The 56,815-nt window shown below is 43.4% G+C and overlaps 2 protein-coding genes across 2 annotated transcripts; one reads left to right on the top strand and one right to left on the bottom strand.

Moving 5' to 3' along the window:
- Positions 1 to 13,235: 13,235 nt before the first annotated feature.
- On the top strand, positions 13,236 to 20,824 carry TMEM198 (transmembrane protein 198; the record flags this gene model as incomplete). The annotated part of the gene is made up of 4 exons (XM_081315153.1): positions 13,236 to 13,398; positions 14,630 to 15,205; positions 19,130 to 19,317; positions 20,525 to 20,824. 4 exons carry the CDS (start codon positions 13,236 to 13,238, stop codon positions 20,669 to 20,671), a joined length of 1,074 nt encoding a protein of 357 aa, XP_081171279.1. The 3' UTR covers positions 20,672 to 20,824.
- Positions 20,825 to 22,525: 1,701 nt separating this feature from the next.
- OBSL1 (obscurin like cytoskeletal adaptor 1) lies at positions 22,526 to 43,362 on the bottom strand (the record flags this gene model as incomplete). The annotated part of the gene is made up of 13 exons (XM_081337533.1): positions 22,526 to 22,909; positions 23,342 to 23,611; positions 24,405 to 24,671; positions 26,414 to 26,518; positions 30,885 to 31,046; positions 33,236 to 33,389; positions 33,636 to 33,748; positions 34,960 to 35,226; positions 36,947 to 37,213; positions 37,795 to 38,064; positions 39,100 to 39,366; positions 41,196 to 41,471; positions 43,356 to 43,362. 13 exons carry the CDS (start codon positions 43,360 to 43,362, stop codon positions 22,902 to 22,904), a joined length of 2,433 nt encoding a protein of 810 aa, XP_081193659.1. The 3' UTR covers positions 22,526 to 22,901.
- Between the last annotated feature and the right edge of the window lie 13,453 nt (positions 43,363 to 56,815).

Below are 56,815 nucleotides of genomic sequence, written 5' to 3'. Positions count from 1 at the left end.
TTTCTTTCCTGCACCCTATTTGTAGTGATGTTTGAGACCTCAAGCCACTAGCTTTTCATACCACATTCTAAACTCATAAAAATGATTTTCTTTATATAGTTCTGTGAGCATTCTGCATTACATTTTTATGGGAATTAATATTTTGCCAAATACCTACTTATATTTATGTTTTGTTGAATCCTTGTTGAATCATCCAATATTACATTCAAGTCCACCTCAAAGGGCTATTTAGAAACTAAAAACATTTTTGAAACAAAAATTATAAATCCTTAATTATTTGGGCAAGAACCCAGGAATACAGAGGCTGAAAACCTCAGAAAATTTTCTTTACAACTCTCAAACATATTAAAATTTCACTGAACTATGTGTAACAATATAAAACTTTTATTTCATTTTTAAAACAGTAGCATATGTTGTCATAATGTTGTAATGAATCTTGCAAACTGATAAAATTTTAAAAGCAGATATTCCATTTTGTACTGGAAAACGTCGCATATTTCTTACTTTGTTTTCTGTCACCTCATCTACCTTTGATTCCAAAAGTTTTTCATATAGTATGCTCAAATTTTACATATTTTCAGAAATATCTTGATTTGAGTGAAAAGTGGGCACAGTGTGCTTTTGGTCCTAAAGCAGGAATACAAGTAGTCCCCAACTTACAACCACAACTGGGATCAGAATTTCTGTTGCTAAGCAAGGCGGTTCTTAAATGAATCATGCCTTTTTGCCATGATTGTTACGCAAATTACTATAATTGTTAAGTGAATCACATGGTTGTTAGGCAAATCCAACTTTTCCCCCCCCCCTTGACTTTGCTTGCGAGACAGCAACTGAGAAGGTTGCAAATGGCAATCACATGACCCTGGGATGCTGCAACTGTTGTAAACATATGCCGGTTGCCAAGCATCTAAATTTTGATCTTTTTGACTATGGAGATGTGACAGTTATAAGATAACCTTTATTGTCTTTTTTTTTTACTGTGGGCACAACGGCACACATCAAAAATGAAATTTAGTTGCCCGCTCTCAAAGTAAAACATACATGACACACACCTAACCATACTATATACAACGTATGTATAGACCCACACCCCTACATTACATAACAAATAAATATTAAATACTGTCCACCTTGAATATATAACGGAAGGAGGAAGTTTGAGAGTTCACAAGGTTAATGCTGTATGGAATTAAACTATGGCTGAATCTAGATGTTCTCCTACGGATACCACGAAGCCTCCTCCCAGAAGGTAACAAGGAAAACAGGTTGTGAAGAGGATGTGTAGTGTCCCAGATAATCTTATGGACCCTGCTCAAGCAACGCTTCTGTGCTATGTCCTGGATGGAGGGGAGGGAAATGGCAATGATCCTTTTGGCCATCCTCACCACTCTGCACCGCCTTCCTGTCTGAAGCAGTGATGCTTCCAAACAAGACTGTGATGCTGTATGACAGGATGCTCTCGATCGTCCCCCTGTAGAAAGTGGTCAGGACAGGGGAAGGAATATGTGCTTTTCTCATGCGACACAGAAAATGCAGGCGCTGCTGTGCCCGCTTCACCAGTCTCTTACTGTTGAGTGACCAAGCCAGCCTACTCATTAGCTGCACAGCCAGGAATTTGATGCTGGCAACTGTCTCCACAGGTGAATCATTAATGCACAGAGAAGTGTGGCTGTGCCTGCCTTTTCTGAAATCGACAATGATCTCTTTGGTTTCTCCGGTATTTAAAACAAGGCTGTTTTCCTTACACCAGTTCACCAACCCCTCAACCTCCTTGCGGTAAGCTTCCATCTTGTCCTCATGGATAAGGCCCACTACTGTTGTGTCATCTGCAAACTTCACAATATGGTTAGTGGCAAACCTAGCAAAACAGTCATGGGTCAACAGGGTGAACAGCAGTGGACTTAGGATGTATAAGTGCAAGGATTGATCATAAGTCACTTTTTCAGAGCTATTGTAACTTTCAATGGTTGCTAAATGAATAGTTGTAAGTCAAGGACTACTCATATAAATATGTCAATTTCTTACCCCATCCTAACAAATAATACTGTAATAGTTTAATTATCTGGCATAAGGGATGTCATACTCAGAGCTGGACAATTTAAAACATCATCTGATGTACCCAGTGGCGTAGCGTGGGGGGTGCAGGGGGGGCGGGCCGCACCGGGCGCAACATCTGGGGGGGGCGCGCTCGCACTGAGCTGCTCAGGGAGCCCCAAGGGCTGCACAGAGTCGGCTTGGCTCCGCTCTCGAGCTGCTCTTTCTTGCAAAGCGAAACGAGTCCGGCAGGTGAGATGGGCGGCCACATAAACTGAATAAAATAAATAGAAGCGCCCAACTCTCCGCCCAGGCTCAGGCCAACCGCAAGCGCCCCGCAGGCGCCCCGGCAGGCTTGGCTGAGCGAAGACGGACCCGCCGGCCGGCTGGCCTAGCTTCGTGCGCATGCGTGGCTTTATTTAGCGGGGCTCACGTGCGAGCTTGAATGCAGCGGCTCTTGCAGGTCGGAGCCCCGCCCAGCCGCCCTCGAGAGGGACCCGGAAGCATCCCGCATGCGCGGGACTCTTCTTGGAAAGTCTACGCCGCTGCGGGGCGCGTCTTTTTGGCGGTGCCATGACGTCACCGGGTTAGGGGGCGCAAATTGCCCCGGGTGCTGACAACCCACGCTACGCCACTGGATGTACCCCAAAATAGGATCCACATACAGTTTTGAGTGCCGGTAGTGGGGTCCTAGTATCTTTCTACAATCATTTACATTTTAGGGAAGATTTTAAATGTACTCAAATTTTGCTAGAATGTAGCACTAAGACAAAGAAAGGCTTTCCATTCCACAGGGCAGAATTAATCAGCTAGTATAGCGGAGGAGAATCTAAATTGAGCTGCTGAACACCAAATGTGGGAGGGGAGAAGGCAGCAAGAACAGCAACAGCCCATCATTCCTACTCATCATCCTCTTCACGATGCCGAGAGCTCAGCAGATGGCAAGTGGGATTCAGACTTGAGCAGATTCAGTGACGTGTCTCAACTAGTAAAGTAGCTAACCTCTGGTGGGGTGGGGGAGTCAAGGATATTTGGCTTTGCTTTCCAGCTCACATCTTTTCTGTAATCTGTATGCTATCAAGTTGGCATTTTGCAATTATGCTTTTATATCTATATGTAAAGGAACAACTTCAAAGAACCAGTAAAATGGCTATAAAGGAAGCAACTGCTATAATCTCTACCAAATGGGAATAGGAGAGTTTCCTGCACACTGTATGGCCAAGCCAGCCATGTCAGTAGATGTATTCTCTTGTCCATTGCTCTTTTAGAATGAAATGCCTAGTAAAAAGACTAGCACATAGAATTGTTATTTTTCCCCCTCTTTTGTATTATAACCAAATAAACTGATTCAAATGCCTTGCAATTTCTTGTGAAACTAACCACTCCATAGTCTATCATGGGTAAAAGAACAAAACAATATATCCAGGCTAGTTTTAAACTGAACAGCACACTTTTGCCGTTGCTATGCTGGAAAATATTAAAATACCATACCACTCTGTACTATTCCAGAGTTCAAGAATACATTAAGTACACTTTGCTTGTTACAGTTTTGTGTCCAGCTGTTTTAAGGATCCCTGATATTAAAATTTTCTGATTTATACAAATGCTACTCTTCCAGCCTCATATATAACATCATGTTAAGTGCTGATTATTCATCCTTCTTGAAGCTCAAATAATTTGGCAACCAGATGAGAAGAGAGGACTTATGGGAAAAAACCATGAAGTTGGGAAAGACTGAAGGCAAAAGAAGGGGACAGCAGAGGATGAGATGGTTAAATAATGTCATTGACCCAATGAATGTGAATTTGGGAAAACTCCAGGAGACAGTGGAGGACAGGAGGGCCTGGTGTGCTATGGTCCATAGGGTTGTGAAGACTCCGACACAACTTTGTGACAGAACAATAAATTCATTTTTCTTGTTTAGTGTCCTAATATTTGATGGTAGTTTCATAGACAATGGTAAAGGTAAAGGTTCCCCCGCACATGCGTGCTAGTCGTTTCCGACTCTAGGGGCCGGTGCTCATCTCCGTTTCAAAGCCGAAGAGCCAGCGCTTGTCCAAGGACGTCTCCGTGGTCATGTGGCCGGCATGACTAGATGCCAAAGGCGCACAGAACGCTGTTACCTTCCCACCATAGTGGTCCCTATTTTTCTACTTGCATTTTTACGCGCTTTTGAGCTGCTAGGTTGGCAGAAGCTGGGACAAGTAACAGGTGCTCAACTCTGTTATGCGGCACTCGGGATTCAACCTGCCAAACTGCCGACCTTCTGATCGACAAGCTCAGCGTCCTAACCCACTGAGCCACCGTGTCCCATTTAGACAATGGTACAGACGAGCAAAACTGGATTGAAAGGGGGCTTTCTACTTTGGATAAAAGCAAATCATCCGTAGGATTTCAAATATGTTGATAAAGGATAATATAAGGATCCTGCAACCACAATGGGAATTGTTATAGCAGGATTAACCTAATTGTCAATAGCCGAAACCCAGTATTGAACAATCGCAGCAGAAATAGATAACGCCAGCAATTAGGCTGTTGGGTTTGGAACAAGAAGGGAACGACCTGTTTCTAATTCAGTCTGATGTAAAGGATGGCAGAGCAAGAAAATTTAACCCAAAATAAGGTGTGAGGTGCCACACGATGCTTTGTTTCCATTTTGCTCTGCTCTAGCGCAGCGTGCCCACTAGGTCTTCTTCTCAGGAAATAAAGGGTCCAACCGGCGGTTACTAGTGCGATTCAAACCCAACGGGGGCAGCCCCCAAGGACCAGCCAACCTAGTGCTCTGGAAGCCGGCATTGTACCAGGATATGCCTAAACCAGGGGTAGGCAACCTTGGCTCTTTTATGACTTGCGGACTTCAACTCCCAGAATTCCTGAGCCAGCATAGCTGGCTCAGGAATTCTGGGAGTTGAAGTCCGCGAGTCATAAAAGAGCCAAGGTTGCCTACCCCTGGCCTAAACAAAGAGACTTCCAACCGGAAATTGCCGGGACGCGAAAGCAAGCGAGAGGGGAGCTGCCCTCTCTCCGATACGGAGAGGGGGCGACAGGAGGGATCCTGTGTGTGTGGGGGGGGGACTCGGAGGGTGAGTGTAACACGTTCACTACCTTCCCCCGCCACGACGCCGCGCGCCCCAGGCGATAAGCCGGGGGAGGGCGGGGGGAGGATGAGACTTGGGGGCGGGCGACGACCTCAACCAGAGGCAGCTGGCAGAAGGAAACGGCAAAGACAGCGCGCCTGGCCCCAGCCAACCTTTCTTCGCCGGGTCTCGCGAGGGCGCGCGAAGAGAAGTAGGAAGGAGAGAGAGAGAGAGAGAGAGAGAGAGAGAGAGAGAGAGAGAGACTGCGCCGTGACGTCACGGGGAGCTGTCCCTCAGCACCGGGCCGAGCCAGGCGGGCTCTGGCGTTCCGGGTTCGAGCCTGGGTCGTGCAGGTAAGAGCGCTACCGATGCAAGGGGGGGAGATCGCTGGGGCTTCCTCTCTTGCAGCAGCACCCCTTGGTGGAGGAGGGGAGGGAAACGTCCCCCGCCGCTCCCCCCCCCCCGAGGGTTAGGCGGAGGACTCTCCCCGTGATGGGAGGAGGGCGGGAGGGGAGGAAAGACAAAGCGGCGTCTGCTCTCCGGGACACCGAGAGCGCCGCTTAATGCAGGAGTGAAAAGAGAGCCCATGATTCTCTTTCCTTCCTGCGCCGGGACAGCTTCGGGCAACGATAAGAAGTTTGGAAAGGCAGGGGGTGAAGTGCATGCCCGTCATCGCGGTGTCAGTTCGCGGGAAGCCACCGATGGGATTAAGCAGGCTAGCCCTGGAAGAGGGGAAAGAACGGCGGTCGGGGGGGGGGGGCGGCGGGCGGTTGGGTTGTTGCTGTTCCATATTGTCCCGAACATCCATGCACACAACTGGCCCTTTTCGGATCGTAGGCAAGCTCACCGTTGTCCGCCACAGAGGCTAGGCTCAGATCCACCAAACTGATCCCCGTTGCAAGCTAAATCCTCAGGGAGGGAGTCCGTGTCTGCTCCTAAGACCTCATTCTCCCGACCGGTATTGCTTAGACATAGCACCCAGAGGGAGCAAGTAGTAAAAGCCCAGCCCACCCACTACCTTCTTCCCTCTTGGAATTAGCTTTGCCCTGGGTAAACAAAGGCAAAGCTTTAAAAGAACAGCCACAAAGCCACAGCCCTTGAGTGGGGGACAGAAACAATGCCGGCCCCTTCCGAAAGAAAAGACTTGCCCTATTGGTGTCTTCCAGCTTTTATAGGGTTCCCAAGCCCATGATTCCCGGAGGACCTCTCATCCCAAACAAAGGGAATCTGGTGGGTTCTCCCAGAAGTCTTTGCAGCTCAGTATCCTAGCAACCCTTCAGCTTCCCTTATGTGGTCTGCCAACCCCCAAACAAGGGCGCATCTTGATCTGGCTTGTGCTAATGACAGCATTATATTGATAATCTGATAGAGCAGCAGCCTGGGGTATAAATGGATGGACACGGCCAGGTATGGTGATAAATAGAAGACAGGGAAGAAATGCAGACTGAGAAGAAACAGGGGACACAAGATCACTACCATTAGCAAAACAGGATTCCTTAGGAAGACATAGCAAAAGGGGTGTCTTATAAAGCTAACTGACCCCAATTACTTTACTACCAAAACAGAAAGTGCTTGGTAGTATTTGTGGTTTTTGCATTTTCGTTCTTTTTTGGGGGGGCGGGGAAGAAAAGACAAACTTAAAGTTGATAAATGATGCTGTGTTCTTGGCAACACTATGGGCATAGTTTGCCATTGCCTACTTCCAATAGATGATAGAGATGGATGGATGGATGGACAGATAGACAGATAAATATAGATGATATAGACATATTTAGCTCCCAATGACTTAACTTTATAATTTTCAAAACTAGCACTATGTGAGTTTATACGGTATATACCTGCAGTTATGATAAAACTTTGTGTATCTGATACAGTGAACTCTGCCTACAAGGTAGAAGTGTTACTTTTAAAGCTACAACCAGATTCTCTGTTGTTTCAATGAAATGCTATTATTCCATAAAAGGGAAAGAAGATTTGCACTACTGTGTCTGCTGTGTTAATCCAAGTAGTTCATTTGGATGCATAGTAGTCAGCATAGGGACTGGCACAGGTATGACTTCTACCTGTTCAACTAGACAGATTCAGTATATTTAACAACTGTAAACTTTCTTCCTGAAAATATCTGGGAGTTTTGTGTTTGGGATGGAAGAGGGTAGAGTATATGACTTTGCTATGAAATGGGATGTACCAGGTTGCTTTTGAAGCTGGATGATGCATGGAACAGGGCAGTGGAAAGGGTCCTGCCACTGGGAAATTTTAGGATGAGGCTTGCACGGAATAGAGCAATATAGATTCAGTTATGAAAGATCCTGTCTTCCAAAGTAATCAATTTATGCTTTGATAAAGTTACTTCTATCTTTGAAGCCTACCCCCCCCAGCCACTAGACTCATTAGCTATAGGATAATGAGAAATTAGCCACAGAGAACTGCTTAATGAGGTAATCCTGAACTAATCATTTCGGGACAAAAAAAGCCTCTAAGTGACAGGGACTGCTGTAGCCTGTGGCCATAGTCTCTGCCTTGTGTCAAGTGTGTGTGTTTATATGGATATGCTACCATAAATACTTACAGCTTGCTCATCTTTCATCCAAGGAGGGATTGAGTTTAATGCCAGGCACAAAATTAGTGCTAAAACATTCAAGCATGTGCTTTCCTTTTCAAACAAAACATACATTCTTTGCTGCCTCTCTAGAAACACAGCAGCATTTTGTTATAGCATAAAGCAGAGCTCTGGGGTCTCCTTGCTTGCAGAGCATCTGTCACATAGGCCCCCATGCTGCAGCTGCTCCTCATAATACCACTACCTTGGGTTGTTCCCAGGTTAATAGGATTATTTCAGGAGGAGCTTTTCAGCAAGCTGCCAGAATAATGCCAGAGGGAAGAAAAAGAAGATGATCTGCTTCCTCATAGACAGATCTTATGAGGTTTCAGGAAACATTTGCAGAGCATAACAAGGTATGCCCTGGCACTGTTTGCTAAGATACAAATAGCTTGGGGCCATAGGTTTGTGCCTTGAAGAAACTACTTCCATCAGAACCAGGTTGTGCAAATGACACTTTCACATCATCAATTTCTTGTCCAACTCCTACCACGTCTCCATGAGAGACCAGTCTCTCTCCCACGCCTAAAAACTTGTTTGACATACCTGAGTTGCATTAGGGAACTCTTGCTTGTACTTTGGGATTGCAGTATTGACTGCCTTGCCTCTTTGAAAAGAGTGGCTTGCAGAGCTACTCAAATCTTGCTGATATAAGGTAAAGGTAAAGGTTCCCCCGCACATGCATGCTAGTCGTTTCTGACTCTAGGGGCCGGTGCTCATCTCCGTTTCAAAGCCAAAGAGCCAGCGCTTGTCCAAGGACGTCTCCGTGGTCATGTGGCCGGCATGACTAGACGCCAAAGGCGCACGGAACGCTGTTACCTTCCCACCGTAGTGGTCCCTATTTTTCTACTTGCATTTTGATGTGCTTTCGAACTGCTAGGTGGGCAGAAGCTGGGACGAGTAACAGGTGCTCACTCTGTTACGCAGCACTCAGGATTCGACCCGCCAAACTGCTGACTTTCTGATCGACAAGCTCAGCGTCCTAACCCACTGAGCCACCGCATCCCTCTCTTGCTGATATAGATTCCCAGAAATTATTATGGAGATAGTCTTCCTTTCTCCTCTTTCCTTTCTGGCTTCATATATTTTGGAAGGAAGGATCATCTTCACTGCTGTTTGCAACTGCAAAGTTTCCTGGGATGAATATCGTTTATGAAGGAGCCTGTGGGAAAGTGGGGACTTGAACCTTCAGTCACTGCAGAGGAGGATTAGTCGGGACTCACTCAGTTCCAGGAAAGAAGCCAAACTGGCTGGCCTAGAACACATAACACAGGTAGCCTAGTCAGTCATGCATCCCTCTCCATAGCCTTGGTAGAGCATTAAACTATATCAAATACTAAGAAGTGTTAAGTGTGAATTTCCTTGTTCCCAGTGAAGGATGGGATGTGGGCGGTTAATGAGGAGCAGAATCTTGTTTGCTTAATGTATATACACAAGATAATATGGACCAAGAGTTCTTCTATACAGCAAGTGCCAGTGATCATACTAGAAATCGGGACTATCACAACCTGAGTTTCAAAAATCCAGGCAACCACTAGATGGGAGCAAAGCAACGCGTAAAACTGCGTGACTTTTCTGCCACCAAAAGCTAGATGGCAGCAAAGTTGTGCAGTTTTATGTGTTGCTTTGCTTCTATCCAATGGTTGCCTGGATTTTTTTGCAGTTTTGCAGCCCAGGTATTACAGATCGACAAAAATTAGTGTCAGGACTCCCAGTTTGTTGTGAGCCACTTTATTGATTTATGGATTTATTTATTTATATCCTACCTGTATTATTTTATAAATAATTCAAGGCAGCAAACGTACGTAATATTTTTTTTCCTCCACCCATTCTTCCACAACAAGCTTGTGAGGTAGGTTCTTCCCTTAGCAACAGTACCCTGTAGAAAAAGGAAACTTAGCTACCAAGGGAATGAGAAGAATTAAAAAAGCTGTGCTATGGGAGGAAAAACAGATTAGTAGTTGACTAGAAAATACAGTATTCTATTGGGGACTCAATTCCCCACATTTTGGGTTAGACCAGGGGTCAGCAACCTGAAACAGTGAAAGAGCCACTCAGAACCGGTTCCCTCACAAAAGGAAAAACTGGGAGCCACAAAAAATGTGTGCGCATGCGTGTACATGCGCACATGCGCAGAACAGGGTTTGACTGAAGAGTGGAGCCAAGGCGAGATATGCACCTACCCTGCATATTTGAATTGATTGGTTGAACTTTTTTAGTCCCACTTTTTTTGGGGGGGACTACACGTAGCAGAAGACTGGGAGCCGCAGGAGACGGCTGAAAGAGCCTCATGCGGCTCCGGAGCCCTGGGTTGCAGACCTGTGGGTTAGACCAATGATGGCAGATAATTCTAAGTTCCACCACAGTTCTCAGATTGTGAAATTTTGTGTAACATCCTGCATATTTTATTGGGACTTCCTTTGTGGAACATTTATGGTAGCAAATGTATTTATTCATTCTATAAACTTTGCATGGGTACTAGATCTTCTGATTCTATTCTCACGCCAACTTGCAATTTTCAGAGTATATTCATAGTGTATTTATGAATAACAAATATTAAGGTTGAACTACAGGCCTGAGCTATTGCTTTTATGTCCTGCTTGTCCTGCTTTGATTTAGTGGCATTTAGTTGGCCACTGTAAGAACAGATTGCAGGATTCAATAGACTGTTGATCTAATCCAGCTGACCTTTTTCTGCCCTTTCATTTTTTATTCACTTCTCACACGTATTTTCACAACATAGCTTCCAGAAATATAAGGGAGTTATTCCCTGTATATCTACATTACAAATTTCAGATTCCTTTTAAAATTACCTGGGGAAGATAAAGTTTGCATCTTGATGGGAGGATATTTCATTAAGTAGGGGTCACAATTGAAAAGCCTGATTTATTTCTAGACAGATTCATTTGTAAGCAGGGGCCATAGCAAATGTTAGTGGAGAGAGAGCGAGAGCTTTCCGTTGATAAAATATCAAGGAAAAGACAATTCTTTAAATTAAGCAGAATTAGGGATTCAATAGAATCTTCTTTGAATTAAGCAGGTCTGACATGATCTTCACCCAGAATTCCTAGATCACCTTCATTATCCTTAATTATGTGATAGGTAGCTGATTACCAGGCAGTTTCCCATTACTACCTCTAGATAAAAACGTAATATTAAATTCAAAGAAATTGTTTTCTTTCCAGTAGCTTTGATGTTATCTTCCCTGTAAAAAAAATTACTGCCACTGTAACCCATGACCCAGGTCGTTGCTGGGCATGATTCACTGAACTGATCATAGGGGCATGTAGCTCAGGTAGCAATTATATACAGCAGAAATGGCTTTGCATAGCCCGCCAGATGATGCTAAAACTTCACCTCCCATGCTTGCCAGTGAATTAAGATAACAGGAGTTTCAATCTCCCCAAAACTGGAGAGGGACATATTGTTCACCCTGAAAGCTAGGAAGAATAAAGGATAACTGTTTCATCCAGCTGTGCGCAAGGTGGTGCTCTCCAGGTACAATGTATTGGGCTACAACTCCCAGAATTCCTAGCCATATACCCAACAAACACTCTATTAGAGAAGGCTGATTTCATAATTTCATAAACCATTATCCACAAATTCTTGCCAGGTGATGAGGAGCTTTTGAAACAAAGCAAAAAAAAAAGCGCAACCCTGGGAGGGGGGGGGAAGCAGTCGGTTGGTCATTTCACAGCACCCAATCAGAAAATGCTTTGCCTGCCTTAGCAACATAGAGCACACCAATCAAAAGAGGGTATGCTTTTAGTCCTGGTTTTCATTGGCTGTGGGGAGGGAGGGAGGGAGGGAATAAAAGCAGCGGAGTGGGGTGGGGGCAGGAAAAAGATAGAAAGAGGTCTCGGCTTTCCTAGGCTGCTGACCTCTTTGTGTGCATGTGAGCTATATACCACCTTCAGTGCTCCTCCCCTCCATACTAACAAATGATTGCATTGCTGCAGAAGGATTCCTATGTGTCCATGTGGGTGGTGGGTAGATATGGAAGGAGGCTGTGTGGAAATGGGTTGCAGAAACAATAATCCAGCTTGAGATGAATTGTTGATTCAGGATTTTGACCTTTCAGTTGTCAAAGGCTAGAGTGGGGAGGGCTCGTGGGCTGCTTCAGCTTACGTATATTTTGGTTGATTGGCAAATTCTTCACGAGCAGGAAATAGTTAACAAAGCCATGCTTTGTTGCTTGCCTTGCAGCCTATAACCCAGCGTTTTCCAACCTTAGGAACTTGAAGATGCGTGGACTTCAACTCCCAGAATTCCCCAGCCAGCTATGCTGGCTGGGGAATTCTGGGAGTTGAAGTCCACGCATCTTCAAGTTCCTAAGGTTGGAAAACGCTGCTATAACCCATCAAAACAGAGCAGGAAGTAGGCTGTTGCATGGTCTGGTTTTAAACCGGGAGCCACTTTATTTTTCTTGTCCTTTGTGCCACCTATCTTTATTGTTCTTCTCTTGTGGTAAGCAGTAAGCACAAACATGAGAAGAGACTGCCTGAGGCACTTAAGCCTGTGCTTAGCCTTAAACTCCAGCAGCCCATACGCACCGAGGTAGGGTTAATGCAAGTCAGCCTTTGACAGATGCTTTTTCTGAACTGCTACACCCCCTTTGATGACTCACTCCCTTACCCCTCCTAAGCCAGAGACTGGGGGTTGGAAGTGTGTGTGGGGGGGGGGATGTTGTTAAAAGTATCATCTGTTCTTAGCTTTGTTGCTATAGAGACCATACAGTGGTGATTCTCTTTATAGCCACTTTTTTTTTCTTCCAAATTTGGAAACTTCTTGTCCCATTCCTATTCAGCTCTCCCTTCTTCCAGAATTGCTCTGAGCTGTTCTGTCATGGGATATGATACAAAACAGTTTCTAGCAGGCTTTGCAAGGTTCTTATAAAGGAGGAGGATCTGCCAGTTTCTGAATAACTATAAGAACAGAAATAGCTTGGGGTTAGTTATCTGGTCTGTTAGGCCCCTTTAACGTCTTGCCAACATTCTAGAGAGCTGCTTCTGCTTGACTGTAACATTTGCTGGACTGGGCTCAAGTTCTAGGAGCCGGTGGGTGTTTCTAACTCTGATGTCATTTGTTTAATTCTGATTCTTAGTTGCTTCTTGCAGCCATTACAAAAGAGGAGTTGTTTTAGCTCAGTGGCAGAGCATGCATGCATTGCATAAGGAAGATCCCAGCTTCTAGCAGAGCTGTGAAAATCTCCTGCCCAAAGAGAGAATCGGGAGTTAGGTGGGAGTGATGATCTGATGACTGAGTGGGAGTTCCTTAAATCCCTATGAAATTCTAGCAGAATAGCCCTGTGTGTAAGGAGTTGCTGGCTCTTCCTTCAGAGATGGTGTAGCCTATGGAAGGTTGTATTATCAAGTGTACCACACTGGACTTCCAGAAGCTTGAGGTTCACCATTCCTTTCCTATCCTTTCTCAACAGATGGAAGCTAAGTCATGAAGCAGTATCTTCTACAAGTGACTGGGAGGGAGAGGGGAGCCTGACATCGCCACAGAAGCCTTGAAGAGCCATGACGTCAACTGTACAGTCTCTGCGTTTCCCACTGCTTCCACATGAACCAGACCAAGACCGGACACATAGTTGTGATCAGGAGATTGAGAGGCACTATCAAGTAGTGCCCTCAGTTGTATGTGCCATGTGCTGCCTCTTTGGGATCATCTATTGCTTCTTTGGTGAGTGTTTGGTGAGTGTGTTGTTGGGGAGGATGACTTATAGATTTCTCCAGATCTATAGAAGACAATTAAAGGCACAGCATGTGGATTCAATGGGAATGCATTATTTCAGTGTCTTATTGGGACATTTTAATGGGCCATCCCATTTACAGCCAGCTATGTAGCATGACAAACTTACGGTAACTGATCAAAGGGGAAGGAGTAAATGTGTTGCATCAGCTCTCTAACCCACACTTAACTAATCCTAGTCTCTCTTTTACTGAAAGTTCACATGCTGTGTAGCTATAAAGCAGGGGTGTCAAACTCGCAACATCATGTGACGTGCACAACATATCGTAACTTTTTTGCCATTGCTGACAATGGGGTGGGCGCAGTTTTGCCAGGACGCATTTGGCCCATGGGCCAGCAGTTTGACACTCCTGTTATAAAGTATGGAGGGGTAGGAAAGTCCCCACACACCTGAAACACTGGAATTGAGGAAGAAAGGAACAGCCTCCTTTTATACAGCAGGTAGAGCTTAACAATCAACAAAACTGGGGCATGACATATTCAGACATTTTTGAGTTGTGGCTATCTGCACATCAAAATAAGTAGCTGTGTTCACAGTTGTGGTCAGAGCTGATGAGGTGGTTGTATTGAGAGTTGCTATTTTTATCTTGGCTGTCGATTGTTCATTTATTTTGTATCTCTTGTATTATTATTATTTTTGCTCATTTTGTTAGTCACCCAGTGTCACCTGTTTGAGACAGGTGTCCATGTAAATGGAATAAAATGAAACATAAAATAGTCTCTTGGCTGAGAGTGGTTCAGCCATGTTCCATGAACATAACCAATGTATATTTAGTACTAATGTAATGGAACACAGGTTTCTGAACTGCTCTAGCCAATATCCTCCTGTGGCTACATTCCTAACTATAGCAAACTCTTTGACTGAGTCCCTGGCTAAATGTAAAAAGCCCTAGAAGGAAACATTCAGAGTGACAGCTCTGTGCTTCCAATTACATATTACAGAGGATCTGAAATATTCAAGTAAAGGATGTAAAGTCCTCTTTTTAAACCTCCAAATATCCCCTAGTAATGCATAATACAAGGTTGTACATGTGTGATAAGAGAACATGCAAACTCTCGTACACAAATGCTCACAAACACAGGTCACCAAAGGGAATGGGAATCATTCTGCTTTGAGCAACCTATCCCCCTTATCACTCTCCTTTCATTTTTTTCCCCAAAGGATACCGATGCTTCAAAGCAGTGATGTTCCTGACTGGGCTGATGTTCGGTTCAGTAATCATCTTCATGTTGTGCTACAAAGAGCGGGTGCTGGACACTCAGCTAAGCGTGGAGGCCTCTGTGGGCATTGGCCTGGGCATTGGTGTGCTCTGTGGGCTAGTCACCATGTTGGTACGCAGTGTCGGGCTCTTCATGGTTGGGCTGCTGCTGGGGCTGCTACTAGCTGTGGCTACACTGGTAGTGATGGAGCAGTTCTACCACCCTCCTACTGTCTGGATTCCCATTGGCTTATTGCTGGGGGTGGGCATGCTGTGTGCTGTCCTGACCCTACAATGGCAGCGCCTCTTCACCACACTGTCGACTGCTGTCTTCGGTAGTGCCGTCATGACTGCCACTGCTGACTATTTTGTTGAGCTCTTTTTGCTGCTGCAGTATGTTTATGAGCGTGTCAAGGTGGCACCTGCCCGACCCATCTGCTGGTACAGCTGGGTCATCCTGGGTACTTGGCCTGTCCTGGCATTTTTGGGTGTCTTGGTGCAATGGAAAGTCACAGCTGAAGGATACTCACACACTGAAGGTGAGTATGGTCACACGGGGTGGAGAGCAAAATGGCTGAAAGCAAGCGAATCAGCATTTAGATTAAATGAGGTTTATGAGTGATTTGCCTTATATTGACTGGTCTTGAATGTTGTATTTGATTAACCATGGTTTATTTAGCAACAACAACAATCCTCATAGACTACGACCTACATTTAGAATGGATAACTTTTCCAGTTTTAAGGCCACATCCTATCCTCCAACCATTACTAGGATCACAGTTGGCATTACAAAAAAAACAGCAGGATAGAAGCAGGTAGCCCTGCCTAACTTTTTGATGGTGGGATTCCTTTGAGTTTTAAAGTGTGAACATTGGAGCAGCTAATTTGGGCAACGAGTCTTGGGTCATTCTGGCATCATACCAGTGTTTCTGTAAAAGGTCAAAGCTTTCTGATGGGTGGGGTTGGACGAAGACTTCCCGATAACAGCGTCTGGCACTGATTTTATTAAAGTTATCCCCAAGACAAAAAAGAATTGCTTATCATCCTTTTTGGTCAAAAGCAAGGAAGAAGTGGCACCGATAAAGAGCCCAAGCAATGCTTCTTACAGGTGTGGCCCATTGCATGTCATACCTGAAGGGCTTGTTCCAAGATTGCAAAAGAACAGAAGAGAACCAGAGGATTCTCTTGTATTTTTACTTAGTTTTTGGAGGGCTGTCTCTCTATTTGTGCTGCCTGTGACTCTGGTCAAATCCATCACATTTTTCTCTTTACAGCTGTGGTTCTTCATTACAGCATAATGACAGTTGCTGTGAAATTACATAGCAATTTTTTCCTTATTCCAGTTTTTGTCTTTTATTTATTTATTTATTTAATAATATTTATATACCGCCCTTCTCCCGAAGGTTCGTCCTGTCCCCTATTGCTTTCTAGGGAGATAAATCATTTCAAGTTCCTGAATGTGGAAAGCTTGATCAGGTGTGAGCAGAGATTGAGTGGTTAGGAGGGCACAACACAATTTCCTGATCTTCTGGAGGGCCACTGGAGGGCATCTGATGATATGATGACAGAGCAACTATGAGGGGGCAGCAAAAAAAAAAGTCAGAATAGCAGCTGCAATCATATGATGGGAGCCCCACCCTTTTCACACGCATTTTACAGATTTTCAGTCATGTTGTTACAACATACCCCTGACTGATAAAGCGTGGGAATAATAGTGAAACCCTTCAGAAAGGCAAATTGTTCCCAGCCTAATCCTAAAGCCTTCCTGGCCCATTTAGATACTTACCAGATCACCATTTTGGAACTGATTTTCAGCCACGTTTCAAAGATAAGAAGATAAAACTATAGGGATGAGAGTGCTTTGCTTTTCAGAGATCTTTTGCTCCCATTCCCATCCTTAATTCTGCAAATGCCAACAATGTCCAAAATTAGATCCGTGCTCTCATTTCCAGCTTTACTTTTTTATTTAAAAAAATCATGTGATATTGCTACTAAAATTGATAGTATGATTTAAGGCTGCTGATAAATGGCAAAGAAGGGATGTCTCATGTGATTCACAGGCTGCCCAAACTTGCTGCTGGTCCATAAAAGTGTAATATTGTTGCATTGTTTTACTATCAATACTTGATTTGTTCCTTCTTTAAAAATAAAAGCAACCCTGGCCAGGGGTCCTATTATGGAGATTGTAATCATCTAGAGGACGCTGATTTGTCTGGTGTAGATTAAATGAAATTAACCAGTGAATTATTTTGTACCTAGCAAAGTCAGAATCTAGCTAAAGCTGTCCAAACGAAACAAATACTTTCAGAGGGAGTGAGAACTTATGAGTCTATAGCAAAAGGTGAAATAAAACACCACATTGTTACATACACAGTGCCAGAAACTATTTGGGGGAATGTGATCCTGCCAGTTCTCTTGGACCTTTTAGCTTTGGATACCATAAACAAAACTATTCTTCCAGAGCAACTGAAAGAGTTGGGCACTGATCTGTAGTTCCAATATTTATTGTTGGGAAGTATCCAGAAGGTGGTGCTGGGGGATTTCCATTTGGCGTTTAGGCTATCGTATTGAGCTGTGGTGTTCCACAAAGAGTATTCTAGGATTGAGGCGAAGCTTTTTCTGGATACTATTGCACTTCCCCAGAAAGAGCAAGTTTACAGCTGGGTGGCTCTTTGTCCCTCATGTACCACTGGATATGACTGTAGTGAAGGTATGTTTACACATTTATGACCAGTGCAGTAACTGCAGCCCTTCTGGAGACAGACCAAATTATTCATGACTTGGTTACAACCCAACTTAGCTACTGTGATGCATTTTATTGAGATTGCCATTGAAAAGTGGCCATAAATTACAACTGGTGGTAAATACCACAGCAAGTACTGCTCACCTGTGCAAGGAACAGGGATCATATTACATATGCCTATATCAAAAGATCTGCACTTCACAGGGGCGTATGTGTGCTATCAGTGACTGAGGGGTGTGAATCAAAATGATACTGTAGCCCTCTGAAATCCTAAAATGACTTTTAGGGCTTGAATATCTGCTTTTCCTGACATGATCTCTTGAGGCTCTTCTGAAGATGCCCCTCTGGTGCTTGGAGCCCTACCGTTGAGCATGGATTAAAGGGCCTTTTGTTTAGCTCTTGAGAGCTAAACAATGTGCTCCTCAAAAAGTTAAATGACTCCCAGTCTCTCTGTATTTAGGGAGTGGATAAAAACGCATCTTTCACTAAGTTTTAATTGTTAATTATTTGAGGAATGATTTTAATGCCATGGATTGTATTCTTCTACAATGTTAAATTTAAATTTTTGACTTCGTAATGTTAAATTCAATTGTTGCCAGCTACCTTGAGAGTTGGAATAAAGGCCGGGGTATAAATTGAAGATAAACAATCAAAATAAGATTGGCATTATGTCATGTTCCCTGATATGGCAACATATCTGTACCAATATACATTTATGACCATGAGATTTACGCAAAATCCGACTATAAAAGCATATTGACATGAATGTCAACTGAATGCTCTCAGGGTCAGTTGCCAAGGGTTGTTACTGTTAGAAGAAGGTCACTTTCATCCTGAAAGGCAATATGTGTGCTTTCTATTGGCATCAAACGGCAGAAGTGCCATTTTTACTTTCCATTTCTCTGAAATATGGACGAGTCCTCCTCACATAAGTACCCAACAATTAATCTGAAACAAACTTTAATATATGAACAAAGCTTAACTGATTAATTACAGTAATTAATCAGTTACTATTTTAAAACTTTTATTCAGACTTTATTCAGGACCATATGTTTGCCTTTGAGAGCTAAGCTACATTATTACGTGCAAGTTGCTATAATTGCAACTTGTCATCCTTTTCTTGAAAAAACCCACTGTAGGGGAATGCAGCTGATACTAGTAACAGCGGAATATGCTTAATTCTTTTCCTATCCATTTCCTCCATGTAAATCCCTCATACCTTCTCTCCCTGAACTTTGTTGTTGTTGTTAGCTGCGAAGTCGTGTCCGACACATCGCGACCCCATGGACAATGTTCCTCCAGTCCAGGCCTTCCTGTCCTCTACCATCTTCTGAACTTTAAATGCATACAAACAGTTCATTAACGATTCCCCTTATAATTTCAGCAGAGTTTAAGAATGGTTAGCGATTATGGTCTGAATGTAGAAGACCTATCTAGGATAAACCAGGGCTGTCTCCTCATTTAGGGGAGACCCACCAAGTCAAGTACTTGGTCCCCAACCTTTGGGAATAAAAGCCCTTTCCTCAGTCATGCAGACTAATGCCTCGGGACCTGTGTTAGTCACAAATTTACCCAATTTTTGTTGGGGGGGGTCAACTCTGCTTTTTCACTCAAAAAAAGAAATGCACGATAAGGAACTTTTGAAATGGCTGCACTCCCTCACTGGGGCCAGCCCTTTGTCCTAGGGGGAATCTCACACCATACTCTTCTTCCCCCACAGTGATTATCAGTCGGCAGCAGCGTCGTGTGCAGTTGATGCGGATCAAGCAGCGGGAAGAGCGGAAAGAAAAGAAGAAAAAACGGCCACATCCTCACCCCCACCTGCAACATAAGGCCCACCCGCCTGAGCCGGCCTACCGCCGCAAGCCTAATCCTGTGCGTCGATTTGATGGGGATGTGCTCTCCCCAGTGAGTTCATGCCAGGGTCTTCCTTCACAGTGCTAGGGTCATAGGAAACTCAGCTGCAAATTGCCATTAATGGTGTGGAAGGAGCTGCTAAAGGAAATGAGCTTGTCATTCTCATTCTTTTCCTTCCAGGCCTCTTGTATTTCCACTTGTGTTTTCACAGTGTGCTCCTAGTTCTTCACTTTTACAATTCCCCCTTTTCTTGCGGCACAGATGCGTTTCTGCATCTACTGCTTTCCATGCTTCTTCCCCCCTCCCCCCCAGCCAATTTAGCTGGAATTTCTTTTGAGATGTAAGGGGGGGAAACAAATGGGAAGATCCCAGACTCATTGGCTGGCTATGAATTGATGCCTCCGCACTAATCGAGGGGCTGCGTATATAAAGAGAAGACATTCAGAGAAAATATATTCCAGTTGTGGCTTTGGTGGTTGCATTTGGAAGATAGGAATGGAACAGCAAATTTCTAACTCTTCAAAATTTTATTTTTAACCATAAAGGAATGCCTGCCTTTTACACAGAGTGTTGCCCTAAGGAACCCCTCCCTCCCCCAAATTAAAGTACATGTCACGAACTTTCCATCTAATAAGCATAAACACAATTCCAGGAGAGAAGCAACCTGGAATTAAGGAGAAACTTCCTAACAGTGAGGACAATTAACCAGTGGAACAGCTTGCCTTCAGACGTTGTGGGTGCTTCATCACTTGAGGTTTTTAAGAAGAGATTGGCAGCCACTTGTCTGAAATGACATAGGGTCTCCTGCTTGAGCAGGGGGCTGGACTAGAAGATCTCCAAGGTCCCTCCCAGCTCTATTCTGATTCTGAAATTATGCCAGCCAATATTGGTTTACACTTTCGCTATCTGTACTAAGTGGGACAAATTTTTATTCTCTTACGACAAGCCACCCTGCCTCTCCTGCTATTGGGGTACAGTAGCTAAATGCAGCAAATTGCAACTTGTTTAAAGTGGTAAATGAGTGCAGCTATAGAAGGTGACAGCAGTACTGTGATAATTAGTGATAGCTCAGAGATGATGCCTGCCTTCTCCCAAGCAGAGCAGGAGATGAAGCTGGATTTACCCAGAGCACTTTGGAGCAAGATAGCAAAGCCAGTTCTTCCCTATGGTAAAAATGTCAGCGAGAAATGGGGAGTATTTTTTTATTATTGTTTTTTAATCATTTAAAATTATTTCTTCATTTCCCCCCCCCTCCCAGAGCTACATACAGAGCTTCCGAGAACGGCAGACAGGCTCCTCTCTCAACAGCCTCCTGGCCAACGCTCATGCTGCCATTGACATAGACTACGACTGTGGCTCCACTGTGCCCCTGACCACCGGCTCAGGCCCTGCCATGCGAGTATAGACCAGCGCTTTCCCCAGAATACAAGTGCTGCCTCCTGTGGTCATCTGGGCCAAGCCACGTGGCTGGAACTAGCATCTTGGTTACCACCAGGATTTGAGAACATTCTTCACTGGTATTTGCGGCCTATGTGTAGATGTATTTCAACACTTCTCAAACTGCTAAACATAAGAGTTCTTCCTAGTGCTTCTAAGCCATCATGCAACAAGGGGTGAGGACGGAGTTTGACCAGGTGCTTGAGGACAAAGGGCTGAAGCAAGATCTGGCTGTAATCCACCCCGGTCAGGAATGTGAAATGCAAGAACTTGCGGGGTGGGGTGGGGGAGGAGGGGGGGAGGGGAGGCCACTAAAGAAAGAACTACTCATCTGGAACAGCCCCCACAATAAGCAATGGCAACTTTTTCTTACCCATCACTTCTGGAGCGGGCCTCAAGAGGAAGGACTGTTGGATGGTTGTGTGTTCTCTTGCCACAACTTCCTTGCCCTATAAATTGTCTTTGCATGCACTGACCTGAAGGACTGCTTCAGGGCGCAGGTGCCATTGTGTACTGTTAGTGGAAGCTTTTGACTCAGTTCACTCCAGTCTGGTGGGAACTAGCCAGCTCAGGGAAATGGGGCCCTCCAGCCCCGGGCCCCTTGCCCATACCAGTGCCTGGCATTCCGTTTAAATGCGAGACTCAAGGAAGAAGGGGAGGAGGGTGGGGATGGGCAACCTGGGCTGGGCTTTGTCACTGTTGAAGTATGCAAGCGTGAGTGTGAGTCTGTGTGCATGTGGTGGCACTGGAGAAGATACGGACAAGTGACTGGTATCCAGACAACAAACCTTTTGGGATACCCACCCCCCTCTCTTCATTTCTGATGCTGGCAAGAGTGTGAAGTAATAATGGAGCTGGCGAGGGGGAACACATGTACATAGTCTTGTGACAGTTATTTGTATTAATTTATTACTGACCAAGAGTTGGACTGGAGAGTTTTGTCAGATTCCAGAAATTGGATAGGGAAAAGGGAATAGAGTCTTAGGTCCAAACCATGTTTTCCTACCTAATCTCGTGAAACCAAGGGCGAACAGTGATAGAGGTGTTTCCCCTGCACTGCTGGAGAAAGTTAAGCAGCTCCCACATTTTCAGTTTGGACTTCCACTGTTGTCTCTGGGGCTAGGGCTTGCTCAATATCTCCAACTTTAAGGAAACTGAAAGGGCGGGGGGGGGGAGGATTCATCAGCCATTTTTTTTAGGGGAGACAGATAAGGATCCAGCAAGGCTTCTCTCCATTGAGAAACTGCATGTGTCTGTCACTGATCATCACTGTTGTCACGCCAGAAACTTTGCACTCTTGTTTGTTTTGTCTCTCTCTCTTTTTGTATATGTGCCAAACGCTGCCGGGCTGTGGCTGCGCAAGTAAAAAAAAAAAGCCTTTTAGGAGTTGCGTTTCCATTAATGAATGTGCTGCAAGCATCAAACTCGAACCAAGCTACTGTTACATATGGAGATAGGACTAGAGGTGAATTAAGGCTTAATTTGGAAGGAGAATGAAGTCAGTCCACATCTTGAAACAGTATTTTCAGCAGGTATATCTAAAGAGCAGTCCCGAAGTTCTGAAGTTTTCCTACTTTATTGGTAAAGGCATAACACACCCCAGACAATTGCTTTAAATTATCCATTTGTGTTTTTCCTCCAAAGGAAAAAAATTCTCTTTTTAAGTTCAGATCTTCTTTAAGGAATGGGATTTAGAAATACAAATACACGTAAAAGTATACTGCACCGTGGACATATTCTAAGCATACAGCCTTCTGTTCAGCCTGTTGCAGCTTTATATGAAGAACTTGGGAGAAGAGGAGAACGCAGTACATACCATGATTTCAATGCATCTGTGTGGGGAAGTGGCTTTATTGGGCGGAGAGAAGAAAATAAAGAGTAGTTGGCCATTCAGTTGGTCTGAATTAGACCCATTGAAGAATATATAAAGTTAAGAGGTAATACATTTCCTGGCCTTTGTTTTTCCCCCATTGATCCAGGACCAGCAGATCATTACATCAACCAAACGCAACATTTTTTTTTAAATCGGGACTTAAGAACATTTAATAAAGCAGAACGAGCTTCCCATGTCATGCAGAAGAGGAAGAAGACAAGATGACTTGTCTTTTTGTGTGTGATTATTCATACTACTGTCCAATTTGTTTCTTTGCCTTTCCAAGCTTATACTTGTCTCAGCTGGACTCAAGATTTTCCTGATGCTAGCACTCTGTCAAAAAAGAAGAAGAAAAAAAAGCAATGGTTCAGTCAAATCTGTCATGACTAGGGAACCATTCAACCACTTCCTTCCAAGGTATATTCCCAGGGACAGGAATGTAGAGTTACCCAGGTGTTGTTGAACTGTAATTCCCAGCAACCCTAGCTAGCATGGCCAGTGTTGAGGAATCCTAGGAACATTATCAAATTTAGAGATTGTCACTCTGAATTCAGTCTTTTATTGGGCCAAGTGCATAGCCCATTTCATCTTTGATCAGTATCCCAAGTAGGTCTACGGTGAGATGCAGGCTGTAGAAGATGTGATCCATTTCTCACATTATTTCCCAAAGCTCAGAGTAATCTTACAGCCAAGTTTATCACAGGGTCGTAAAAAGAGAATTTCACATATTCCCTGCACACATCCAAACACATCAGACATATTTACCTCGCACTGTGAGATGGGCTTTGGACCGGGCATTACCAATGGTAATCTTCACCATCCCACTCATGTTAGGACTAGTCCTGCAGAACCTCAGTTTATGGAGGTGTCCCATGCTCTCCATTTGCAGCTGCAAGCCAGGCTGCAGCTCCTCCCCATTGAGGCTCCACTGGGGAGTCAAGTCTGGAGGGGCAGATATTTCACATTCAAATTGAGCCTCGGAGGGAGCCATCACTTCCACGTTCTTCAGAGGTTGGACCACCTGGATTCCTTCAGCTGCAATAGCAGAGAACAGCAAAAATGTATAGACTCGGCAATCATTTTCTAAAGAACAAGGCTGAAGTAGACTAACAGATTACTGGGTAATTTGCTATGGATGAGCAAGAGTCGAGTTTTAAGTATCGGACAATAACAACAATAATGTGGCTCCCTCCATCATTTTAAAACTAGAATAACAAGGCAAAGGTGAAAAACTGAAGAAAGGATGATTACTGTTCTTGTATGAGAAGACAGTTCAGTCTAGGTATTAAAAGCAAACTCAGCTGAGCATATAACAAAAGATGCGCCCTCGTGTGAGGTTCTAAACCAGGCACTCTTTTGATGGCTGAGGCTGCACAGCTTGTTATTTTGGAGGACTGCAATGGAAAGAATAATGGCAGAAAGTAAACAACATCGTGCAAAAAAGGAGAGGATTTTTTTTGCATGCTTGGTGTGGTGGTGGAAATCTTCATACATTTATTTAAAGTTGTCAATCCTGTTTTAAGGCTTCTGCTACAATTGTCATCTATTTGCTCTCTCAAAAGTTGAGAAGTCATACCAAGTTTAGGGCAGTGTCAACAATATGTGACAGCAAAGTCAATAGGGCACCAGAGGTTGGCAAAGAGGGCTTTCTGCCATGCAGCTCCAGGTTGCCAACCCTTATTCTAATTTTAGCTCCACTTCTGCCTCTTTGGCATTCTCAGTCTGTTGCCGGCCAGCAACTCCTGCTAATCATTTCTCCATAGTATTGTCTTCTTTGGAATATACCATCTCTCCCCCCTGTTGTTCTTCACTGCACTCACACCCTTACCTTCCACCAGCAGGCGGGCTGTGGAATGATCATCCAGGGCATCACAGGTATACAGGCCTTCATCTGCAGGCTCCACACAGTGAATAACCAGAGTTCGGTAACAATCCAAATTGCAGATCTCATACTTAGGCCCAGCAAATATCTCTGTGTCACCCCGAAACCAGCGTACACGTCCCCGAGCCTGAGACACCGTACATTCCAGTGTGGCTTTGTGACGCACCAGTACAGTTTTATCCCGAAGTGGCTTCACAATACGAATTGGCAATGCTGTAAAAAGAGCAGGCCCAAAGGCTCTGGGAAGTTGGCTTTTCACCTCCTGACCTCTGGCCCATTTTTGCAAATTTAATAAAGGAGATATGGTTCCTTATAATAAATTCTGAATAACCTGCACACAAGGAGACATCCTGAGAATCTTAAGGCTTTTGTAAAAAGGAGAAAAAATGAATCATGCCATAAGCTCCACCCCTTTCATCATGATGCATCATAGCAACAGGACACTCTTTTTCTCATTTTGTTACATAAATATAATTAACAGAATAATAGAGTTGGAAAGGATCTTGGAGTTCTTCTAGTTCAATCCCCTTAATTCTTGACATGGTTCTAGGCTGCATTAACAGAGGGATAGAATCAAGATCACGTGAAGTGTTAATACCACTTTATAACGCCTTGGTAAGGCCACACTTGGAATACTGCATCCAGTTTTGGTCACCACGATGTAAAAAAGATGTTGAGACTCTAGAAAGAGTACAGAGAAGAGCAACAAAGATGATAAGGGGACTGGAGGCTAAAACATATAAGGAACGGTTGCTGGAATTGGGTATGTCTAGTCCAGGCATGTCAAACTGCCAGCCCACAGGCTGGATGCATCACGCTGAAACCACGCCCACCCAATTGCCAGCAATGGGGAAAAAGTCCCGATATGTCACGCAACGTCACATGATGTCGTGAGTTTGACATTCCTGGTCTAGTCTAATGAAAAGAAGGACAAGGGGTGACATGATAGCAGTGTTCCAATATCTCAGGGGTTGCCACAAAGAAGAAGGAGTCAAGCTATTCTCCAAAGCACCTGAAAGCAGGACAAGAAGCAACACATGGAAACTAACCAAAGAGAGAAGCAGCCTAGAACTAAGGAGAAGTTTTCTGACAGTTAGAACAATTGATCAGTGGAACAACCTGCCTCCAGAAGCTGTGAATGCTCCAACACTGGAAGTTTTTAAGAGGAGACTGGACAGCCATTTGTCTGAAATAGTATAGTGTTTCCTGCCTGAGCAGGGGTTGGACTAGAAGACCTCCAAGGCCCCTTCCAACTCTGTTATTCTGTTAATAATTCTTTATCCCTTAATAAGACAGTTATTATATTGTGGTGGGATAGAAATGGAAGAAATATGAGTAATTCTACCCTCCCGTGAAAACATTGCTGTGCACATAAATACGATTTCTAGACTTATCAAAACAAAGCAGATTATTGGAAACAGCAGTTTGCTACAAATGCACTTTCAATTTTTTCTTCTATGTTCACATATAGTCTTTCCCCAGCAGCCACACCAATCTTTACAGTTTCCCTGGTTGTGCTCACATGCACACAGATGCACAAGGCCTGGTCTACCTGCCTATAACCATAAAATCCCTGTCATTATGTAGTACTTGGAGATGCACAATCTGGGCTCTTCCTTCTCACAGACCTTCATTTTTAATGTGCCAGAAAGGAGAAATTGTTAACTATGAGATCAAGGAGCCAACATTTAAACTACACTTCGTTCCGACCATAGGAACAAAGGAAGCAAACTTTTGTTTCCGTCCTGCTCTGCTCATGGTTTTTTGAAGTGTGTGTCTTGTGGCATGCCCTGGAAAGGTCTCAAAGCAGATTGGGGCAAGTATAGTAGTAGTGCTCCCCTCCCTACAAAGAGACAGGCCTGCTCTCCCAGCACAAACTCCTTTGCTTGTTGAGCCCAACCCAATTCGCCCTAGGGCTAACGTCATCGGATCCAACAGAGAAGTAGCTTCCTTACCTTCTACTTCCAGCCTGGCTTCCGAAGTAGCTCTCTTGGCCACAAAACGGACCTGTCCTGTGTCCTCAGGGCGGGCAGAGGTCAAAAGCAGGAAGTGGCGGGTTCCTTGGGGTGATGGGGAGGAAAAAAGGAAAAAGGTTTCCTGCATTTTTAAGGAGAGACATGTGGGGGCTTATGAGGGGCCAGAGGGTGCCAGGATACTGGTGGCTGGAAGCAAGGGCTCTATCTTGCTCACGGAGGTAATGAAAGGTTTGTCCAGGTATACAAACACTGATGCATTTGTATTAATAAACAACAGCTGTTTCAAAGGATCACAGCACAGCCTTTGTTGTTTTTCCCCCAGCTGTTAAACCACACTTTTCAAATCCTGGGTGGGGGGGGAAATGCTCTCCTATTGAAATACTAGAAATGTAGGCTACAACCGCATGGATCAGTAGTGGTTGCCTATGATGCCATCCTATCTCCCCCCCCCCCCGCTAGATTGCTGTTTTGAAATCAAGGGACAGAGTAAGAACTGGTAGGAAGTCACCAAAGGGAGAGCTAGGTGTACGCTTAATCAGAAAGAAAAGAGAAGCGTTGTACATTGGGAGACGTGCTCCAAGCCAAGGCTGAAGATTAGCAGATGCTGCTTTTACTCCCCACCCCCACCCCCAATCAAGGTTACTTCCTAAACGAGAGCAGACATCCTTGCTGGATGTTTTTTGGCTGGAGGGCAGAGGCTTCCACCCCCATTGCCACTCCAAGGTCAACGCCTTAACCAGAGGCTGGAAAGAGAGTCTCCTGGATGGAAAGAAAGGCTTGTGTTATGTATGCAGGCACCTGCTTGCGTCGGACCCACCACACAATAGCTTGGTTTCCTTTGAATATCTCTTTCCATGAATCAGGGGGCAGCGGGGGGGGGGTCGGGGGGGGTAGCCATTATGATTATTGATAGGCCCAATGGGGGATAAAATGTTTTTGAAAGTAAAGTGTCTCTGTCATTCAGTAACCATCCACTCCATCTCTGTCCCCTTTCTTCAGTGTTAGATTATCACTCTCTTGGTTGAAACTGGATTTGAAATAGGACTTCCTTCTGCATCGTTTACTGTACAACCCAAGAAATCAGGCAGGGTCCCTTCTGTGACGTTGTCCCCCTTGCTTCTGCGGCCAGGCTGCCTCTTATCTGTTTTCTAGTCTGTGAATTTTCCTCCTGTCTTTCAAGGTCATTCCCACATACCACATTACAGAAGGAATCACAAGCTAAGAAGGGCCCAACATGATGTTTTTCATAGCAATCACAGTGGGTTCTTTAATCACAAAGTCTGCTTTGCATATAACAATTACAATGCAGGGGTTTGTTTTTGTTGTTGTTGTTGTTGTTGTTGTTGTTGTTGTTGTTGTTGTTTAGAATAAGGTCTGAACCCATTCTCAGGGAGAAATTATGCTTTATAAGAAATCATCGCATAAAATCAGGTTGCCCTGCTCATCCTGACTTGTTTTAACCATGCCTTGTTATTTAACCATATCTTTAATTTATTTCTCTTCCAATAATTAAAAAGAAAACTGGAAGCAGGGAAGTTTGTACCCCATTCATATGAGGCTTGAAGTTATGTGAATGGGCTGTACATTGATGTAATACCTCTGATAACCTGCCTTGAAGAGGCAGGAATCAAGCAAAAGGAGCATGCAAGCTTGCGGAGGTAGTGGTAAGCAAAATTATGTGTGGCAGCAAGCTGCTCATTCGTATCTTGATTTGTTATGCTACCCTGTTGTGCCCTGAGCAGTGTGCAAACATGGCCTTGTCATGGAGTCTTCCCAAAGTTGTTTTTCTTCATTTTGATTGACTTCACTGAAATGTGCAGAATTAATTTTTCGGAGCTTACCCTGAGGACTGAAAATAATAACTTTGGGTTTAATGCAGTGAGACTAATTTCAAGTTGGCTCTTTGATCTATCTTTTTTATTTCTTTATCTTCATTCTTTAAGCAGCCAAACTACCCTCCAAGGGATGAGAGCATAAGAAAAGCCACTCAGATATTTTCTCAGGCTCTTCCCTGTCCCCCAGTTTGCTTTCTCCTCAGATATTATCCCAGATATTTGGAAGTCTATTTTGTAAAAAAAAATGAGAATAGTACTTGGAGCACTCGGTTGTTCAGACTTTTAAGTATATTTTCTACCATTGTTACAATCTCAAATAGGAGGATGTGTTATTTGCTCAGCTGGCATTTTCCCCAATTTGTTTTTAATCCATGGGCAAATTGTCATCTGGCACATATCATAGCATGAGTACATTTTGCTAACCATTTTTAAGGGACATATCCTCATAACATTGTTTCTCTGTCAACCACAGCCTGTTGAAAGCATCCAGAGCTCCCTTTAGTTGATTCACTGTCATAGAAGTTTTTTCTCTTTCTGCCCCACACAAAAGTATCTGCCCAGTCTATGATGTGTCTGATAATGATACAGTTGCATCAGGATCTGTCCACCAATTGTTGGCCACTTAGGTTTCTAAAGACATGCCACCTCCCTGTTTGGTCATTATTGTGTACTGCTTTCTATGGGTATTTTGACTGGAGATGTGAAACCGACCGGACACCTGACTCACACAGCCATTTAGCTGTTGTTTCTGGCAAGGAAATATGTATTTCTTGGAAGAACAACAAATTGTTTTCTGTTATTCACTGATCAGCTCACCACCTTTCAGTGAACAAGGGTCTCTGCCACACCAAGCAAATGCCATTTTTCCAGGAAACTGGAAAAAGAGATATTAGTTTATTTATTTTATTTAAGTATAAGCTACATTTCAAAATTCTTGGCAGTTCATAGCAGTTATGAAACAACAACAAAACATCCATGGTGTATTTAAGTTAGAGTTATATTAATGCCAAAACACAAAACTCCCATTGTGCCACAATTAACCCCTGAATTAGCTTGGGCTTAACGAGCTTCCAGAAGGCTAATCATATGGGAGGCCATCCCAGAGAAGCAACACTGCCTGGCTTCAGCCTCTCTCACCTCCCAGAAATGAGCCACAACCAACAGTTTCATCTAGGAAAAATGCCTTAAATGGGTCAAATCCTGTGGGAAGAGACGGTTCCAAAAGTATCCCTGGTTGACAGAATGGGGGACAGGGTGAAGTAGGAAGATGATCTGTTGATCTACTTATAAGCTCCATCTTACCTGATAAATTAAAGGTTGTAATAATAGGTCTATCACTCTTCTGGAAGACCAATATTTTTATTTTTGTTTTATTTTGTTCTGTTTTCATTTTGTTTTCATAGGCAGATTCATTTCCTGCCCTTTCCTTGGGCACACAGATGCATTTATCCATACATACGTGAAACAACTGAGGGAATATCACACATTGTTGCCTTAGTCTTTGGGTACTGCTGAAACATTTACTTAGTATTCCATTCATTCAGAAGCGTGCATTATCGCCATGATACATTGGTCCTATTACAATAAGCAACTAACTTTAAGCTCCTTGTTTGTGGACAACATTCCATAATTCAAACCTTTTCACTTTGTCTAAACAACAAGTATAAAGTAGATTTTCTTTGATGTCTTCATTTCTCAATGCTACTGGAAAGCAAAAATATGATCTGCACATTTTATGCCTATAGAAAACCTAATCTATTACACCCATTCTCTTTATCTTAGTTCCATAGGTCCTTCCTTCCTTCCTTCCTTCCTTCCTTCCTTCCTTCCTTCCTTCCTTCCTTCCTTCCTTCCTTCCTTCCTTCCTTCCTTCCTTCCTTCCTATTGTTGTAGGTTAGAATAACCAAATCTTGAAAGCTATTTAAACTTAAACAAAATGAAGATGGGGTTATTTTGAGTCTCTTTCTCATACTTTCCTTTTTCCCAAAGGTGACTTGCCTTTTTATCTCCTTCATGGTTCATTGTTTCCTTTTGCTCCCTAAGGCCAGTCTCTACATTTTTTCACCCCTTCTTTCTTTCATCAGCTCATATTCTTTATAATTTATCTCTTTTATATTCCAAGTTGCGGCTACCATATCCATGATCTTCACTCACATAATCTTCATTGCACATCTTGATTTTTTTAGTTTTTACATACAGGTTTTAGTACAACAAAGAAGATGTTATCAGTCATAGTTGCACCCATACCCAGGGCTTTTTTTCTCATAGAACGCTCAGAACGGAGTTCCGGCACCTTTTTGGATGGAACCTGGTAGGGTAGGCAAGGTGGGTTGTATGACATGTGTGAGTTCCGGCACCTTTTTCTTTTACAAAAAAAGCACTGCCCATACCACACACAGTATTTCCTGCTAATGATAAGAATAGTATTGGCCCATTTGGGTCAGCGTGTCACAAGTGCAATCCAAGACCAGTTTAACTCCAGCTATGTTTATCCTATTCTGTACAAGCTAGGGTCTCATGTCATCTACTTTTTTTTTTAATCTATCTTCCCCCTTGTATTCTAATCAAGAAATCTCATATCCATTGCCATGGCAAGAATGAAAGGGTACGCTTACCTTCCTGCCGTATTTTCACAGTGCTGGTGACCTTGAGCCTCTCTCCATTGTGATACCATTCACCTTTCACCTCAGCTAGGGAGACCTCACATATGAAGACAGCATTCTCGTTCTCCCGCACACGGACATCCTCCAGCTCTCGCACAATCTGGACCTGACGTTCTATGGGGGTGAGAAAGCCCATGTAGTTAGAATTGAAAAGTTTTTTTTATAAAAAATGATGTTTGGACTCACGTGGGTTCCCTGAAAGTATTCAATTAAAACTCTACTCTTGATCGTGGTACTCCCCCAGTTGTCACTAGAACAACAGATGTCAACTTTGAAAAATATATCAAAAGTCATGATGAGAAACAAACGCATTTTCTAAGATTGTAAGAGCTACAACTGTAACCTAGTCACAAGAACATAGCAAGAAGTCGGCTGGATCAAGGAGAAAATCATAGGAGAGCATTTTACCCTCCTAGGACACCGGAATAAGAGTTCAAAGTGGCTGTTTTATGGTAAACTACAGTACACTGTTGCCAGTATTATTGGGTGAGAGGCTGAAAAATTCATGTTCATCAAAAGGTTACAGTCTATCTCAGAAGGTCTTATCAAGCACAATGGGTTTTTAACCCATTACAATTGCTGATTGATGAGGTACTTGTAGTCTGGCTCATGTAAGCTGCATCTGCATGCCCAGGCTTTTTCCATTCTTATTTCATCAAAATCCCACAAGAATGTTTAAATCCTCTATCAGTTTAACATCTGATGAAATGAACAAGGTAAAGGTAAAGGTTTCCCTGTCAGTCATGTCCAATTCTAAGGCAGGGCTTTTCAACCAGTGGCACAGGTACCATTGTGGTACATTGGCACCTGGCAGGTGGTACACAACCATCTTAGAAAAGTAGTACAGGAGGGGAATGAGCTGAAGCGGTGGCAGCACTGCACAAGCCTGAGCGAGAGATGGCTGGAGCTGCAGGGCTGTCAGGGCTCAGTGGAAGCCCAGGATCAGCGCTTCTTCGGGACTGTCAGGGCTCAGTGGAAGCGCCAGGATCAGCGCCAGACTCCAGCTGGAGCTCAATGCTGATCCTGGTACTTCTGAGCCCAGAAGAAGTGCCAATCAGCTGGAATGTTGCAGCATCTCCAGGGTCTTGTGATTTACATCAGGGCTTTTCAACCACTGGTACGGGTACCACCTGTGGTACATTGGCACCTAGAAGGTGGTACACAACCATCCTAGAAAAGTAGTGCAGGAGGGGAATGAGCTGAACCGGTGGCAGCACCGCACAAGCCTGAGCGAGAGATGGCTGGAGCTGCAGGGCTGTCAGGGCTCGGTGGGGGGAAAAATACTGTCAACCTTTCCCTGATTTTGGGCTAGTGTAGTCTAATATAGTTCTCCTGCTGAAGCAAGAGAAACATTCATCTACTGCAGACATGTCAAACACAAGGCCCGGGGGCCGGATCCGGCCCGCGAAGTGGTTTCATGTGGCCCGCGAAGCCATCCTGGAAACAGTGAGGGAACGGCCCCCGCTGCCTTGGCCCTGGCCCAGAGACCCTCCTTCTGCCAGAGACCCTCAGATCTGTCCCACTCCAGCCCAGGCCCCCATAGGCACCCTTGATGCGAACAATGTAGACCTGGCCATGCCCACCCAGTAGGCCATACGCACTTTAGCCACGCCCACCCAGTAGGCCATGCCCACCCTGGCCATACCCACCCGGCCCCCTGAGGGCAACCGCAATGCTGATGCGGCCCTCAATGAAATTGAGTTTGACACCCCTGATCTACTGTCTGCTTTTTGTAATGGCCAACCTGCTACTTTTAAGAAGCCCCAAGCAGGACCAGAGAAAAACAGCTCTCTAGCAACACTGATGTTCAGCAACAAGTATTCAGTTAGACTGCTGTCTCTGAGTGGAAATGTCCAAAATAGTCCTTATTTCATAGCCTGTTTCCAAGAATGGCCAAGCAGATGTTTCCAGGAAATAGTGCTTATTTTTATTGGTCATGAAGTTGTCCATTTCAGGCATATACGTGGAGGTGCTATCTAATGACTGGGCTAGTAACCATGTATTATGTATCTCTTCTAAAATCCACTTACCGGTAAATATCCATTGGCTCTTATTTCCCATCTAGCTTTCTGTATAAGCCTTGAAAGTCTAAAGAAGATTCTGACTCACTACAGTGCACTGGGCATTCGGTGTTCACCAGCCTGCTCCAGGCCACCAGAGGCAAAAATCAGGGAAGTGATAAAGCCAAAGGGGCCTTGCCTTCATCCAGAACATGATAGGTGAGGATGCTTTGTATGGGGTGCTCCATCCCAAGCCTTGCCCCCTTCATTTCTGCTCTCATACATAGCCCTAGCCATCCATACCAAAGACCCTCAGTTTGGCAGAAGCCCGGCAGTCACCAGCATCACATATATATTCGCCAACATCTTCAAGGCTGCAATGGTTGAGCTGCAGCAGGCGCCGACGTCCCACTGAATATATGCGGCAATTGGGGCTGACCTGGATCTCCTTGCCATCCTATGAGAATTAAAAACATAGAGAGAACAGGGCCTGTTTTAGATCTGAGAAAGGAAAGATGGAGAATAGACTAAGGGCAGCTCTCAGGTGTTCTGAGGACACAGACGGGAGTGAGGGAACATGGAGATCGTATTAATCAAGAATGTTCCCTTGAATAAATCAGGAGGACTTTTCAGGACAGCCCATTCTTGGGAGCTATAGAGAAGGTCAAGGAAGTGGGGACATTGATAGAGGTAATACTCTCACCTTGTACCACTTCACCTCAGCCAGGGGTCGGGAAAGTTCGCACTCAAAAGTTGCTGAGCCTGTCTCGGGAATTCCCAAGTCCTGGGGCAAGCGCAGCATTGTAACTGGTGGCTCTGCAAGGACAGAGATAAGCAGTAGCAATAGCACTTTGACTTATATACCGCTTCACAGAGCTTTACAGCCCCTCTAAGTGGTTTACAGAGTCAGCATATTACCCACAACTATCTGGGTCCTCATTTTACTGACCTCGGAAGGATGGAAGGCTGAGTCAACGTTGAGTTGGTTAGGATCAAACTGCCGGAACAGCTGGCAGTCGGCAGTCAGCAGAATTAGCCTGCATTACTGCATTCTAACCACTGTGCCACCACGGCTCTAAATACAGTTGCAAGTAGCTTGAAGATGCACAATTTTGGAGGCTAAAAAGATGAAATGTCTTCAAGAGACGGTACTTAGGCAAACCATACCAGTTTGCATCCCTTATCCTCAATTTGAAAGACACCATTTTATCTACAGTACCTGTCCTACTTCCCATGCCCAGTTTTCCCACACCGCTGTTGCTATCAATTGCTCTGCTCTGCAGGTACATTGAGTTTTGGACATTAACTCTGTTGGAAAATAGGATTAACCCAAAGAGTAACTAATCTAGTGTCCTGTTTCCTACAGTGGCCAGCTAGATGCCCTTCAGGACGTTACAATCTGGGCATGATCGCAGTGGCTTTCTCCTACACTATTTCCAGCACCAATATTGCCTTTCTGCAGTCCTCCCTCTGAGACAGTGCAAAATCAGGGACTAACTCAGGTGTGACATGTCTACCCAAAGATTGGACAGAAGGCCTGAAGGCCTGAAGGATTGAAACTTTGGTTCAGGCTGTGGCAGAGCTCTCAAGGCTTAAGCCTCTGACCTATGTCCTACTTCCCTTTCCTTGTCAGCCAACAACTGTGCTCAGCCCTTAGTATTTTTATCCTGACCCAGACATATGCATTCTGTTGTCCTCTTCCAAGGCTGACATATATCACATGTATACTCCCTTTGCTGACAACTCCTTTTCTTCTGTTGTTTATTTGTACTAGGCATATTTCACTTCTCTATATGCTATTACTTACATTACCATATATTATTCCTCCCTTTGTAACGCCTATAATATGACGTATGAATACCAGATGAATGTAACTGTATAAATGTATGTTGATTTGGACCTTTCAGGGTTCAGACTCTTTCATGCTAAGTGCAGTTTGAACCTGCGCAAATAAACTCTTTCCTACATTGAAGAGCTTGGCCTGGTCTTTGTCAATTTTTCCTACTTCACCTCCACTGGTCCAGTACCTCGGACTGTAAGGCGGGCACAGCTCCTCACAGTATCAGCAGTGAAGGCCACAGTTCCTGTGTCATCTAGTGTGAGCCTTTGCAGCGTCAGGCTGTGCACACAACCAGAGGCACTCATTTGGCAGGTGGAACTAGGCTTCACACGGATGCCATCACGTGTCCAGACCCCCAATACATTGGGGTGAGATAGCTCAAGTTCAAAGGTCACTGTCTCCTTTTCCAGTGTCTCCACATCCAATAGCGGTTTCTTCACTATCACCTTCCGGGCTGGAGAGGAAAAAAAGTCTGTGATAGATCCAGTGTTGTCATGAAAGGAGTTTATTTCCTCCTCACAAATCACATCAAGTTACCAGGAAATGTATATATCAGACATGTCAAACACAAGGCCCGGGGTCCGGATGCAGCCCATGAAGTGGTTTCATGTGGCCCGCAAAGCCATCCTGGAAACAGTGAGGGAACGGCCCCCTTTGCCTTGGCCCTGGCCCAGAGACCCTCCTCCTGCCAGAGACCCTCAGATCTGTCCCACTCCTGCCCAGGCCCCCATAGGCACCCTTGATGTGAACAATGTAGAGCTGGCCATGCCCACCCAGTAGGCCATACGCCCTCTAGCCACGCCCAGCCAGTAGGCCACGCCCACCCTGGCCATACCCACCCGGCCCCCTGAGGGCAACCGCAATGCTGATGCGGCCCTCAATGAAATTGAGTTTGACACCTCTGGTATATATGGTATTCAGACTCTAATTTTAGCAGATAAAGTATCATAGAATATTTCTCATGTGACTCTCACTAGCAAGAAAATGTTATGTTTCTCTGATCTACTTGGGCAGAATCCATACTCATACATTTATTGCTAACAGAGTGGAAGGGTTTGAACTGATTCAGCACATTTATCAGAATGAACTAGCTGAACTAGAATTCGAGATAATTCTTCCTCACAAGAAACTTGTCAATACTAGAGTAATCTTAATGAATCTCACAAAAGCTAAGTAGGGTTGGACATGGCTAATACTTAATGGGAGACCAAGAGGAAATTCCAGGACTCTGGGGTAAACTGGGATATTTTAAAAAAAAATCCCAGAAGGCGGCAATGGCAGCTCACTTCCATATTGTTGCCAAGCAAGCAATGTGGACATGTCACCATGAATCATGTTTAACTCAAGTGAACATTGTATATATATATAAAAAAGATAAACAAAGGGAACAGTCTTATGCAGTATCTTCTAATCCATTTGGCCACTAGGTATATAACTGCTAAAGCTCAGATTCCAAAAAGGCAAGGATAGGACAAAAGTGAGATTGCAGTAACTGAATTAAAAATTACTAGAGAAAAATAAGTATCTGTAAAATAATGTACTTTATTAAAAAAATAATTGATTTCTTATCTGCATATGCCAAGCTATTTTACTCATGCATAAATCACTCTTCCACCCAGAAATATATAAGTACACACATTCAAACACCTTTCCTTCTAGCATATTTAGGGAAGGGAAGGGAAGGGAAGGGAAGGGAAGGGAAGGGAAGGGAGTGAGAAGAACAGCTACATGCACTGGGAAGGAAAGGAAAAAAATGGATGGAAATGAAACAAGAATCAGAGGAACTGAATATGGAATGCATGAATGTTTTAGGGTTACAGAAAGGGTTAAATTCATTAGGCAGGCAGAGCTTCCCAAGCAACTGGTAATATTCAGCCAGTGGTGGGATTCAGCCAGTTTGCACCAGTTTGGTAGAACTGGTAGCTAACTTTTTGTTGCCCAGGCCCAGAATGGACTTCTGGAAGTGGCATCCACACAGAGAACCGCTTGTTCACATATTTGAATCCCACCACTCTATTCAGCTAATCGTTGTTAAAGGAATTCTCACATTCAACAGAGATGTCAGTGAAGCGGAAAAAAGACCCCTAAGATAAAAAGTTACACTGACCCTATATCAAGAATTTACAATGTACAACTATGAAAGAAAACAAGATCAGGATAGAAATGAGACCTACGTTCCACACTCAGTCTGGCTTGGGTGCGATCATGCAGGCTCTCACAGCGATAGGTGCCTCGGTCAGCAAGCTCAATGTGGTGGATGGTAAGAGCCCTTTTTGGCCCTTGTACCTCCATGGAGTATCTTGGATTCTGCTGGAGTAAGATGCCTTGCTTCATCCACTGCACCTCCGCACTCTCCACGCTCAGTTCCACTTCCAAGCGAACATCCTGCCCCTCCTCAGCCGTCAAATCACACAATGTCTGCACAAACAGCACCTGAGCCTCTGCAAAAATAATGCTTAAAGGTTGAATACTAGCTGATACGTCTCTAATCCAAATGCATTCCCAGGCCACGATCCCTCCCTCTTTACAGAGAGATAAGCCAGGATTCAAGGCTATTTCCCAAGGCCTGTGTCAATTTGGCATGTTTACAAACATAGAATTCAGAAGACTCAGAACCCCAGCTCTTATTTTATAAAAAGAACAAGTTCAGAGCCTGCAGGGCTATAGAGATAAAGTTTTGAAAATTTGACATGCTGTGCCTAGATAAATCTTCAAAGACGAAGGGAAGTCAAAGTAGAATTTCCAAAAGGGATTCTATTATCTTCCCTACATGGCTAAAGAAGCAGCATAAATTATGCAAACTAAGTAAGCAGAAATATTATTTTGAGTAAAGAATTTATATTTTCTTAGCGTGGAATTTGTAAGACAAGAAAGGACACAGCCCTGGCATTAGCTGATAACCCCTTTGAAACGCTAACTAATGAGAATTACTAATTAGTGTCACTAATGCATAGTAAGTAGTTCTGCCCAAGTATCTGCATTTATCAAAAAGCAACATACATGGTGTTGCCATTCCTCTTACCTTGCACACTGAGTCTGCCTGAACTTGACAGACCTTCCGCATGGACGGTGACTATGCCGGTGTCACTCAAGCGGCATTGTTGTATGGTGAGGGAGTGGCATAACCCATTCTTGGTTATGGTCAACCGCTCACTATTCACTACATCTTGTCCATTCAGCTGCCAATTCAACCTGACATCATCTGGACATATCACCACTTTGAAGGTGGCATCATCCCCTTCTAGCACTGTTAAATTGTGCAGCTCAGAAATTATCTCCACCAACCTAGGGACTGAGAAAAAGGTGCCATTTCAGATTAGATGGAGTTTGCTAACCTAGAACCAATCCAATAGAAGACCTCCAGAATACCACCCACATGGTATTACCATGGGATTCATCTCTTAGGACAGAGGTCTTCAAACTTGCCGCTTTAAGACTTGTGGACTTCAATTCCCAGCATGGCTTCCTGAGGAATTCTGGGAACTGAAGTCCACAAGTCTTAAAGTTGCCAAATTTGAAGAGCCCTGTCTTAGGACATCCAGATTTGCCTCTTTGTACTGAAGCTTAACTTCATTGCCCTTCATTCCTTCTATATTTCATCTCATTCATTGATTTTTGCATATTTGTGGACACCAGCTCTGCCCACTGAACAGATAGTCCTCAACTTACAAGAGTTCCTTTAGTGACTGTTCAAAGTTACAACAACAATGAAAAAAGTGACTTATGCCCCTTTTTCACACTTATGATCATTGCAGCATCCCTATGGGTCATGTGATCAGAATTCAGACGATTGGCAACTGACTCACATTTATGACGGTTGCAGTGTCCCTGAGTCATGTGATCACCTTTTGCAGACTTCTGACAAGCAAAGTCAAGGAGGAAGCCAGATTCACTTAACCATGTGAGTAACCTAACACCTGCAGTGATTCACTTAATAACTCTGGTAAGAAACGTCGTAAAATGGGGCAAAACTCACTTAACAATTGTCTCACTTAGCAACATAAATTTTGGGCTAATTGTGGTCATAGGTCAAGGACTACCTGTGTAGCGATGCACAGAGGATAAAAGAATTACCCTGTAGCCTGGGAAGCATGTACATGCTGTTATGAAACAAGAATTATTTAAATAATTTCCTAATTAAGGAAGACTATGGTCTTCCTCCATTTGATATAATCTGGATGTGTTCATACAATTTCTGCCTTCTTTTAATCAATGGGGCCAAAGGATGCTTTACATTAATGTGATGTTGTACCTAAACATACTAGAAGTTGAAACTAGACCTTTTCCATGCAAGGCATCTGCTCTCCAACTTCTCCAAAGGACTTACTTTGGACTGTGAGAATAGCCAAAGTACGGTCATCTTTGCTTTCACATGAATATTCGCCAGCATCTTCAGTCCTCACATTGCTGAGTGTCAAGGAACGCTCTCGTCCCTCTGCTCGGATCTCCAGGTGTTCATTGGGTTCCAGCTCCTGCCCATCTTTCAGCCATGTTACATCACCCTTGGTTTTGCATAATTCACACCAGAACAATACTGTGTCACCCTGCAGTGCTGTCACATCTGAGAGACCCCGAACAAACTTCACCAGCAGTTCTGAGGTAGGTAAAGAATAGTTTGATTAGGACAATCGGATCTTGGCAACTGGCAGAACCCAAGTCAAATTATTGGGAGTTTAGAGTAGACTGGAAATCTCCAATGCATCCCCAATATACCACAACTCACCACTTTTGCAGATTTTCACATTCCTAGTTTGCTCTCTTTCTAAACTATTAGACCCCATGACTACAGTTCACTCTGGCTCAAACATATCTACAGTAGAAAAAGCGTCCACAAAAAAGACAATCCTCGCTGCCTCTTCTCAAGGTCAGTTACTCCAAAGGCTATGGCTATATAAACCGAATAAATAAATAAACAAACAAACAAACAAACAAACAAACAAATAAATAAATAAATAAATATATTCCTCATAGGCTTAGACCCAGTGGTGGGATTCAGCCGGTTTGCACCACTTCAGCAAAACTGGTAGCTAATTTTTTGTTGCCCAGGCCCAGAATGGACTTCCAGAAGTGGCATCCACACAGAGAACCAGCTGTTCACATATCTGAATTGCACCACTGCTTAGACCTATTTATTTTGCCTGGCACAATGAAGTTTCAGGAAAGAGTATTTCTCTGCTTCTGCATCTTGGGATCTTTTTAATAAAAGATGACAACAAATACACCTGAGACGTAGAGATTCAAAGTGCATATTTGGCTACTAGCCAGAGTCAGGCTAACTGCATCAAACATAGATATCCAGAATTATTGGTCAGTTATTGGTGTACCTAGAAGAGAACTCTGAACTCAAAACAGAAACAACCTTACTGAATCAGACAGGGGTTTGTTTCACCCTGTATTATGTTTTCAACAGTGACCAGGCAGACGTATCCAAAGTCTCTCAGTAGACTGTAACAGTTTTCATACTGCTTGACCACAACCATATGCCAATCAGGAATATATTACCTCTACACACAAATGATCTATTTAGCACTCATAGCTAATAACTGCCAATAGTTCCCTTATTGCAAAAAAACAGGCTATTTTTTTAAAAAAGAAACAGCCACACATTTTTGCAGCAAGAACTACTGAAGAAATAATAGGAAACCCTCCCCTTTTCCCAACTGCTTGAGCAACACATGTGAGAGGTTGAGAAATTAGCCTTAAAGCTTCCATGCTGTAGACAAAGTTTGTTTCTTGTGTGATCACAAGGACCCCTCTTGTAAACAAAGCCAGTCAGTCTGATAGATTAGAAGATCTACAGTCTCCATGGTCAAGCAAGCTAAAGAGACAGAAGGTCCAGCTGGGGATACATAGGATCCTTCGTTTGACAGGCTCTTTTTGTGATTGTGTTGCTGGGAGAATTTTGACCAATATGGATCATCCCATGGCTGAATGTAACCAAAGGTTCTCTGCCTACAAAACCCTTGTTTTAATATAACAGAAAAACTCATTCCTTTTGGACTGTGGTCATCCATCTTGAGCAGGCTGTATTTTATTTATTAAGCTATTCCATAAGACAAAGATGCCAACCTGATGCCCTAGGGCAGAGGTAGGCAACCTTGGCTCTTTTATGACTCGTGGACTTCAACCCCTGGGAGTTGAAGTCCACGAGTCATAAAAGAGCCAAGGTTGCCTACCCCTGCCCTAGGGCATCAGGTGGTCCCTAAATAATTGGCCATGGCCTCTGAAAGCCTCCCAAACTGATAACCAAGAAGAAAAATTAAACTGAGTATAGATCCCATCTCCTGCTTTGTGGAGCAGGGCCTTTGGCACATTCCCAAAGACCAAATATGACCACAGTACCCAAGACCATTGCTATGGGCCGATATCTGATTGCTTCTTGAATTGCCAGGACAGTGAACAGCTTCTGCATGGATCTCTTACCTTTCACACTAAGCTCAAAATGCAGCCGGTCGTGAGAAGAATGGCAGATGTACTCTCCAGCATCAGCTTTGCCTACATTACTCAGTAAGAGACTGTGGACCCGTCCTTCTCTGCGCAGCTGGCAGTGCTCCCCTGCCACCAGGTTACCTCGGGGTCCTTCCCAGCTGACCACAGCTGACTCCTTGGAGACAATGGCTGAGAGCACTGCACTGCCCCCCTCCAGGACCAGCACCTTCTCTGGATGTTCTGATTTTGGCACAAACAGCACCGGGGTCTCTAGAGTAAGAAAAGGAGCAGAGAGACTTGAAGAAAGCAAGGAACACTTAGCTAGGCCTCTGATCCACACCCACCGTTGTGACCACAGAAGCTGCTACGTGGTCTCTTTCTCTCTCTCTATTCTCTCTTAACAGATGTCATTTGGGCATCATCAAAACTCTACCTTGTAGCTGGAGAGTAACTGGTTACTTTTTCGTGATTCATGAGAGTATTTCAGAAGTTAAAGATTCTTGGGTGGGGGGGAGAATTCACCAGAATATCCATACCACACATACTAATGACTCCTGCTAATCTCTGGTTTCTGAGATCAACAGGGCAATTCTAAGAAACAGATAGATGTCATACATGTCATCAGCACTAAATGGGGATGGGTAACATAAATTCACATGACCACTAAAAAAAAATATCACAGTTCAAAGCTCTTTATCATGGTCTCTGTGACTAATACATGGGCCAGACATAATAGCAACTTTATTATCTGGAGAAGGTAGTGGTTTACAGAAAAAAGCTCTCCCATATCTCCAGGAAGGAAATCAAGCAAGTTGGGTTGGATAAAGGCAGACAATTCTTCCCAAGTGTGGGCAAGGAAACGTGATTAAGAAAAGCTTCAGGGGCTGCTGTTGCTCTCCTAGAGAAAGCCCAGTTAGCAAGAAGGCACTGATACTTAACTAAACCATAACTGAGCCTTATGACAGCCATAATTCTTTTGGAAAGTTTCTGAGTGTGTAAACTTAAACTTTTCTGAGCCCCTGAAAGCACACAAAAGTGTTAAGTACTGGGATCTTTGAGGCATTGATGAGGCAAAAGTGAAAGTAACAACACACTTATTTGGTTAACACAGAAGCAGCCCTAACACCCACTTAACTTCTATTTATAGGACTGCTGATAGGCGGTGCCCAATGGAATTAAAGCAGTTATTCCCGCCCAAAACACAAGCTTACAATTCTGCAGACAGGGAGTCTAGACCAGGGGTAGGCAACCTCGGCTCTTTTATGACTCATGGACTTCAACTTCCAGAATTCCTGAATCAGCTGACTCAGAAATTCTGGGAGTTGAAGTCCATGAGTCTTAAAAGAGCCAAGGTTGCCTACCCCTGGTCAGACAGCATGCCTGGCTGAAGAATTCTGGGAGTTGAAGTCCACAAGTCATAAAAAGGCCAAGTTTGAAGACCCCTGACTTAATACTTACCTACCGCTTGATAGTGCTTTACAGCCCTCTCTAAGTGATTTACAGAGTCAGCATATAGCAAGTCTCTTGACAGGAGACAATGAAAAGCACAATCCTAACATCAGATCAACTAAAAATGGTTTAGACACCTTAGCTATGGGAAAGAGAAGAGACAAGGACAGCATCATGAGGATATGAAGAAAAATTAACAAATATCTTTGAACCGTAGTTTAGGGGGTAAATAGATATGTACAGGTAGTCCTTCATTAACAACCACAACCGGGAACAAAACTTCCATGTGTAAGTGGTGTATTCATTAAGTAAATTGCGTCTTGATTTTATGACCTTTTTTACCCTGGTCATTAAGCAAATCCAGCTTCCCCCTATTGATTTTGCTTCTTAGAAGCCACCTGGGAAGGATGCAAATGGCGATCACATGACCCTGGGGCACTGCAATCATCGCAAATAGACGCTGGTTGCCAAGCACCCAAATTTTGATCCTGGGACTGTAAGGACACTGCGACAGTGAGGACCAGTGTAAGCCACTTTTTCAGCATCATCATAACTGTAAATGGTCATTAATGTTGTAGGTTGAGGACTAACCTATACTTTGTCAGTCATCTGTATAAGCCATCAGGTAGCTATTATTGCACTACTACTGTCAGCAGGGTTGATGATGAAAGATAATTAATTAATTAATTAATTAAATTTGTTTACTGCCCATCTTGCTGCAAGGCAATTCTGGGTGGTTTACAATGTTCAAGCAGTAAAACCATGAATGCATATCTCTCTAATAACAATAAAAATACAAATTATGATTAAAAGGTGGGAGGGAGCAGAATTTGTGTGTGTGTGTGTGTGTGCGGGGGTGATGTGGGCTTTTCCATTGGTCTATCAACCACCTCCAGTGTGATACCTCCTCATTTGGGCCCCAGGCCAACTGGCAGAGCCAGGTCTTCAGGCCCATCAGGAAGGTCGGCCGGGTGGGGGGAGAACAGATCTCACCCTGAGAGGCAAGATGTTCTAAAGCAGGGGACCCCAACCCCTGGTCTGCGGACCAGTGCCAGGCCATGGAAATGGTGGGTGAGCATGCGTAGAAAGCTGTATTTGTTAAAGTGGTGCACATGCACAAAACTATCCCCTCTACCCCACCACCACCAACACCACCGTCACCTCTGCTGGTCCGCCGAGTTGGAAAGATTGGAATCCGCTGTTCTAACAGGTACAAACTGTAGCAGAGAAGGCTTTTCTATTGGACTCCAATGGTCAGAATTCCTTGACCAATAGGGTCTGCAGCATGCCTCCTCTGCCAGCATGGGTGAGGTGGTCCTGTTCCATTGGGCCAGGGGTAGGCAACCTTGGCTCTGTTATGACTCATGGACTTCAAATCCCAGAATTCCTGAGCCTGCATTGGGCTAAGACTGTTCCTCAAGTAACCTGGACCCATGCCATGCAGGGCTTTATAGATATTAACCCACACTTTGAATTGCATCCAAAATCAAACTGGCAGCCAGTGCAGCTCGCAGGACAGCGGTGTAAAATGGCTTCTCTATGACACTTTATAAATTCCGAAATGAGGAGACCATTGAACCAATAACTTCTTGCTCAACTTCTCAGACTTAGCCACTGCTCTACACCAGTTTGTCCCCCATAAACTACATTTTTGTGCCTCCCTGTGCTTTCCACCCTCTCCCTGGTGTTTCATTTTGTTCCTCTTGAACCTCTCTCACCTGCTACTTCTACGGCAGTCACCCTCCGGTCTGTGCCTGCATCACACACATAAGAGCCGGAATCCCCTGGGTTGACACTACGGATGATGAGTTGCTGGTGCCTTCCACTGGCCTCTATGTGAATGCGCTTGCCCGCTCCTAGCTCCTTGCCATTCTGGAGCCATCGCACAGCAGCTGTAGGTGAAGACGTCTCGCAAGTCAAGATTAAATCTTCTCCAGTTGCCAAGGAGTGATGCTCTGGCATCCCTGCATTTCCCACGATGGAGATGGGAGGCTCTTGGAAAGCAAGAAAAAGAAAACACTGTCATAAAACAGGGCCCAGACAGCATTTGGCAGCCAGCTGAATGAGACAAGCTGCCTCCTGCCAGTCTTCACAAAGTATGAGTGTCCTGTAGCTGACCAGACAAGTGGGCGTGCTCTTGAAAGTCATTTATTTCAGGGTCTAAAAATATGTAGCTTGCTTGCCTTAGTTCCCCACCCAAGCTAAACCCAAGTTTTAGCATCAGAGTCTTTTAAATGGACTTGTTGTTGTTAGCTGCGAAGTCGTGTCCGACCCATCGCGACCCTATGGACAACAATCCTCCAGGCCTTCCTGTCCTCTACCATCTTCTGGAGTCCATTTAAGCTCACGCCTACTGCTTCAGTGACTCCATCCAGCCACCTCATTCTCTGTCGTCCCCTTCTTCTATTGCCCTCGATCTTTCCCAGCATTAGGCTCTTCTCCAGTGAGTCCTTCCTTCTCATTAGGTGGCCAAAGTATTTGAGTTTTAGCTTCAGGATCTGGCCTTCTAAAGAGCAGTCAGGATTGATCTCCTCTAGGACTGACCGGTTTGATCGCCTTGCAGTCCAAGGGACTCGCAGGAGTCTTCTCCAGCACCATAGTTCAAAGGCCTCAATTCTTTGGCGCTCAGCCTTTCTTATGGTCCAACTTTCACTGCCATACATTGCAACTGGGAAGACCATAGCCTTGACTATACGCACTTTTGTTGACAGGGTGATGTCTCTGCTTTTTAGTGTGCTGTCTAGATTTGCCATGGCTTTCCTCCCCAGGAGCAAGCGTCTTTTAATTTCTTGGCTACAGTCCCCATCTGCAGTGATCTTGGAGCCCAGGAAAATAAAATCTGTCACTACCTCCATTTCTTCCCCATCTATTTGCCAGGAATTGAGAGGGCCAGATGCCATGATCTTGGTTTTCTTAATGTTAAGTTTCAACCCAACTTTTGCACTCTCCTTCTTCACCCGCAACAAGAGGCTCTTTAGTTCTTCTTCACTTTCTGCCATTAGAGTGGTATCATCTGCGTATCTAAGGTTGTTGATATTTCTTCCGGCAATCTTAATTCCAACTTTTGATTCATCTAGCCCTGCCTTTCTCATGATGTGTTCTGCATATAAGTTAAATAGGCAGGGCGACAGTATACAGCCTTGCCGGACTCCTTTCCCAATTTTGAACCAATCAGTGGTTCCATGTCCAGTTCTCACTGTTGCTTCTTGACCCGCATATAGGTTTCTCAAGAGACAAATAAGATGGTCTGGTACTCCCATCTCTTTAAGAACTTGCCACAGTTTGTTATGATCCACACAATCAAAGGCTTTAGCATAGTCAATGAAGCAGAAGTAGATGTTTTTCTGGAACTCCCTAGCTTTCTCCATGATCCAGCGTATGTTGGCAATTTGATCTCTAGTTCCTCTGCCTCTTCGAAATCCTGCCTGTACTTCTGGTAGTTCTCGATCCACATACTGCTGAAGTCTAGCTTGTAGGATTTTAAGCATGACTTTACTAGCATGAGAAATAAGTGCAATGGTGCGATAGTTTGAACATTCTTTGGCACTGCCTTTCTTTGGAATTGGAATGTAAACTGATCTTTTCCAATCCTGTGGCCACTGTTGAGTTTTCCAAATTTGCTGGCAAATTGAGTGTAGCACTTTTACTGCACTGTCTTTTAAGATTTTGAATAGCTCAGCTGGAATACTGTCACCTCCACTAGCTTTGTTGTTGCTCAGCTTTTCTAAGGCCCACTTCACTTCACATTCTAGGATGTCTGGCTCGAGGTCAGTGACCACCTCATTGTGATTATCAGGGACATTAAGCTCATTCTTGTATAGTTCTTCTGTGTAATTTTGCCACCTCTTCTTAATCTCTTCTGCCTCTGTTAGGTCCCTGCCATTTTGGTCCTTTATCATGCCCATTTTTGCATTAAACGTTCCCTTCATCTGTCCAATTTTCTTGAAAAGATCTCTGGTCCTCCCTATTCTATTGTTTTCTTCTATTTCTTTGCACTGTTCATTTAAGAAGGCATTCTTATCTCTTCTAGCTATTCTCTGGAATTCTGCATTCAATTGGGCATATGTATGTTTTTCTCCCTTGCCTTTCGCTTCCCTCCTTTCCTTAGCTATTTGCAAAGCTTCCTCAGACAGCCATTTTGCTTTCTTGCATTTCTTTTTCTTTGGGATGGTTTTGGTTGCTACCTGTTGTACAATGTCGCGAACCTCTGTCCATAGTTCTTCAGGCACTCTGTCTATCAGATCTAATTCCTTAAATCTATTTGTCACCTCTACTGTATATTCAACAGGGATATGATTTAATTCATACCTGAGTGGCCTAGTGCTTTTCCCTACTTTCTTCAGTTTAAGCTTAAACTTTGCAAGGAGAAGCTCATGGTCTGAGCCACAGTCAGCTCCTGGTCTTGTTTTTACTGACTGTATAGAGCTTCTCCATCTTTGGCTGCAGAGCATATAGTCAATCTGATTTCTGTGTTGACCGTCTGGTGATGTCCATGTGTAGAGCCGTCTCTTGGGTTGTTGGAAAAGAGTGTTTGCTATGACCATCGTATTCTCTTGACAAAATTCTATCAGCCTGTGCCCTGCTTCATTTTGTACTCCAAGGCCAAACTTGCCTGTTATTCCAGTTATCTTTTGGCTTCCTACTTTAGCATTCCAATCCCCCATGATGATAAGGACATCATTTTTTGGTGTTAGTTCTATAAGGTGCTGTAGGGCTTCATAGAACCGGTCAATTTCATCCTCTTCAGCACTGGTGGTTGGGGCATAGACTTGGACTACTGTGATATTGAATGGTTTGCCTTGGATTCGAACTGAGATCATTCTGTCATTTTGAGGATTGTATCCCAGTATTGCTTTTCCTACTCTTTTATTGACTATGAAGGCTACTCCATTTCTTCTGAGGGATTCTTGCCCGCAGTAGTATACCTGATGGTCATCTGAATTAAATTCACCCATTCCTGTCCATTTTAGTTCGCTGATACCTAAGATGTCGATGTTCAGTCTTGTCATTTCTTGTTTGACCACGTCCAGCTTTCCTTGATTCATGGATCTTACATTCCAGGTTCCTATGGAGAAAAAATCTTTACAGCATCGGACTTTCCTTTCACCACCAGACACATCCACAGCTGAGCGTCCTTTCGGCTTTGGCCCAGTCGCTTCATTCTTTCTGGCGCTACTAGTACTAGCCCTCTGCTCTTCCCCAGTAGCATATTGGACGCCTTCTGACCTGAGGGGCTCATCTTCCAGCGTCATATCGTTTTGCCTTTTGGTACTGTCCATAGGGTTTTCATGGCAAAGATACTGGAGTGGGTTGCCATTTCCTTCTCCAGTGGATCACGTTTTGTCAGAACTCTCGGCTATGACCTGTCCGTCTTGGGTGGCCCTGCACGGCATAGCTCATAGCTTCATTGAATTACGCAAGCCCCTTCGCCACGACAAGGCAGTAATCCATGAAGGGGTTTAAATGGACACCCCCACCCAAAAAAAAAGAAGCTTCATGGCAGGAAGACATTCCCCTAGGTGTCACTTCAGAGAAAAGGGGAACTGTTGTGCAGAAGACACAGTCATCTCTAATGCAGGAGGCAATATTGCCCTCGTGGCAAGTCAACCTCCACAGCCATGTCCTATATAAACTGTGTTACCTTTTCCCACAACAAGTAAAAGTGGAAGACTTTATGTTAAGTAAGCAAGGTGTTGTGTAGCTACTGTACTTGATGTACCTCAGTAATACCCAGCATTTCCTGATGCTAAATTTTAACTTTCTTTTATAAGCAACCAACTCCCTATAGCCTAGTAATTACTATAAATAACAGCAGAATCAAAGCCCATCTTAAGCTCTGAACTGAATGATAACACTGTGTTTTATTAGTGGGATTTCAGAAGGTGCTGGAAATGCAATTGTGTAAAGACTAATTACCCCTTAAAAGTCTTCTTAAATTGAAGCAGTATAAGCAATTTATAAATAAATAAATCAAATGTACAGGCATGTTTCTGAGAAGATGTTAAATCCTACTGACTTTAAGTAGCCAAAACATGCACTCTCCGGGTTATGAATCACAAGGACCCATCTAAGATTCCATTCACAAAATAGCAGCCACATCTACTGTTACCAAAAAGAAGAGACAACGCTAGTGACTGTGAATAAGCTGACCTTCTTCAAATGTAAGTGGAAGAACAAGTTTTTACTGAATCTTTTATTTCTTGTACTGAATATGGATTACTGAAATAGTGTTGAACTAAGCTGGAAGCTGGAAGATAATGGTCTTTCCATGTTACACTCGACATTCTTGCTTTATAAACAAGGCAATGTGTTCATAAAAGGAACTTGTCTGTAAGTGGCCTTCCCTTCCACCCCGCACACTCAGACATTACCTTCCACCGTGACGTGGAAGATAAGGCTATCATCACCACTGTCGCACAGATACTCCCCGGCATCAGAGATTTCCACGGCTGAAATCACCAACGAATGTCGTGCTCCATCTTGTTCCAACCACAAACGTTCTGTGTCCTGCAGTTTTTCGCCATCCTTGTACCACTTCATCTCTCCTCTGGGGCAAGACAGTGTTAGGGAGAGCACCAGGTCTTCAGAAACCAAACAATGGTGGTGAATTTGCAGCTCATCTCGTCCCACTATTTTAACTGGAGGATCTGCCAGTACAAACAATGTTAGTTAAATTTCTGCACCTGTTCTAATTTTAAGTGCTATCTTAGTGAAGGGGACACTATTGTGATTAACCCAATAGCAATCCTCCTATCTTAATCCTCTTATTTTACATAAAAAGTTTCCTAAGTGGTGCACAATTGAAGAGAAATTGGAATGGTGTGAGGAGCAGCTTATCCTAAGGATTTAATCTCCAAGGGATATCCGACTTAAGACATCAACTCTAAAAACAAACCCACACGTAGCTGAAGGTAGACTTGATCTTGACCTTGACCTGAGAGAACATGTTGCTTGGAGAACCTGGATCAGATTTCTCCTATTATTATCCTTCAGTTGTGTTAGATTACATTTCTCACCATTGTCAGCCAGTTTTAGAACCAGCCTTCATTTCTCAGAGAAACACTAAGGGCTTTCTGAGCTTGGGGAAGAACTATAACAAGGATTAGTCAATATTTTCTAACAAGAGTATGTCATAAGATTGTCCTCTGGAATCAACAGGCATGTAGCCCTGCTGAAGTCCATTGGACATTGATACCTTAAACATAAATAAAACGGTGGGCACTGTCATTTGTAAAGCTTCAGTGATTTGGGACCACCCTTCCTCTGTTTTTCCAACATCATTGTCCATACAGAAAAGATAGCAAGAGAAAGGTGTCTGTCAGACAGTGAGCATCCTATCCATATAGCTTTCCCTTTCCTGTTACATAGGTACCGGTAGTCCTTGACCACAAGTGAGGCCAGAATTTCTGTTGCTAAGCAAGTTGGGTTGATCACATCTGATTTTATGACCTTTCTGTTAAGTGGATCACACAGTCAAAAAATGAGTCCGCCTTCCCCATTATCTTTGCTTCACATGATCCCAGAACACTGCAACTGTCCTAAACTGGTTGCTAAGCATCCAAATTTTGCTCACATGATCGAACAGCAGACCTGGGCATTTTACAGCCCCTGGGCCACATCCAGTCATTTGGTTGTCCCTGTCCGGCCCACATGAGGTCCATCAGAAATTAGGAATCAAATCTAAATGAGTGTATTCCATGCACACAATACAACTGCACTGCTTTTATTTGGAATGTGTATCTGTGTGCGGGCTCATGCACCTTCACAGCCCTATTGGTTTGGCCCTCCACAACAGTCCCAGTTTCTCATGTGGCCTCTTGAGAAAATTAATTACCCACTCCTGCTGTAGGGATGCTGTGACACTGTTAGTGTGAGAACCAGTTGTAAGATACTTTTTTCAGTGCTGGAGTAACTTTGTGTAGATGCTAAACAAATGGTTGTATGTCAAGGGCTACCTGTAAATCCAACTGAAGAGCTCTTTAAATTGAGCCTCTCCCTTTTATTAGATGCTCCCTAGTAATTTACCATTCAAAGGTCCTCATAGACTTTCAACAGGTCTGCAACATTAAGCATCCCAGAACATTCACTTGTCTCATGAGAACAAAATGCCAAAGGATGCTTCATCCCTGAGTCTGCAGATTTCCTTTCCCTGCCTTTTCTACAAATGCCTCTTGTAGTGGAGAAAAGGTCTTCAAGTCTCAGATGTCCATAGCAGATGTTTATGAAAGCAAGCATTTCTCCAAAGCAACACTAATGTCACGCAAGTTATACAATCTTTGTATACATGGCGGATTAAAGAAGAAAGCCTTTTGTACTTTGACCTGTACTTTATTTCCTGCCTCGTCTTAAACAACAAAAAGCAAAATCAGAACCAAACAATATCCTATCTCCTGGCCTTCATCATCACTTACGCACTGAATACATTAAATGCACATCAGCTGCCAAGCCTGCCATAAAGCCAGCTCCATCTACAGGACAAAAAAAAAACTACAGCAATTCACTGATGGCTTTTATCGAGGACCCACTGGGATTAAATTCATTCAGCTCCTGTAGGAACTAACCTCTTTCCTCCAATAGGAAATTGAGACATCTCTCCATATTTTTGCTCAAAGTTTATTTGAAAAATGTGTTGTAGTTTTTTCCCCCTCTTCTCTTAATTACCCAGCTAGGACATTCTTACATACAGCTGCTATGCCAGATAAAGTTCCAATTGAGCCAAAGCAACAGAGGTCATTCTCTTGCAACAAGGATCACTTTCTCAAAGTATTTTCCATTACACTTCTTATATGCTTCTTATATACTGCTATTTAAAGCCATGTATGGAAATGTAACTGATTAATCACAGATGTTTTGCTATCTAAAGAAGAATATTGCTCATGCCTGCCTCTCAAATCAAGGTGTGTACAAAAGAAAGTTGGTCAAGTTACTCTGGCACTGTGTCTAAGAATCCAAACTAATACAACAGTAAGTAGACCAGCTGTGCTTTCGTGACAATTAAAATGCACTGCTCAAGAAAACCTTCTTACTTAGCCCAATTGTAGGGCAGGCCCTGACCTACAAAAGATTTTTGACACCAAAAGCTACATTCTGCAGAAACTCTGAATGAATGCTGTACATACGCCAGTTTAAAAATACAGGAGCTTTTATCAAAGATCTCATTTTTTAAAAAAAAGAACAACTATTCTATTAATAATACTTTCTCTAAGTAAAACTGTACACAGGGGAGGAAATCCAATTTTCTCTCTCAAGAAAGCATAGGCATGCTCAAGTAAAAGAAATCGCCTGAAAATGAATTTATTTTACTCAGCTAACTCTTTGGGTATCTCAGCTGTTTCTTTAGCCAAAGATTCCTCAGAAGCAGCCAAGAGGCAGGAAAATGTCAGTTGTTTGACATTGTGTAGGAAAATAGCAGTCTGATGCTAGCTGTCCAAGTACCAATAATGGCATTTAATAAATATACAATACTACATTGTAAGGATAGATTTTAATCAGAAGGGAGACTAGACCACATGTAACTATGCTATCCTCAGAATTTCTATAAAGTTTATCAAACTAAAAATTTAATTTCAAAGGAACGTACAAAAAAGCTCTGTATTTTAACATTTAAAGCCACTTCTTATCACTTGCATCTACCAGACAAAGGTGAACCAAGCATTAAACACAGAGAGCCATATGTGCAATAAAAAGCCTACAATAATCCTAAAACCAGAATTTTCAAGTGACTGAGATGCACTTTGCAGATTAGAAAATGGGTTAAATTTCCTCCTATTCTCAATATAATGATGTCTGGCCATGGGAAAGTTCAGATTCCTTCCATCTGCCACACTCTTGGCTAAGGACCTCGGAAAGTTTTTATCTGGTCCAACCATACTTTTATAAACTGTGTATTTTTGAAAAAATAAAACATTTCCAGATGCTGCTTTTTCCTTGCTCCTTGGGCCTCAGCCTCCCCCATTAATATCACTACATTGTCCACAAACCAGCATTGATGCAATGCAAATTTCTAAAATCTCCACCCTCACCAGTTTTGGACAATCTATTTGCGTTCTCTTTTTTCCTCACTTCAGAGACAGATAAAATTTGTTTACCAGCAAGTTCACCCTATGTTTATGGCCATTAAAGAGGCTACCTTTAACATTTCCCAGCTCCTAGTCAATATTTCATTCAGCCGAGCTAGGGGAAAAGCTGTGCAATTTTGCTGTGCTGTCACACTCTGACAGACTTTGCTGCCATATACACTCTCCGTTTGCTAGCATCTTACATATGCCGCATTAGCCTGGTGGTATGGTATGCACAAAAAGGCATAGGTTTCTTGTTAATTCATGATGCACATACTGTAAAAGTGGTAGGACACACTGTAATGACACACAGAGAAAACTCAAAGAGAATGCAAGCAGAATAGCCAATAATCCTCTCCTGGCTAACGGAAGTCAATATTGAGGGCAACTGAAATGCCTGCAGCAAGATGGCTTCATGAATGGTGTTCATACCAATCCTCATATACAGTCTGTCACCAAACAATTGCAGACCTAGAAATATTAGCTTGTTTGGACAATTAAGGGTAAGAGGTAATGCTTTCTGCCTCTCCTGCATATCAGAGAACACTTTCTTTGAATTAGAAGATAAAATATATTTATGTCCATTGTGCCAACTCTAGAGATTGGATAGACCCTTGCTTTTTCAGAAGCTCTGGGGCAATTTTGCTCAAGATCTGTATAGTGATGCTTTGGAATACCTACTCATCGAGAAAAGAAACTAAGAACCAACACAGAATAGTATATCTAAATAATTCAACCCTGTTAGACAAATTCTCCCAACCACCAACCACCCCCGGTAGTACGTTCTCAGATCCTTTTCCTAGCACTATCAGCTTCCCTGAATGCTGCACTCACCAGACACCTGGACGGTGAAGGTCATGGTATCATCAACAGTGTGGCAGATGTATTTCCCAGAATGCTCTGGGCCAGCTGCAGGGATGGCCAAACACCGGCGGGCACCCTCTTCCTCCAGGATGAGGCCGCTGTTGGCCTCTATTGTGACACCGTCCTTAACCCAGTGGACAGGCGCATTCCCATGGGAGAGCACACAGGCCAGAGTCACCGTCTCCCCTGTTGAGGCCCTCAGAACAGAGGGAGTCCTGCGCGGCTGCAAGAACTTCACAGGGGGCTCTGGAAGGAGACGGCAGGTAGCCCAGGTTTGAAGAGGCCACAGGCAACATTGCTGTTGCTGGGCAAAACCGCAAACGTTTATAGGTCAGAGAATACCTTTGCAGCAAGAATACCTTGAATTTGGGGAAGAGAGAGGGGAAGCCTTGGAGATACTTGTGATCCATCTTTTTAATAGGTAAATTGTGACAATTCCCTTTTCCATTTTGCTCTCAGCTTGGAAGATAATAGATGTTACTTCTGTCTTTCTAAAAACACTCTGAAAATTGATCCTCCCTTCCACCTAAAACGGTGTTGACCTAAGTGCTTCAAGGATTCCTCTCTATCTTGGTATTTTTCTCTATAGAGAGGAGATTAGCAGGAAGAGAATTTCAGAAGAAGGGGAAGGGAATTTTTAAAAGGTTCCTTCTTTCTGCTGCGATTAATTGCAGCTGCTCTGTTTGTGTGCTTTCTGTGTATATTTATATACCGGTATGTAGTATCCTATGTAAAAATAAAAATGCCCTCAAGTTGAAATATCTCCTCTTCCAAGGTATTTTGTTCCCCACTCTAACCAATAATTCTGTATGTGTAGTTTGGCTCAATTTCCCAAGATTAGGTCATCCCGACTTTCTACTAATAATTAAAATCCCATTTTAAAGAGCTTCTGTTATCTTAAAGCAATATTTTGCAATCCTTTCCCTGCAGCTCTATTCATAAAATCAGGTGTGACATTAGATGTTTATACTGCATCTTCACATTAGCAGTTTATGCACAAGCTTTTTTCTCTGATCCACATGCTAATTCTATATATGTTGCCCATTCTATATAATAGTGAAGATAAATACTACTGTATGCAAAATGTAGATAAATACTACTGTATGCAAAATGTTGCTGTTTACCAAGCATCGTCAAGATTCTGCATTTACTATTATTTTTGGGCAAATATTCAGCAAAGCATTCCAGCCCTATGCTATAGTCAAAGCTTCAATAAGCAAAATCTCATATATTACATAGCAAACCCGAGTGACTCAGTACTGTTTTAAAATTTAAGGAAATTTTAGTCAATAGGGATTCTCCATGAATAGTTGGCTCTACAGTGGCCAATTTCAGAACAAATCAATTACACAGTAAATATACGCAATACATGCATACATTTAATAGCAGTCTTTTCTGCGTTTGCTTTTTATAGCAGCAAAATTTATTTTCACAGCAATTTTGCTTATCTATTTAGGCAGAAAAGATTCTAACTTTGATATCTTCATTATTATTATTATTTTAGGCAAAAAGCAAAGAGGGAAAGCATGAAAAAATTTGTAAAATTTATGCATGGTGTGGGGAAGGTAGATAAGTCTCTGTCACTATTCGATCCCGGAATCATCTAATGAAGCTGAAGAGAAGACTATTCAGAATGACAGAATGAAGCATTTCTTTATACCTGCCTGGTTATGCTACAGAATTATTTGCCATGAAATGTAGTGATCTGTCCTAATTCAGAAGGCTTAATTAATCAATCCAAGAAGGAAGTTGTTCATTATACCCCATTTCCAACACCAGAAACTGTAGAATCTGGGCAGCAATTAGTTACTGCTGCTTTCATGTCTCGCTATGTGGCTTTCTTAGGATATCTGATTGGCCACTCTAGAAAATAAATTCCCATCACTTGACCCAGATGTAGTCAGTATTATACTTGCAGTATTTATCCCAAAGCCTATTATTACTTGTGCAGCCAAATAATAAGTTTTAAGTTAAGGAGAGAGATGCATTCTTAGCAAAATTCAATAAGGCCCGAATGTCCAATCATATAAGTTACTTTCATACTTGGCTGTCACAGTTGCTGTATGTGTCTGATCTCAGTTAATCTTTCCTTGCATTCAACTTTCCTTATTCTCCTCCACCTCCCCATCATAACTGATAAAAGGCAAGGTTTAGAAACTAATGGCATAATATTTATTCTATATTTGATTGCATGCAACCAGAAAGAAAGTTTTTTTTAAAAGAGCAGGGAAAACTCCATAATTTTCGTAACACTAAGTTCAGTCCTGTTGTTAAAACACTTTGCAGCAGTTTATGGGCATTGCTAGAGTTGTGAAAAGACATTCCATATTGGAACAAATGTAGAAGCACAAGTATAGACCCAGATTTAGGAGTGGGAGGACACAAAGAGTACATTTATAGATTAGCTAAATTAAGGTAGGCTTTTGCAGATTTGATGGTTTTATAATTTATAGTGCTGGGTCAGGTTAGGTTTTGGATTATTTATTAATTTAAGAACTGCAGAATCAGGGCCGGAGAGCTCACCTGAAACCGTGACATCAAAGGAAACAGATTCATCCTTGGTCTCACAGATGTATTCCCCAGCATCTTCCACACTTGTCCTCAAGATCACCAGGCGACGTTCTGCACCTTCTGCCTGAAGCAACAGGTTTTCTGTCTCATCCACCTCCAGGCCATCTTTGAACCAACGCACTGGGGCATCAGGAATGGACACTGTGCAGCTCAACTCTAGGCCGTCAAATTCCTGCACCTGCTTCTCCAGTGAACGTTCAGCTGGCTGCAAAATCTGCACCAGAGGCTCTGGTAGACAAACATACTGCATGAATATATAGGAGGTCACCTTGCTGTGCCAAAGAGCAAACCATACATGCACTTAAGCAATTCATATCAGAGTTCCTTTTGCAAGAAGCGCAATAATATAAATTTAGTTTAACTCAAAATAATAAATGAAGAGGGGCAACTTTTGGGGGACATGTACTTGGAGAAATGCCCCTCCCAATTTATTATTTTATTATTTATATTGTCACTATCTAGCATTATACACTTCGCCTCTTGCTAGATTTTAGGAACAGTGCAAAGGAATATGTTGATGGGGTACAGAATGTCAGCAGAAAAATGAAACAAGGAAAAAGCACTAAGAACATTCCAACCATTGCATCTCAACTAATAATTGCCTTCCCTCGCTGCACTTTTCTTTAAAAGATTGTTAGCCGCCCTGAGTCCTTCGGGAGATAGGGCGGCATA

Source organism: Vipera berus (assembly GCF_964194415.1).
Source record: "Vipera berus genome assembly, chromosome: 1".
Classification (NCBI taxonomy): Eukaryota; Metazoa; Chordata; class Lepidosauria; order Squamata; family Viperidae; genus Vipera; species Vipera berus.
Note: the sequence above shows the minus strand (reverse complement) of the source record. Positions and strands in the feature narration are given on the sequence as shown.